Below are 72089 nucleotides of genomic sequence, written 5' to 3'. Positions count from 1 at the left end.
TCAAGCCACTATATATTGAAGATTCTTTGCAGCTTAATCTTGACCCTAATTTAATCTCCAAATACTATGCATATGGAAACTTTCAGTTTTATGCAATCTCTCCAAGCTCCCGGACCCCACGTGATAGTCACAGAGATTGTCATAGTTAAGGAAACAAGGTTCATGCTAAGGAGCAGATATATCTCAACAGAGCATACAGCCCTTGGTATCTCTGGGGCTCAGGCAGTCCATGATGTATGTCCTCAGAGAGGGGGCATATGGGTGTGGACCGGCATAGTCACAGAACCTGAAACTTTACCTGCCGGAGACTACGGGAAGAGATGAGGTGGAGGGCATCGTCACTGAGCTGTGGGATGGCTCCGCTGTCGGGTGAGGGGCACACAGGTACCTTGGCTCAAGTGACTGTTGTGCGTGGTCTTGAACCAGTAGATGCTGGATTTGGGTGCATTGTGCATTTAGAGGAGTGGGCTGCAGGGCGCCTCTTTGCTGGGAGTGAGTGGTGGAGGGGGACCAGCCACAGGGTGCGTGACTACCGCTCCCTGTGTTCTGAGGAGGGGAAGCTGGTGCCCCTCAGCCCACACCTGATGCCACTGCTGTCCAGCTGGTGTGCCAGAGCTCACTGAGGTTGTGGCTGCCCAGCAGAGTGGAGAGTCCTGTAGTGCCTTGGGCCACCAGCTGAGTCTGGGCACTCCTGTGGGCAGTGCCTCCCACTGTCTCAGCATACAGTGAACACGCCAACTTCTTGGAAGGCAGAGCTGGGGGCCCCCCAGAGATGATCTTTTCTAGCCCGTCATTTTGAGGATGGTGGCACTGAACCCAGAGAAGGGAATGAACTCCCAAGGCCAGTAGAGAAACCTGAATCCAGATTTGCTGATTTCCCAGAGTTGGGGGATGCAGCTGACATAAAGATGGGGCAGGGGGTGTGTGTGCTCAGTTGTGTCCAACTCTTTGTAACTCCCTGGACTGTAGCCTGCCAGGCTCCTCTGTCCATGGAATTTTCCAGGCAAGAATACTGGAGTGGGTTGCCATTCCCTACTCCAGGGGATCTGCCTGACCCAGGGATTGACCCCGTGTCTCCTGTGTCTCCTGCCTGGGCAGGTGGATTCTTGACTGCTGTGCGCAGGCCTCAGATCTGCTGTTGGCCACCTCTGAGCCATTTGCTCCACTTGTAGGACCCTTTAAAAGTTTGTTATTTATTTGGATGCAGCATTTTCGATCTTCATTCTTCATAGAAGTATATGGGATCTAGTTTAGGCATACAAACTTTTAGTTTCAGCATATGGGATCTAGCTCTCTGACCAGGGATCAAACCCGAGTCCCCTGCACTGAAAGTGCAGAGTCTTAGCCACTGTTTCATGGACCTCAGAATTCGAAGAGCACTCAGGAGATGATCAGGTCAGGTCTCTCTGTCTCCAGGCATGCGTGCATCCTCAGCTACGGCAACTCACTTGAGGTCACCTTTCCTTGCCCTTAGACACCATAGGTCCTCTCTGCCACCTCTGTGTGTCCTACCGCAGTGGTCCGCCAGTTCCCCTTGATGTCTTACTACAGTCATTCCTGCTTCGCTTTTGGTTTTATGTATTTTAACCTCTAGATACAGGTTGGCTTTGCTACATCATGCATTATGACAGTGAGGAGTGGGTTGAAATCCATGAATTCACCCTCACTTTCTTTCCTATTTCCATGGGAAAGGAGCTGGAGGGAAGGATGCAGCCCCCGACCTCCAGACCCCATGGACTGAGGACAAGTAGATGAGGACTGTCCACCCAGACTCCCCAGGTTCCTGTCATCCCCGAGGCTCTGGAGGGAAGGGTGGAGGGCAGTGTCTTTCAGAAACCAGTGGGCTCTACACCCTTGACCCAACCCCAGGCAAATGAAAGTTGCCCTTTTCTGCTTTGTTACAATCCCATCACTTCTCCTCCCTCCTCCAATCTATAAATATGGAACATTTTTTTCTTCTGTTCTAGATTCTCTTTGTGTTTTATTCTCTTTGGGAAAATATGAGCGTTTTCTTTGTTCTCTTTGAGCAGTTTGTGCCTGGAATGGAGAGAAGGGAAGAAGGGGTGTAGCCTTCACCCGTCAAGGGAAAGGGGTGGCTCCCTCTGTAGCTTGTGCTGGGTGCCTCTGCCCTGTGTTGGTGGGGAGGTGGAGGGGCCTCTGTAGGGTAACCTTTTTGGGGAATCAGATTAGAGTCAAGGTGCTTATGGCCAGTGCAAGATATAAGGTGGACTAAACTGTGAGCAGAGAGAGCATCGGTAGCGAGCGAGATGGGAAAAATTAGCGTGGACTCTAGGAGTTAGGAGAGGACACTGTTGGAACAAGAAGTCTCCATTGGAGGCTGACAGATAGGATCTGGGCAAGATGAGAGGAGAAGCAGGAACAGGAAGCATTCATATTCAGGGGTGGGGGGCCGGGATGGTGAAGAAAGTAGAGGTCCTGTGCTTGAAGGAGTAGGAGCAAGACTGGTGGGGTGGCTAATTTCAGGGGTAGATGGACAAGGGCTATGGGAGGGGACAAATTGGAAAAGAACCAGGCAGGGCAGGGTGAAGAGAGGGCAAAGCCAAGTGCAGACCAGAGGTCAGTTAGTCCCACCAGAATGGCCTGGAAAGGCCTCAGGGGATGGTGGGACATCCATGTCCTTTTTCCGAGAGCTGTTGGGGAGGTATGGAGGGGTGGGGATGGAGGGACCCAGTGAGTGGAGCCCAAAGAGGGAGTATAGGTGGTTTCATGTGGAGTCCGGTATGCCTCAAACCCCAGGAGGCCTGGAGATGGCCCTATAAATCTACACAGCACGTCCATGAGGAATAGTGACAGGGCTTGTCCTATTGTCTGTCCCCCCATCCCCCGACTTCTCACTCCAAGAATCCCTGGGATGAGTGAGCCAGCCTTGCCACATCCCGGGGGCGTGTCCTTGTCAAAGTGATGGGGCTCATCTGAAAGTAATGAAAGCACTCTGAGCAGAAATCATCTGCAGTTTTATTCTGAAATGTGTTGCCCACAGGATGAAATTCTCCATTCCTTCCCATAGCATTTGAAGCTCCTGATAAATTGACCCTGACCCAATGTCCTATTCTCATTTCTCATCATTGTCCTATATCATCTCTGTTATCGTCATCACATGAGTAATTAAAATCAACTAGCTTTTATTAAGCATCTATATGCCAGGAATTCTTCTAGGCGTTAAACATGTAATGACATTTCATCTTTATCACAACGTCAACTCTTTGCAACCCCATGGACTGTAACCTGCCAAGCTCCTCTGTCCATGGGATTTCCCAGGCAAAAATATTGGAGTGGGTTGCCATTTCCTCCTCCAGGGGATCATCCCAACCCAGGGATCAAACCCACGTCTCTAGGAACTATTATCCTCTGCATCTCACAAGAAGAGACACATGAGGCATAAAGAAATGTACTGGCCTCAGACCTTTCCAGCAGCCCGTGACTCAACAGCGGATACATCTGACAGTGAACTTCTCACGTTCCATGCTTGCCCACGCCTGGCAGACTTTCCCCGGGCTGTTCCCCCCAGCCTGAACTGCCTCCTCACCTCTCAGCTTCTCTCCACCTGATGGACAACCACACAAGACCTACCTGCAAGCCCTAATTAAAAATCACCTCTTGTGGAAACTCTTCTGCAGCTTCCTAGGGAGTGCTTTCACTTGGCCTCCCCAGCACACCTTGATTATGATGTCAGTCGCATCGGGCTTCTGGTTTTTGTTCATGTGCCTGTTACTTCCCTCAAAGGAAGAGATGATTCTTTTTAAAAATTTGTGTTTTTTTTCAACTGAGCACCGTGAAGGAAACAGTTAATGACATGCAAAGAAACTAAAGGAACTACATTTTGTTCAGCTTCATGCCTTTTCTCTTCCTCCCCCGTCCCCACCTCCCCAGGTCTGGTATGAAGCAGGGGTGCAATAAATATTTGTTAAATGGAGACATCTTTCCAGCCCCACTCAGCTTTTTTTCTGACCACCCCATTCCCAGCTCTGTGCTGTGTGGGAGAATCCAGACATCTTATAGCGCTGCAGCTCAGTGTGTCCCATTTTGGCTGGAATTCAAGGAGCAATTTCAGACAAATAAGTGTTATTACAACTGGCATCAGTCAGCACCCCTCTGCTCAAACGCTCTCACCAGGAAACAAGAATGATCTCAGTTAGACACGGTCTTGTTTAAGCCCAAGTGTCTTTTTGGGTGCCTAGGGCGTGTGTGATCCTCGGAGGGGCCACCCCCTCAGCCCCAACATTGGCCATTTGTAACAGTCTGTATAGTCTGAGACTACAGGTCCCTAGAGGCAGATAGACCTGAATCTGAATCCTGACTATCACTTTTTCTCTCTGTGAATTTGGGAAAGGGGCTTAACTTATTTGAATTTCTCACAGGTCACATAAAATTAGTCATTCTTCCCAGGGGTGTTGTAGCAAGGATTAAATGAAATAGCACACTTAAAGTGTCAAAAGATTTCCCAGGAAATTAATAAATTAAAACTTCCATTTCCTCTTATGTGTGCATGCTAAGTTGCTTCAGTCATGTCCAACTCTTTGCGACCCCATGGACCATAGCCTGCCAGGCTCCTCTGTTCATGAGAGAATACTAGAGTGGGTTGCCATGCCCTCCTCCAGGGGATCTTCCCTACCCAGGGATCGAACTCATATCTCTTATGTCTTCTGCATTGGCAGGCAGGTTCTTTACCACTAGCGCCATCTGGGATGCCCTCCCTTTCCTCTTCTCAATTATTATTGGTTCTCTCCTCTGTACTAGGGTTATGGTCTATAATCACGAGGGCTTTGTGTCAGTTCAGTTCAGTTCAGTTGCTCAGTCGTATCCGACTCTTTGCGACCCCATGAATCACAGCACGCCAGGCCTCCCTATCCATCACCAACTCCCAGAGTTTACCCAAACTCATATCCATCGAGTCAGTGATGCCATCCAGCCATCTCATCCTCTGTCGTCCCCTTCTCCTCCTGCCTCCAATCCCTCCCAGCATCAGGGTCTTTTCCAAAGAGTCAACTCTTCACATGAGGTGGCCAAAGTATTGGAGTTTCAGCTTCAGCATCAGTCCTTCCAATGAACACCCAGGACTGATCTCCTTTAGAATGGGCTGGTTGGATCTCCTTGCAGTCCAAGGGACTCTCAAGAGTCTTCTCCAACACCACAGTTCAAAAGCATCAATTCTTTGGCACTCAGCTTTCTTCACCGTCCAACTCTCATCCATACATGACCACTGGAAAAACCATAGCCTTGACTAGATGGACCTTTGTTGGCAAGTAATGTCTCTCTTTTTAAATATTCTGTCTAGATTGGTCATAACATTCCTTCCAAGGAGTAAGCATCTTTTAATTTCATGGCTGCAATCACCATCTGCAGTGATTTTGGAGCCCCCCAAAATAAAGTCTGACGCTGTTTCCCCATCTATTTCCCATGAAGTGATGGGACCAGATGCCATGATCTTAGTTTTCTGAATGTTGAGCTTTAAGCCAACTTTTTCACTCTCCTCTTTCACTTTCATCAAGAGGCTTTTTAGTTCCTCTTCACTTTCTGCCATAAGGGTAGTGTCATCTGCACATCTGAGGTTATTGATATTTCTCCCGGCAATCTTGATTCCAGCTTGTGCTTCTTCCAGCCCAGCGTTTCTCATGATGTACTCTGCATATAAGTTAAATAAGCAGAGTGACAATATACAGCCTTGGCGTACTCCTTTTCCTATTCGGAACCAGTCTGTTGGTCCATGTCCAGTTCTAACTGTTGCTTCCTGACCTGCATACAGATTTCTCAAGAGGCAGGTCAGGTGGTCTGGTATTCCCATCTCTTTCAGAATTTTCCACAGTTTATTGTGATCCACACAGTCGAAGGCTTTGGCATAGTCAATAAAGCAGAAATAGATGTTTTTCTGGAACTCTCTTGCTTTTTCGATGATCCAACAGATGTTGGCAATTTGATCTCTGGTTCCTCTGCCTTTTCTAAAACCAGCTTGAACATCTGGAAGTTCACGGTTCACATATTGCTGAAGCCTGCCTTGGAGAATTTTGAGCATTACTTTACTAGCATGTGAGCTGAGTGCAATTGTGCAGGAGTTTGAGCATTCTTTGGCATTGCCTTTCTTTGGGATTGGAATGAAAACTAACCTTTTCCAGTCCTGTGGCCACTGCTGAGTTTTCCAAATTTGCTGGCATATTGAGTGCAGCACTTTCACAGCATCATCTTTCAGGATTTCAAATACCTCAACTGGAATTCTATCACCTCCACTAGCTTTGTTCGTAGTGATGCTTTCTAAGGCCCACTTGACTTCACATTCCAGGATGTCTGGCTCTAGGTGAGTGATCACACCATCATGATTATTTGGGTTGTGAAGATCTTTTTTGTTCAGTTCTTCTATGTATTCTTGCCACCTCTTCTTAATATCTTCTGCTTCTGTTAGGTGCATACCATTTCTGTCCTTTTTCAAACCCATCTTTGCATGAAATGTTCCCTTGGTATCTCTAATTTTCTTGAAGAGATCTCTAGTGTTTCCCATTCTATTGTTTTCCTCTATTTCTTTGCATTGATCACTGAGGAAGTCTTTCTTATCCCTCCTTGCTTTTCTTTGGAACTCTGCATTCAAATGGGAATATCTTTCCTTTTCTCCTTTGCTTTTCACTTCTCTTCTTTTCACAGCTACTTGTAAGGCCTCCTCAGACAGCCATTTTGCTTTTTTGCATTTCTTTTCCATGGGGATGGTCTTGATCCCTGTCTCCTGTACAGTGTCACGAACCTCCATCCATAGTTCATCAGGCACTCTATCAGATCTAGTCCCTTAAATCTATTTCTCACTTTCACTGTATAATCATAAGGGATTTGATTTAGGTCTAATGGTTTTCCCTACTTTCTTCAATTTAAGTCTGAATTTGGCAATAAAGAGTTCGTGATCTGAGCCACAGTCAGCTCCTGGTCTTGTTTTTTCTGACTGTATAGAGCTTCTCCATCGTTGGCTGCAAAAAATATAATCAATCTGATTTTGGTGTTGACTATCTGGTGATGTCCATGTGTAGAGTCTTCTCTTGTGTTGTTGGAAGAGGGTGTTTGCTATGACCAGTGCATTCTCTTGGCAAAACTCTATTAGCCTTTGCCCTGCTTCATTCTGTACTCCAAGGCCAAATTTGCCTGTTACTCCAGGTGTTTCTTGACTTCCTACTTTTGCATTCCAGTCCCCTATAATGAAAAGGACATCTTTTTTGGGTGTTTGTTCTAAAAGATCTTGTAGGTCTTCATAGAACCATGCAACTTCAGCTTCTTCAGTGTTACTGGTTGAGGCATAGGCTTGGATTACCATGATATTAAATGGTTTGCCTTGGAAACGAACAGAGATCATTCTGTCATTTTTTGAGATTGCATCCAAGTACTGCATTTCAGACTCTTTTGTTGACCATGATGGGTACTCCATTTCTTCTAAGGGATTCCTGCCCAAAGTAGTAGATATAATGGTCATCTGAGTTAAATTCACCCATTCCAGTCCATTTTAGTTCACTTTTGCTATCTCCTGTATGACCACTTCTAATTTGCCTTGATTCATGGACCTAACATTCCAGGTTCCTATGCAATATTGCTCTTTACAGCATTGGACCTTGCTTCTATCACCAGTCACATCCACAACTGAGTATTGTTTTTGCTTTGGCTCTATCCCTTCATTCTTTCTGGAGTTTTTTCTCCACTGATTGGGCTTTGTGTCAACAGCTATTAATAGATGATAAGTCCCAACCTTATCTACAGTTTGAAGCTTCTTGCAAAGCACACTTTTGCCCCCAAACCCTCTTCAAACCCCACTGAGCCCAGGCCTCTGACAGTTGTGGATGGTGCCTCTGATAATCCCACTTCATTGTGAATATCCTTCTGGGGAAGGTTTAAATAAACAATCATTTCCTAGGATGTTGGTCAGGACTGAGAGGTGGAACCAAGGTGATGTCTTCTTTCATCTGCCTTCCTGTCTCCTATGGGAAGGGCCTCAGGAGGTCAGTCCTGATGGGCAGTGAAGTTGTGCCATCACTTGCCACCTGGGGGTGGAAGACAGTCCTCTTGGGCACTTGACCAAACTGGACAGAAGGCAGCATGTAAGAATATTTCTACTGCCCATTCCATGTCCCATTGATCACAGCCTCCCAAAATGTCCAGTCACCATTACAGAGTGGATGCTCACATTTCTCATTCCCTGACACTGGTGTCCCGGCCTGCCAGGTGATGAAGCTTCTATTTCCTTCTAAATAGAGCAGAGGATGTCGAAAATCTTCCATGGCTTCTGGCAGGTGAAGGATCAAAGCGGTGCTCAGCAGCCAGAGGCACAGTCAAAAAGGTGAAGATCAAAGGGAATGGGCTTCATTTGAGAGCAAATTCTCCTGTTCCTCATTACAGTCCTCGCCAAGGCTTCTGTCACCCTGTGCTGCAAGGAACAAGGATGAGGAATGTGGGCGGCGGCTGGCTGTTGAAGCCACGTGCTGACAGACAGACAATCTTGGGACAGCTGCAATGTCATTGTGAGCCTTGCAATTAACATAAAATCCATCGATTTATAAGAGAAAAACAGAAATCAATGCTAGTTGGATCTGAAAAACCAGTTCATTCCAAGAGCCCTTTGGTTGGCCTAAATCCTCCATTTAAATGGGCGGTGGGAGTGTTTGCCATGGAAACCATCAGAGGGCAGCTGAGGGAACCCAGGTGTTGGCAGGTGATTGCAGACTGTTGCTGGCACCCACACAGCAGGGGGCATAACTGAGGCCTAGATAAATAGGAGATCAGAGAGGCTGGAGCGGAGGCTTGATGTGTTTTGTAAGGGGAAGGCTTCCTCACTGAGGAAGGGGCATCTGCTTTCCAAGCTGTATGGTCAGCAGCTTCATGTATTTGTCCATATGAGTTTAACTCTAAGGTGAAGTTTTATTTTTTTCACAGAACAAAACTTTAATTAGGTTGCCCATGAGGTATCTGCTCGCTGACTTTATTTCCCTCCTTGTGTAGGTATGAAGAGGTAAGCCGCACTTCCATAACTCAGGCAAACCCCTCCCTATCTTCTTGCCTCAATTTCCCCGTGAGACATATAATAAGGATGTGCGCTCAAACGAGCACTTCCCTGCTGCGCTCTTTAGAGAAGCATTGAACGAAACTTGGATGAGACATTGGGCAGGTGGGATGTAAATGTCCTGGTACTAAGATGAATGTGTGCAGGTTAAATTCAAGTTGGCAGGCAAGCTGCCTTGCCTTTTGACTGCAGAGTGAGGGCAAGTTTGACTCCTGTTCCTCACCCCAAATCTGCACAACTTGGCTTGCTTCTTTCCGCCAAGATGGTCTCTTAAGGCTCTTCCTGGCTCTGACAAGGAAAGCGGTCCTGTAGGCTGTGTCCTTTGCCCTTAGAAGTAGCCATGGCATTGCAATTTCATATTTCCTGGAGGACAAGTTCCCTGGACTCCTGAAGACCGCTGCACAGGCTTTATTATGGGGGGGATAGTACTGGGCCGCTTCTTTCAGAGTGAAAGTCTCCTTGTCCATCTGAGGCAGTTATTATTCCTTGAGAGGAAAGCACAAAGGCTCAGTGTGCTTCTCATCTGCCTTTTCTCTCTTGATCAACGTGAGCGGATATTAATCTCACTTAATTCCCTGCAGCTGGCCTTACTTTGCATGGCTGTTCGGGAATAAAGTTCTTTTGTCCCTCCCCCCCACCCCTTTTCTTTCTTTTTAAGCAAACACATTTTCTTTTGAGTTCTGGATGAATGTCATTCCAAGTTTTCAGTAGGAAGCAGCCCTCTCTGAAACATTCTCCTGGGACAGGACATTAAGAGCAGTAAGTAGGAACAAAGCCATTTCCTGTGGCTGGAGAAATGAGCCTGGGTGGAGGCTTCTGTGTTGACGGGAAGGGTTAACAGGGACTCTGTTCAGGTTTGGATCCATGCTTACTTGCTGTGTGACCTTGGGAAATCCCCTTATCCTCTCTGGGCCATATTTTTACCATCTGTGCAATAAGGAGTTTGGATTTGATTAATGATTTCAGTATCTAAGAATATTTTGGAACCCTTTATTAAATTGAATACAAAGGCAATATGGATCATGTGAAATTGCTATTTGTTGTTGCTATTCTGTCGCTGAGTCATGTCTTACTTTTTGTGACCCCAAGGACTGCAGCACGCCAGGCCTCCCTGTCCATCACCATCTCCCAGAGTTTGCACAAATTCATGTCCATTGAGTGGGTGATGCTATCTAACCATCTCATCCTCTGTCATCCCCTTCTCCTCCTGCCTTCAATCTTTCCCAGCATCAGGGTCTTTTCCAGTGAGTCAGCTCTTCACATCAGGTGGCCAAAGTATTGGAGCTTCAGTTTCAGCATCAGTCCTTCCAGTAAACATTCAGGGTTGATTTCCTTTAAGATTGACTGGTTCACATGGTTTAGTGCAGGGTTTCTCAGCCTCTGCACTGTTGACCCTGGGGGTGGATAATTGTGGGAGGCTGCCCTGTGGGATGGCAGCATCCCTGGCCTCTACTCATCAGAAGCCAGTAGCACTCCCCAAGTTGTGACAACCACAAATGTCTTCAGGCATTTCCACTTGTCCCCGGGGGAGGGGAGCAAAGATTGCTCCTGGTTGAAGCCCACTATTTTAATCCAATAAAACAGTTAAAAGGTGAGAGTCTCCTTTGAAGGGAGATGGGAGGGAGTGTGATGTGGATCCATTCTCCATTCTCCATTGCCCCAGAGGCTCTTCTGACATGCTAGTGTTTTAGGAGACACAACGTAAAAACTAACAGACTCAGAATCCCAGTTGTCTGTTAGCTCAAAATTACCATGTGAATCTAGGGTCCCATTTCCAAGTCAGATTTTCAATTGGAAAGGCAGAGGAGGGGGCTCTGGAGGGATAGTCAGTCACTTCCTCAGTGCTCCCAGCTCCCATTTTGGAAGGATGTGTAGCACTGCAAGTGCTTTTTCTAGGCATCTTCATTTGGACACCTTCTCCAGGAAGCCTTCCATCATAATGCCAATGAGAGAATATACTCTCAACTCCTGTATCGATTCTGAAAGCACCGTTTGGAACCATGGTCCGTTTGGAGCCAGTGAAGTGGAACCATTCTTTCCCACCTAACTGAGCTGTCCTTTCCTTGCTACAGGCTCAGACAGCTTTCAAGCTCTTTGAGATGCTGGTGTCCAGTATTTGGATCCGCACTGAGTCATATGAGGTGTCTCCAGGCCCTCACCACAGAACCTCCATCTCAGTGTCCACCTGTCACGTTAGTTGTGGGTTGATTGAACCTCTGCTTCCTCATTTATGAAATGCAGCCATTAAGACATCCGTATAGGATGACTGAGAAGAGGAAATTAAATTACCCACTTAAGTACCTTCACTGTGCCAGGTACTCAGTGATCTCTTGGAACACGGTCATGAGTGTGATGACACCTGTAAATTTCAGTGTTGGCACCACCACCCCTAGTTTCCTTGTTCAGACTATCTTCCCAGGAAACCCCCAGCTTCTCCCATGGTAGCAGAGACCTAGCCAGATTGGAACAGGGGATTCTGTGCCCTAGCTGCCCCTTAGGGACATATCTCATTATTAGGATAAAACCTTTCTTCCATAATTAGAGATGAGGCTTTAAAGGACTTCTTACTGAGTTTCAATTTCCAAGTCTATTGAAACAACCTCTTGAGGTTTTATCAATACTTTCATTCCGCCAAATTTTTTGTGTGTTTAGGATGAGCCATTATACTTTGTTTGGAGGCTTCCTCCTTTAGTCTCTTATTTGCCTTTATTTTGCTTCAGGTATGTCTTTCCCCAAATAAAAATAACCATTTTTTTTCAAATATAAAAATCTTACTGGCTCATTACAAATAAAGTTTCAAACAATATGGAAAAATATGAAGTAAAGACCACTCTGGTTCCTGTTTTGAAGATCTACCTGCTTTTGACATTTTGTGACCCACCTTTCAGAGTTCCTGAATACACTTAACACATGATTTTACATGCATGCACTCAGGAAATACTCACTATTTACTTTTACCTTTTTATCAAAATATACCATATAACATGTATATGGGAAAGTGCACAAATCCTCAGTATACAAATCAAGTTTTCACAAATTTTTGCTCATGCAAGCACATCACACAGATCAAAATGGAGAGCATCCCCAGCACCCGGAAGCCTTGCAGTCATTACCTACCTCACCAAGGCAACCACTGTTCTGACTTCTGCCACTATAGATTAGCCTGACTGTATTTGAACTTGAGATTATGGGACTAATGCAGTGTGTAATCTTTTTGTGTCTGGCTTTTTAAGTTTGACATTGGGAGAGACATTCATTTCATGGCATATAGCAGCAGTCCATTCTTTTTCATTACTGTATGGTATTCCACTGTATGGCTAGACCACAGTTATTTTTTTTCCCCATTTATTTTTATTAGCTGGAGGCTAATTACTTTACAATATTGTAGTGGTTTTTGCCATACATTGACATGAATCAGTCATGGATTTACATGTATTCCCCATCCCGATCCCCACTCCCACCTCCCTCTCCACCCGATCCCTCTGGGTCTTCCCAGTGCACCAGGCCTGAGCACTTGTCTTATGCATCCAACCTGAGCTGGTGATCTGTTTCACCCTTGATAGTATACTTGTTTCAATGCTGTTCTCTCTGAACATCCCACCCTTGCTTTTTCCCACAGAGTCCAAAAGTCTGTTCTGTACATCTGTGTCTCTTTTTCTGTTTTGCATATAGGGTTATTGTTACCATCTTTCTAAATTCCATATATATGCATTAGTATACTGTATTGGTCTTTATCTTTCTGGCTTACTTCACTCTGTATAATGGGCTCCAGTTTCATCCATCTCATTAGAACTGATTCAAATGAATTCTTTTTAACGGCTGAGTAATATTCCATGGTGTATATGTACCACAGCTTCCTTATCCATTAGCCTGTTGATGGACATCTAGGTTGCTTCCATGTCCTGGCTATTATGAACAGTGCTGTGATGAACATTGGGGTGCACATGTCTCTTTCAGATCTGGTTTCCTCGGTGTGTATGCCCAGCAGTGGTATTGCTGGGTCATATGGCAGTTCTATTTCCAGTTTTTTAAGCAATCTCCACACTGTTCTCCATAACGACTGTACTAGTTTGCATTCCCACCAAAAGTGTAAGAGGGTTCCCTTTTCTCCACACCCTCTCCAGCATTTCCTGCTTGTAGACTTTTGGATAGCAGCCATCCTGACTGGCGTGTAATGGTACCTCATTGTGGTTTTGATTTGCATTTCTCTGATAATGAGTGATGTTGAGCATCTTTTCATGTGTTTGTTAGCCATCTGTATGTCTTCTTTGGAGAAATGTCTGTTTAGTTCTTTGGCCCATTTTTTGATTGTAGACCACAGTTACTTATCCTAGTAATACATTTATTTACTTATCCTACTGATGCCAGAAATTTGAATTCATTCCAATTTTCTACTTTTATAAATAATGCTGTGATGCACAGTAAAGTAGCTTTCTAAAGCCTAATGGTAAAGACATACTGTCATCTGTAAGTGCCTCTTAAGCAAAAAGGAAACGTGGAGATATCCACCCCATGCTGAGTTTTGATTTTCCCCATTGTACACTGAGAGGCTTGGAGGAGATGTTTTTCTGGGATCCTTCCATCAGGCAAAGAGGGGATTCTGGGAACACATCGCTACATCCAGGCTCCTACCTGGTCCTTCTTCAGGCTAAGGCAGATATAGTAGTCAGGGTTCTCCAGAGAAACAAGAGACAATAGGATAGATAGGGAGAGATATATAAGAGGAGAGTGGTTGTAAAAATTGGTTCACGTAGTTATGGAGAACTGAAAGTCCCACGATCTGCTGTCTGCTGGTGGTATAATTCAGTCTGGGTCTGGAGGCCTGAGAACCCCAAGAAGCCAATGACATAAGTCCTCATCCAAGTCCAAAGGCCAGAAGCACAGATATCTGAGGGCAGGAGAAAATGGGTATTTCAGCTCATGCAGAAAGCAAATTTGACCTTTCTCCACTTTTTTTTTGTCCTATTCAGGATCATGGATTAAAAGATGCCCACCCACATTAGTGAGGGTGACTATCTTTATTCAGTCTACTGATTCAAATGCTAATCTCTCCCAGGAACACCCTCACAGACACACTCAGGAAACTATGCCTTACCAGCTCTCTGGGTTTCCTTTAGCCCAGTTAAATTGACACATAAAATTAATCATCACAGCTGGCTTCCACTCGACACATCCATTTGGTTTAGGTGTTGATGGACTTCTCCTAAGAAAGATGAAGCTGGGAGTTCCCTGGCAGCCTAGGGGTTAGGAATCCACACTTCCATTGCAGGGGCACAGATTCGGTCCCTGGTTGGGGAACTAAGATCTCACATGCCTCTTGCAGGACCAAAAAAAAACAATAAAAACAAAGCAAACCTTCATCTTGGACCTCTCTAAGACCCTGGGTCACTTACAGGATCCTAGGACCACTTCTTCCTCTTCCCCCAAAACCCCAGCCCTGGAGGTGTCTTGGCCTTTGGTCAGAGTAAAGAACAAATCGCTCTCCCTGCATCCCACTTCCTGCTGGCCCTCCCCTCCCCTGCTTCCAAGAAAAGTGCTTTGTTTCCCACAGAGGACAGCAGGGAGTAGTCCCTGGTAGTTAGATGCTCTTGGCGTGGGCTTCAGAGGAACAGAGCACTTAGCAGTCCCCTGGAGACACAAGCTGCAGAGGAGCAGAATGAGAGCTCTTTGCACACAAGTGAGCAGTCCAGGCCTCACTCAGGAATGTGGGAATGCTGCCGTGGCTCCAGTCAATAGAAAATCCACCTCTGTGAACCCATTCCTTGGGATGAGTACCACTCGCCCTGGGGGCAGATGATGAGTTGAAAACACAGATTTTCTTATAGAGTTTTACTTTCAAATGCTGACTCTGTCCATTCAGCGTCCAAGACCTTGGGCAAGATAATAACTTTTTGAAACCACAGTTTTGTCATGTTTAATATAAGGATAAACCCTATCTCCTAGGGTAGTCATAAGGATTAAATGAGACAATGCCTGCCACCCTTTTGGTCCACAGTGCTTGCATATTGTAAGGCTGGCACCCTGAATCTGTGTAGAGAACAGTGGTGAGGAGTCAGGAACCTGGGTTCTGGTCAAAACTAACCCTCTATAGCTCTGCGTGGCCCCAGTGCTCTGATGAGGAGGTTGACTTTGGTCGTCTCTAGATCCCTCCTGGTTGTAATTCTCTTGGAATCTGTACAGCCATAGTTGTTGCCTCCAAAATCAAATTGCAGTGTAAGATAGGGGATGAAACTCAAAAGTTAGGGAACTAAGTACTTAGTTCGCTTAAGCCTTAATTCTGTCCTGTATAGAATGGCAGTAATAATATCCATTTCATACAGTTGTAGGTAGGTTAATTAAAGCAATGTATGTAAAGCACTTAGCACAGTGAAAGCCATGATATTAATAACAAAACAGTAAATATTACATGGCTGTATAATATTAATATGATCACTCATAAATAATTTAAATAATTAATTTCCTCCAGCTGGAAGGAGCTGAACTTCTAAAGCTTGACTCCCATGACAATCATTGAAAGTAAAGGAGAATATTGTAATGTAACCACCCCAAACTTAGAATAAAAATATATTGTTCTTTAATGTTGGTAATGCTAAATTAGCATGCAGAGACCTCACTGTACACAAATGGTGAGAGAATCTAGCCTGAACTCTTTCTGGGTTCCCTAACCCCCCATCCAGTTCTGGAGAACCAGTGATAATCCCTGGAATTCAGTGCCAAGGCATGGTTTGGGAGCAAGAGGCTTGCAGGGTCAACTGCTAGTCAGCTAGGAGACCCTGACTCTGAGGGTTAGATGGCTGTCGGCTGGAACAATGGGGACACTGGGCCTCAAGACATTGTTCTGTGACTCTCACTGTCCAGCAGTCTGGCCAGATTGATTCAACACAAGGGAGTGGCAGGGTCCCAAAGGGCAGGAAGAGAAGGAAAACCCCAATATATAGATATTTTTCAAATCTCTGCTTGTGTTATATTTGCTGTTGTTTCATTCAAAGTGAAAGTGTTAGTCACTCAGTCATGTCCCACTCTGCGACCTCATCAACTATAGCCTGCCAGGCTCCTCTGTCCATGGACTTCTCCAGGCAAGAATACTGGAGTGGGTTGCCATTTTCTTCTCCAGGGGATCTTCTTGACCCAGGGATTGAACCAGCATCTCTTGCATCTCCTGCATTGGCAGGCAGGTTCTTTACCATCTGAACCACCAGGGAAGCCCACAAAGTAAATCACATGGCCAACCTCTGAGTCACCGTAGGAGAAGAGTCAATGCCAAAGTTTTGGATATGGGTAGATATGGACAATATCTACCACTGATCTACTGGGGCCCCTTCCCACTCCTTAGCCCCTCCTTCTGATAGGGGCTCAAACACTTGTTCTCCTTTGATGTGGCTCTGCAACTTCTTGGGGTTAGATGTCATGGTTTGAAGCTCAAAGTGGGAGGGTAGGATGAAAAGTACCCTCAGGGCTAGGGGAAGAGTATGCTAGGGCCTACGAGCTCCCTGCAGAGGAGGCTTGAAGCCTTTGCTCCAACAACCTTGAGTACAATGGTTTAACTTTAATAGAAACTGCCATGCAGTTCTACCAAGTGGTTTTTGCTATTTTAACTCTTCCCAGCAATGTATACTCTGCATCCTTGCCAATACTTAGTTAGATTTTTTTATTTTTAGCATTTTTGGTGGTAATTATACTGTGGTTTTAATTACATTACCCTGAAGGCTAATGATATTGAGCACCCTTTTATGTGCTTATTAACTATTTGGATAGATTCTTTCATAAAATGTCTGTTCATTTTTTCAGATTTTTTTTTATTCGTGTACAGTTGCTTTGCAATGTTGTGTTAGCTTCCGCTGCACAGCAAAGTGAGTCAGTTATACACACACATACATCTGCTCTTTTTTAGCTTGTATTGCCATATAAGTCATTACCGAGTACTGAATAGAGTGCCCTGTGCTATTCAGTTGACTGTTAGTTACCTGTCCTATATGTAATAGTGTGTATGTCAGTCCCAATCTCCCAAATTATCCCTCCCCCCACCTTTGTAACCACAAATTTATTTTCTACATCTGTAATCCTATTTGTTTTGTAAATAAATTCATCTGTACCATTTTTTTAGATTCCACATATAAGTTTTGTCCATTTTTAATTAGATAATTTGTCTTTTTATCATTGAAGTGTGGGAATGCTTATATATTCCAGACACGATTTGTCAGATACATGTATTGTGAATGCTTTCTCCCAGTCTGTGGCTTGTCTTTTCACTAATTTTTTTTTTTTTTTTGTCTTTTCACTTTCTTAATGATATCTCTTGATGAGCAGTTTTGTATGTGTGCTAAGTCACTTCAGTCACGTCTGACTCTTTGTGATCCCGTGGACTGCAGCCTGCCAGGTTACCTCTGGATGGGATTCTCCAGGCAAGAATACTGAAGTGGGTTGCCATTTCCTTCTCCAGGGGATCTTCCTGACCCAGAGACCAATCAAACCTGTATCTTCTGAATTGTCTGAGTCGGCCTATGCATATTCAGTCTCTCCTGAATATGTGTTTGTTTCTTTTTCGTCCTTGAGGGGTATTTTCCCTAGATAAAGAATTTTTGAATGACAATGCTTTTTCTTTCATCATTTTGTTATCTTTTGCCTTCCGTTCATTCTAATGAGACTAGCCATCATTCTTATTGTTTTCCTCTGAAATCCAATATGTATTTTATTCTCTGGCTGTTGGCAAGACTTTTTTTAAGTTTTGGTTTTCAGCAATTGATTGTGATGTGCCAAGGTGTAGGTTTTTTTGTGTGTATTTACCCTGTTTTAGATTTTGGGATTCTTAGATATGTGGGTTGATGTTTTCCATCAGTTTTGCAGCCAGTATGTCTTCAAATAGCTCTGCTGGGTTTGAATTACTCCAGGCCACATTTGTGTAAAACTCCCCTTTAACTATCAAATTGAATAGGAAAACACATTCATAATTTTAAACTTAACATTTGTTAAAGACTTGCTCTGTCTGGCTCTAATCTGGTCATTGATGTGTAAAAGGTAAATCTAATGTGTCCCTGACTTCATGCAGTCCATACCCTGATAAGAGAGGTAGCTCTTAGGTTATAGTAAGACCTGAAAGTCATTGAATGAAAAGGTGACTGAATCCCCAGGAAGACGGGCTCTGCAAAATTATGGCAAGTATATACTGTGACAGTTTCCCTAGTTCTTCTCCTATGGCTATGTACTTGGGTGACTGTGTCAACAAACAGTTCCAGGACTGTTGGACACAAAGTTTGAATTGTCTTTAACATCTGGAGACCCAAAGTGTCATCATGATCCCATTATTAGAGTGGGAACCTATATAGGGACAGATAATAAATGGAATCTCAGCTAAATTTTAGCTCATAGTGGGCCCACTGGATCAGTAGACCCCTACCCAGTGGTCATTTCTCTAGTACCCAAGTGCATAAATTGGGATTGATATACCTGGCAGTTGGAGTAGTCCCCCATATTGGGTTCATGGTTTATGAAGTTAGAGCTGTCACAAAGGGAAGGCCAAATGGAAACCTCTGTCCTGCCAGAATCCAGGAGGTCCCCATCCCATGGCCAAAACAAGAAATATAAAACAATATTGTATCCTGGAGGAGGGATATGGCATAGATTAATGCCACCATTAAGGACCTAAAAGATAAAAGGATGTTAGTTCCTCTCACATATCTATTTAATTCACCTGTTTAGCACCTGTAGAAACTGAATGGAACCTGGAGAATGACTCAAGTCTACAGCAGACTTAACCAAGTAGCAACTCTGATCATGGGGCTTCCCAGGTGGCACTAGTGGTAAGGAACCCACCTGCCAATGCAGGAGACTTAAGAGACAATGGTTTGATCCCTGGGTCAGGAAGTTCCCCTGGAGGAGGGCGTGGCAACCCACTCCAGTATTCTTGTCTGGAAAATCCCTATGGACAGAGGAGCCTGGCGGGCTACAGTCCATAGTGAAGCAAAGAATCAGACATGACTGAAGCGACTCAGCATGCATGCACGCCACCCTGATCATCACTGCTGTGCTAAATGTGGTATCCTTGCCATTAAATGTGGTATCCTTGCCACTAATAAGGCCTCTGCTACAAGGTATATAGCCATTGATTTAGAAAATGTAGTCTTTCCTATTCCAATTTAGAAATAAGATCAGAAATAGTTCACATTCACGTGGGATGAGTAATATTCATCTGCAAGGCTGTCTCCCACTGTCTGTCATAGTATAGTCCAAAAACATCTAGACTGCCAGGTATCCCACAGAACATCACACTCTCCCATTAAATTGACAACTTCCTGTTGACTGGACAGGATGATAAAGGGGTGGCTAGCATTCTGGAGGCCTTAGGATCCAGAGAGTAGGAGATAAATCCTATGGAAATTCAGAGAGTGGACACTTCATTGAAGGTTTTAGGAATCTAGTGATTAGGAGCATATGAGAATCTCCTCTTAAAAATAAAACACAGATTTATGCAAATTGAAATTCCTATCAAAAAGAAGAAAGTTAGGCCTCCTTGGGTTCTGTAGGTACCAAATTTTATACCAAGGCATAGTGCTTTGCTCCAAATACCAGGTGAAACATAAAGAAACCTGCTGTTTGAGTGACAGGATCTGCCAGTCCTTATGGTATTAGAGATGTCAGAGTCAGGAAAAGATGCACTCTGTGGAGTCTATGTCAAGCTCCAGTGGGATACTCATGATATAGTTCCCTGGAATTCTGGAGTAAGGCCATTGCCAACTCCAGGAGAGAATTACATGCCCTGTGAGAAGCATCTCCTGGTATGTAACTGATCCTGGTAGAGAGGAAATGCTAGATCCTGGGCACTGAGTGCCCATGAATCTGAAACTTGTGAACTGGATCCTGGCTACAGTTTTCTCTAGGGAAGGACTTAGGAATTTCTTACGGATAGTGGCATTGTATAATTCTTCCATAAGAGGACCCAGAAGCCTTTATTCAAGATATTGTGATTTTTCATTGTTATGGCTTACATAAAACTTCTGCTCACCAGTTCCGGACTTTTTCTGGTTTTAAAAGTTAAATAATATTCAAATTGGCTGTCCACCTATCTTACTTCTAGGAATACCATGGTCTATTACCCACTGTCATAGATCTCTATGGGATGAAACAACCTGGTTGCTACTATGTCTTTGCTGCCCATTAAGGTAATTATTTCTGCCTTATCTATAATGGTTAAGTAGCACTACCTGGCCTCTGCTTTTCCTGACTCACTCACACTGAATCCAAATAAAGCCTATTTTCATGGTAGAATTGACTACTGTCAACCCTGATCTGACAAGGACTGTCACCATCTGGCTTCTCAAAGATGCTGGTGGCCTCTACACTAGTGCATTTCTTGTTGCCTTTGTGAAGAGAGCTCCTGGGTTCTCTTAGTAAAGATCATCAGGTGGTGGTTTCTCTCATTTTAGGAAATAAATGTATTCTAACAGACCCACAGTCCCTAGTTTTCTGATCTCTTCATCAAGATTCTGCCATGGCAATTCTAGCAGTTCCACCTCTTTTACTATAGGCTGTCAATGTGTCCAAGCTTCAAGGAGCCATTCCTGCAGCATGCTAGACCAGCCTGAGGCATTCTTTCAGGACAATAAATCCTGAGTCATGAGAATGTGCTTTTGTGTTAATCGGTTCCCTCCCACACAGACTTATGTTCTGCCCCATGCCTCAGGTCCACCACCCTCAAGAGTCACTCCCACACATATTTTTCTCATTCCTACCAGGACATATTAGCCGTGTCATGCAATTAGTTCAGTAAGAAGTCCATTTCCTCCCAGAGAAGGAACTATATTTTCTTGTTTAGGCTGCAACCTGTCCCTGGTTATTAGCTTGGGGCAATGCATGAAGTCAGGTGATCTTTATGAGGAAAAGCATTTTCATAGGAGACACACGTCATGGATCACATCTGCTCTCTTCTAGTGAGAAGGAGAGAGCTGCTCCTGCTAGTTTGGAGAGTTTAAGAGAATCTGGGTGCTCATTTCTCAAATGCATACCTCCAAATGTCTCCATTCCATGTCTTGGGGTCTTAATCATTCTTTATCTGGGACCTAACTTTAGCATAGGAGATCTTCCACGGCTATATATTCAACCTCCTCTGTAGGTCTCCTACTCTTGTGGTTAAATTTTGAGAATAACTTTCAGCATGACCTAATTATGGTTCCAGGAGAGAAGGTAGCTTTCAGAGCTGACAGAAGCCTTCTAATTTTTGTGGCATCCTCTGTTAATAGCTGAGCTTGTCATTTTCTTTAAGATTTCCAAGAAACTTCAAAGCTAGCCCAAACCACAATCCTTATAATTATCATTGCCTCTGTGCTGCGCTAGAGGCACTTCGGTCATGTCCAACTCTTTGCAACCCCATGAACTGTAGTCCACCAGGCTCCTCTGTCCTTGGGATTCTCCAGGCAAGAGTACTAGAGTGAGTTTCCATTCCCTTCTCCAGGAGATTTTCCCAACCCAGGGATCGAACCCATATCATTTAGTTCTCCTGCATTGGCAGGTGGGTTCTTTACCACTAGAGCCACCTGGGAAGCCCATTGCCTCCATAACTTAGAGTTAATCCATGTATCAGTGCTGTCCCTCCAGCTGGAGAGAGTCTTAGTGACATGATGTTGTCAGACTGGAGTAATCCAGTTACAGAATCCCACTGAGGGTCTCCTTCCTAGGTCCCCCTCTAGGACTCAGAGCAGAACCTGAGACAGACAGGTGAGGAAACCACAAGATAAGTGTGTATTACTAAAACTGCTGCTGTGACCAAGGAGAGCCCAATTTCTCCAGGACTTCCTGCTACCTGAGCAGGGTACAGAACATCTCCAGAGGCTGGAGCACAGGGTTACTCCTGGGGGGTTTAACCATCCTGTAATTCCAGTCTCACTTGAACAAAGACAAACGGGAGCAGAAAATAGAAAGTCATATGGCCCATTGAGGCTTCAAGTGGCATTCTGTCTGCAAGGTGAGGCTGAGCCTGCATAGAACTGTCCACTGCAGCTAAGACTTAAACCAAAAGTGTGCTGAGGTTTAGTGACCAAGTGATGAGTGATGTCATCATCGTTGTCATTGTTATCCTCCTCCTCATCATTATTTGTGGCTAAACCAGCTGTAGAACAAGGGCAGAGTTCTATATATATATATAAATCAGGGGTCTTCTGCCTCCGGGAGCCAATGCCTGATGATCTGAGGTGGAGCTGATGTGATAAGAATAGAAGTAAAGTGCACGATAAGCGTAATGTGTTTGAATCATACCTAAACCACCCCCCCCACCCCTGTTCCAGGGAAAAATTGTCACACACAAAGCCAATCCCAGTGCCAAAAATGTTGTGGACCACTGTTATAAGTAATATAACGAGAAATCTACAGAATATATAGGAGGAAAGGAAAAATGAATCTCACATTTGAGAATAAAGAGGTCTATATAGAGGAGATGGTATTTCCATGGGATCTTAAAAGACAAGTAGGATTTCATCAGCTGAAGTCAAGGCAAAACATCCAGGAGAGGAAACTATAATGGACAAAGACCATACGCACCCATGGTGAACAGTGATGGAGTGCAGTGATGAGTATAGTTATGGGGCGGCAGTGATGGCATGTTTTTATCAGGTTGTAGGGATGGGGTGCAATGAGGCATCTCTTTGGGATGGCAGGATTTGGGTTTAACATGAATGTGAAGTGGGTTTGAAGAAAGATTGAAAGAAGGAAACTCTAAAGGTCCAGCTCTGGGCCCGTGTGGGATAACAGGGGCATTGCCTGCTGACCTGATTCCATCCCCAGACCATCCTCCCTTTGTTTTGTCAACCTGCGGGCCACTCTCCACTTTGAGGCCACAGAGTTGCTCTGATGCCTTCAGGGTTCCTTCAGTCTCCCCTTATGAGAATCGGAAAGTGTGCTTTTGATATCCACTACCATCTATCAGCAGGGGTAGTTGAGCGCATGCTTTACGCCACGCCTCAGACTGGGGTCCTCTCTCACTTTTGGTTTCTCCCTCAGGGGTTATAGCAGAGCAATCTGGAGAACAGAGAGAGCCCGTGGAAGGCCTGTGTCTCTCTGGGGCCATCCAGGCCACTGGTCTGTGCTACTGATGGGGACATCAAGGTCCTAGGAGGTGATGTCAAGTGATTAGTCAGCTTCCGAGATGATTATGTGATTTTTCACAGATCAAGAACTGCAGAAGTCAGCCATCCTTCCTGAATCTTACTTCTGTTCCTCATTTCTTACTCCATCCTCTCTAAATGGCAAAGCCTACAGCTTGGAGGCAGGAAATCTGGGCTCAAGTCCCAGCTATGCTGCTTTTCAGCTTTGTGATATTTGACAATTCATCCTACCTTGCAAAACTTCAGCTTCCTCATCTACAGAATGGCAATCATTGCATTAAATTAGAGAATAGCTGCAAAGCATTCTGCCTGGGATCTGACACCTACAAGGCATTCCATACATGAAAATTAGTACCATTGTTTCTTGACATATATTAGTGTCTCCCAGGGTGGAGTTGCTGAGCATTAGGGGACAGGCGACCTAGATGGAACAGGAAATAGAAGATACGTGGTTAGGAAGCCATATCCTCCACAGTTCTCTTTCAATGGTTTTGCAGAAAAGATAGACTCAGTTTGCATGTTTCATATATACATACATATAAGATATACATACATATATAAAATAAAATATATGTTTATATATCTTATTAATAATATATATATATATGCATATTGTTGTTGTTTAGTCACTAAATCATATCCTCCTCTTTGCCACCCTATGGAATACAGCCTGCCAGGCTTCTCTGTCCATGGGATTTCCCAGGCAAGAATACTGGAATGGGTTGTCATTTCCTTCTCTAGGGGATCTTCCCAACCCAGGGATCAAACCCCTGTCTCTTGCATTGCAGGTGGATTCCTTACTGCTGAGCCACCATATATATCTTGTTAATTTTTCTTTATAACAAAGAGAGAACACCCTCGTCCCTCTGGTTAATGGGAGAAAATTACATTGTGTTTAAACTGGTAAATTCAGTTCTATTCAATACTTTAAAGTCTCTTTAAGTAACATAAACTTTTTTCATGGAGAAGGAAATGGCAACCCACTCCAGTGTTCTTGCCTGGAAGGTCCCATGGACAGAGGAGCCTGGCGGGCTACAGTCCATGGGGTCACAAAGAGTAGGACATGACTTCACAACTGAGCACATACACATATTGCTAACACAACATTATATATCTACTGTACTTCAATTAAAAAAATAAATAAGCTTTAAAAAGTAGCTTTTTCAAATAAATGTGTGGCCTCTCAGATTGGCTTCCTAGCTTCCCTCCTCCTCTACAAGGTGCAATCTGGCTGTGTGAGTTGGGGAAACTTATATGAGTAGAAGGGCAGAAGGAGCCTGGAGCCATTTGTAAACGTCTTCTTCTTGTGATCTCCACAGCAATTTCCCTCTGCACCAGGTTTCTGGGAGGTTGATGAATTTTAACATGGTGAGCTTGTGATCTGTCCTCTTGTCTTGATCAAAACCAGGGGTCCTCCCCTGCTAACTCAGCCCTCACTTTAGCTCTGACCAGCACTCAGCACTGTGCTCCGCCCAGGTCAAGCTGTGGTTCCACTTTGTTTTCAAGTCTAGAAAGCACCTCTGTGGGCCTCTTGCCCTCTTCCCCCTCCAGCTCCTGGCCAGGTTCTCAATCACCTCTGTGTTCCCTTCAAGATTTTATCTGGGGTCCTTCCAAGGAACAGCAGATCTGAGGGAAGTGGGAGCATCACCTGTGATTTGTCTGTCCTCTTTTATTTTGTTGTGGCCGCTGCAGGCTGGTTCAGTGGTGTGGACACACCGGAGGCAGCCTCCTCCTCCTGGAGAGCCAAGCTTGCTTCGGAACTCTCCCACCTCTCATACCTCCCACTTTGGGACTCAAAGCAACTTGTGTCAACTCCTGCCTTCCCTGCCTCTGTTTCCTTCTCCTTCCCAAGGTCCACAGTGTAGGAGGGACCAAGACTCTCCTCTTGGTCCTATTTAGAGATGCTCTACATCACACCCTTTGGCTTCACATGATGGTTGCCAGGAGAAGGGGGAATGATTTTGCAGTATGGAAATGCAAGACACACTGGTTTACTCTTTCTAAAATACTATCCCTGTTGTATTAGATATTAATGGTTTCTTTGATAATTAACAATTTTCAAGGTCAATTTAAAGAAAAATATCAAGTGCATTGATAGTAAAGTTAGTAGTGGGAATGATACAAATTGTAAAGTTAGGAGGTCAATGGCTGAGTTGGGGAAACACCAGGATACATGGAAAAAGCTGTGATGAATACATGGGTAGAGAAGACCTCCTCAAGGAGTAAGGCAGTCATGTACACAACTCATTAGCAAGCAGGGGGGGTGGAAAAAGCAGAGCATTTAGTTGTTCAGGAGAACCTAGGAAAGCTTCTTGAAAGAGGTGGCCATTGAACTGGACTTTAAAGGATAAGAAGCCAGAAATGAAAGACTTCCAAAATATGTGTGCGGAGATGTGACAATAGCAACAGTACAAGTGAAGACACTTTTAAAACTGTTGAATGAGTATTGGTATAAGGTATTAATATTATTTCTGATTGGATGGAGGGACAGAATTGTAGGGCAACAAGACTCTTTCTGGAGGCAGTTAGGGAGGGCCAGAGCAGGGAGATAGTCTAAGAAGGCTCAAGATTATAGACAAAATGGTCATTTCAGATGCTGGGTGGGAAGGCCAGGGGAGATGCCATTCTGAATTGGCAAAGTTTGTGCCTCAGAGTCAATCACTTATCCAATCAGCAGCCTTCTTCCTCTCCTTGGAAACTCCTCTGCCTTTCCACCCTGTTCTGGGTTCTTCTGGCATCACAGGCAGGAATGGAAACCTCATTCATACTGGGGTCTCTAGAATTTGTAATCCTTAAATGTCATCTCAGTTCTCATAACATGGGAGACTGAGGCCTGGAGAAACAGGTTTAGATTCTGATCTAGCAAACACTGCTGACCACCTACTATACAGTCCGGGCATAAGCTAAATGCTTTGATGTCTAAAATGCTATAGTTCTCTTGAACCTATTACAACAAACAAAACATGAATTAAGATATTTGTAGGGACTTCCCTGGTGGTCCAGTAATTAGGAATTCATCTTGCAATGCAGGGGACAGAGGTTCAATCCCTGGTCAGGGAACTAAGATCCTATATGCCACAGAGCAACTAAGCCCATGCACAGCAACTGCTGAGCCCACGCACTCTGGAGCCCGTTTGCCACAGCTAGAGAGTCCATGTGCCATCACAAAAGATCCTGCATGATGCAACAAAGATTCCATGTGCTACAACTAAGGCCCGATACAACCAAATAAAAACTTTTTTAAAAGGTGTTTGTATGCCTCATGTTAAACCAAAATAAGTAAACCATGCAGACAAGCTGGAAATGTTTTCGATATTCTGGCCCCATCCCCCATTCACCTCCCAGGGTTTATGGTCACCTAAAGGTGGGCAATCTGGACCTTAAGACCCTGAAATGAGCAGTCCCTCTCGTCCTTACCCCCGGCCCCCAGTGGTTCTCATCATGCATAGGGATTACTGTCCATAGGTGTTCACCAGATTTCAAAGACAATTTGAGGGATTTTTCGAGGTTTATTTGAACCATGTGGGGTTTTTGCTGAATTAAGGATCAAACTCTCACAAAAGACTCCACTGAAGTCCCTTTTCCACAATCCTTAGTGCTGTCAGTGGCATAGCAGATATGCAGTTGCAGCTGGGAAGGAAGATATTATTTACTGGAGGACTTCATATCCACAAAGTTTATGGAGCACCAATGAGCAAAGTACATCAGGCAGCCCCTTGCCCTGACCTTGAGGATGACCTTATCTGCTAGTGCAGAGTTCTGTATCTGGCTCATAACTCCTCTGTCTCTTTTAGGAGGTGACTGACTATTCTAGAAAACTTCCCTTGCTTCTCAAACCCACTATTGCTGTTGTTAAATTCCTTCCCTGCATCTCCAGGGGGTGGGGCAGAAGAACGCACTTTTCAACAAGTGCCCCTGATAATTCTGACCCCACTGGCCCAGCCCCAAATATTTGGGAAGCTCTATCCTGAGTCTTTAACCCTATGTGAGGTACGGAGCCTGTGAGGGGCAGGATGGTGATGATCCTGGGTTCTGAGGTGGATCATCCATGACCCACCAGTACTGCAACAAGAATCCAGAATGCTGTCCCAACAGAATGGTCCCAACAGAATGGCTTATGATAATTTCGATCCCTAGGTTTGTCTCTTTATATTTACTGTGGGGAGCCTGGAACTGGATTAGGATTGCAGAGTCTTCATCCACAACACAACTCAAGCCAGTAGAAATGCTGTTGGGCTCACATGATGATTTTTTTTTAAAATTGAGGCCACATTTAAGAATTGAGAAGTATCACAGACTTCTAGTTTGGCCAACCTACATCATCATGAACTAAAAGTTTACTGGAGTGAAGTAGTCATTGCCCCTTTAAACAGAGCATGTGCTGTCTGGTTTTCCACAGTCCCTACCTATTGCCTCTCCTGGCCAGCTTCATTCACTGCTTGTTTGCTGCCTTCCTAGCCTCTGTAGACATCTGAGTTGAGATGCACCCAAAAGTTCCCAAATGGACTTTCTGACTCTACCATCCTGTGAATCAAATTATCTCTAAATGCCCCCCGCCCCCACACACACCCAATCCTGCACTCAAGAGTTAATCATCAGCTTCTTATGTAAATCAGAACAGGAAAGTCTTGTTTGGCCAATTCCTCTGAAAATCTTAGCTATTATTCTTCACTGAGGCTGTGTCCTGTGTCTGCCTGCTCAACACTGTCTCCTATCTTCTTGTCCCTGACGGAAGATCCTTGAGGCCAGCTGTGGCCATGGATGTCCAGAGAGTCAGGCGGGCCGGCCAGATGAGTGGGGAGTGGGTGCACTCAGGCCAGACCCTGATCTGGGCTGTTTGGGTCCTTGCAGCTGCCATCAAGGGTGAGACGCCCAGTGGGAGAGGAGGGCTCTCAGAAGATGGGATAGGGGATTTCCCTGCCTTGGAGGATTTTTCACTGGTGGAAAATGGAAAATGTAGGGTTGTGTAGAACCTCAGGGCACCTGACCCATGTCCTGGTGTTGCTGAGAGCCCCAGGCCAGAGTCTCCTTCTCAGGTGTGTGTAGAGCACAGAAGATCCTGTCCTGTCTTTGGGTTGCTTGAATCTTGGGAGGCTTGGAAGGGCGTGGAACGGAGCCTGTGTTTCTATAACACCTACTGCTGAGGCAGGACTGTCACTGTTGAAATGACTTTAGAACAGGTAATGCCAAGAAATCTGGGCCCTCCTAAGTAAATAGCTGGGCAACTAACTTCTCAAGGTTCCATATTTGATGTGGATACCGAGAAACTTGCACAGTCTCTGTAAGTGTTATCCTTGTACCCCTGGAGGTAAATGAACTGATTTCAGGTAGTGTAAGATAATTTTTTGGTTTTGTTGCTCTATATGTATTTTCTTGTGTACTCAAAAGCATATACCTAAGTCATCAAAGCCACAGTTCCATAGATGGCATTGTTTAGAATTCCCCTAAGTAAAATTTTAGAAGTCTATCTCAATTTAATTTTAAGTAAAGAAGAAAGCCAGTAGTCACACAGGTGATACACAGACATGCCAGCAGTTATGCCGGTGGGTATAAAAATAACTGAAATGTGGGCCAGATTTTATTGAGTCCTAGGGTAAAGAATCCGCCTGCAATGCTGGAAATCCAGGTTCGATCTCTGGGTCGGGAAGATCCCCTGGAGAAGGGCATGGCAACCCACTCCAGCATTCTTGCCTGGAGAATTCCGTGGACAGAGGAGTCTGGAGGGCTACACAGTCCGCGGGGTCACAAAGAGATGGACACAATTGAATGACTAACACACACAGGCTCTATAAAGGCTAGTGTGCATCTCTTCCACAGTGAAGAAAAGCTTGTGTGCAGCAGCAGGGAGATGGGTTCCCAACTTACATCTTAGAAAGTTTTGTGGCTTGGTGCTGTGACCCTAGGAGACATTCAGTGAGTGCTCTGATGAAGATGACTTCTCGGGGAATGTCAAAGGAGCAGTGGACATGGATTCATTGAGAAGGAGTCCAGATACTTGCACAGTCTCTGGGTTGAGAAAGAGCGCCCCACCTTGAGAAACTCTGAGTTTGGCTTGTTCCCAGCCTCTTCCTCGCGCCCCTAATTCCTCCCTATGTGTTTCCTCAGGGCCAGCCACCGCCGATGCACCAACCAGGCACACCAACCTGGGATGGGTCCGGGGGACGCAAGCTTCTGTTCTGGGAAACGACATGCTCGTGAATGTGTTCCTTGGGGTCCCTTATGCCGCACCCCCTGTAGGGCCCCTGCGATTTGCAAACCCGGAGCCTTTACTGCCCTGGAATGGTTTCCTAAATGCCACGTCCTACCCTAAATTGTAAGAACTGGCTTGGTCCCAGGGGTGGCCTGTGACCTGTGAGTAGGGGCAGAATGTGGAGGGGGAGTAAAGTTCATACAGTCCAGTGGAAAAGGGGGTGCATTTGTGAGGAGGATGCGGAGGGTCAGGTGTGATTGAGGCTTCTGTGATGGCATGGCTCCCCACCTTGTTTAACATGGTTTCCCACCTGTTTAAACAAGCAGAGTCCCTGGGCTCTCTTCTGAACTCCCTGGATCCCCAGAGCTGGGCCTGGGAAACTGGGTTGTAAAGAAGCTCTCAAGCGATATTGAGGACCAGTCAGGCTAGGGAACCACTGTGATGGGCTGACTGAGTCTTTGGGTTAAAAGAGGTTATTGATGTGTCTCCAAGTGACCTCTACCCCAGGCTTAGTTTCCACCATGGGACTGGGTCAGGTCTTTAGGGTGAGAACCATCCCAGAGGAATTTTAACTCTAGCAATTCACATGGTGCCCAATGCAGGGCCTGGCCCATAGTGGGGAATCCATGATTACCTGTGGAACAGATACATGAATGTGTCTCTGTGACCCAGGGCAGCTGGGAGGGCTGATTATCCCAGACACTGCAAATTTTCCAGCTTAGATGAACAAGCAGCTCCCAGGTAAATTGTGGAGGTATCTTGTGCACTGGGTGGGAGGTGAGGCTTGGAAATGCCAAGAATCTTTTTTTTAAGTATAAGTTTATTTATTTACTTACTTTTGGCTCTGCTGGGTCTTCGTCGCTGCTCGGGCTCTCTCTCGTTCTGGTGAGCAGGGGCTGCTTTCTAGCCCATTGCACAGGTTTCTCATCATGGTGACTTCTCTTGTTGTAAAGAGCAGGCTCTAGGGGTGCAGGCTTTAGGCATGCAGGCTTCAGTAGTTGCAGCACACGAGGTCAGTAGTTGTGGCTCATGGGCCTAGCTGCCCCTCAGCATGTGGAGTCTTTCCAGACCAGGGATCCAACCTGTGTCCCCTGCACTGGCAGGCAGATTCTTGAACACTGGACCACCAGCGAAGTCCACCAAGAATCTTTCAACTCTCAGATTCTGTGAAGCCCTCAGATTGGGCCATGTTGGTTCTTGGTACTGGGGTCCCAGGCAGAGGGAGGACCCTGGTGCCAGAAAACTAAGCCACAGAAGAAAACCCTATGTTGTCCAGACACCGAGGACAATAAGTTGAACCTTGTATGTTCATTCATTTATTCAACTAATATCCACTGAGAATCAACTCAGAAACTGGCTCTCCATTAGGCCCTGGGATCATGACAGTGAGTTAGACACAGCTTCCCTCAAGGAATCTGCAGACTGGCTGTGGTGGTGAAGACATAAACAATAAGGACAGTTAAAATATGGGGTGACAAGGCAAGCATTAGGGAGTCAGAGCAGGTCAGTGAGGGAGTCTTGAGGGGAGGCCAGATATAGCTTTGTTAAAAGCAGTGAGCCCCAATTTCTGATATACAACATACAAAGGAAGAAAAAAGCATTTGAAGCAATGATTTTCTGCTGCCTAATCTGTACACTATTCTATTTTAGAAAAACAATGAACATTAATTGAGCACTTACTAGACATATTCACATATATAATCTCACTTAATCCTACTATGCCTTGGGATAGGGACTCTAAGGTACCATGGTGACTCATACAGAACCCTAGGCTTTTAGCTGTTCACTAGGAGAGATTCTAGGAAAGAACACAAAATATATACATGTTTCCAAAGACCTCCCAGGTGGCTCAGTGGTAAAGAATTCACCTGCCAACGCAGGAGACACAGGTTCAATCCCTGGATTGGGAAGCTCGCCTGGAGAAGGAAATGGCAACTCACTTGTGTATTCTTGCCTGGGAAACCCCATGGACAGAGGAGCCATGCAGGCTACAGTCCATGGGGTCGCAAAACAGTCTGACATGACTTAGCAACTAAACAATTCCAAAGAGCTATGGTCTAGCTGGAGAAATCTCAGGAGGCTTCTTGAAGAAGGTGACACTTTGACAGAGTCTGAAAGAAAGGGAAGAATGTGAACAAGCAGATCTGGGGAGAAAGTAGTCAGGGCAGAGGGACAAGCTTAAGCAAAGGCCTGATTGCAGGAATCTTCCTGCTAGCCTACCTCTGTTGTTTCCGGTAGAAAGGCCTGGGAATGTCCTTTTGTTCCTCTAGAGGCAGAAAAGGGAGCCCCGAGAGCACAACCCTTGATATACATCCTGTGACCTACTGGCTACAGCTTGGAGAGTTGTTGAGCCAGCTGGAGTCTTTATGTGTGTGTCTGGATCATAGTGATGGGGGTAGGCATGAGTGGGTCCTGGGGGTAGGCATGAGTGGGTCCTGGGGGTAGGCATGAGTGGGTCCTGGGGGTTCATGGTATAATTATTCTGCACAATATGCTTTCTTACCCAGAAACCAGATCAAAGAGAATTATAGCTTGTTTGGGCTTCCCAGGTGGCACCTATGGTAAAGAATCTGCCTGCCAATGCAGTAGACCCAGAAGATATGGGTTTGATCCCTGGGTTCAGGAAGATCCCCTGGAGGAGGGCATGGCAACCCACTCCAGTATTCTTGCCTGGAGAATCCCATGGACCGAATCCCATGTAAGCCTGGTGGGTTATAATCCATAGGGTCGCAAAGAGTTGGACACAACTGAAATGACTTTAACATGCACAGCTTGTATGGGCCACCATGGGGACTGGGATGTTTTTAAATTTTGTACCAGAGCACTGAATCCCTATTCTGCTCAGGCATAGGAGATCACTAGGCCTCCCTGCTGTCATAAAAGCTGGCCCCTCCCAGGCAGGTCTGCTGACAGCAACTCTGGGGGTTTCTCCTTCCCTTTTCCAAGGTGCTTCCAGAATTTAGAGTGGCTGTTCACAGATCAACACATTCTCAAGGTGCGTTACCCCAAATTCAGAGTATCGGAAGACTGCCTGTACCTTAACATCTACGCACCGGCCCATGCGGAAACCGGCTCCAGGCTCCCGGTAAGGCTCGCAGCTCCTGCTGCGCTGGGGACTGCAGTTACAGGTTCTGGGCCTGGGACCTGGGTGGGGTGGCTGGATATCTGGAATCGAATCTAGGCTCCCTTGGGTAAAAGGGAAATGTACTCACTTGACATGTCAATAGCTTTCTTAAAAATCATTCTACTGACAGATTTGCTTTGTCTTCTTTTGTGATTACTTCTTTATGGTTAGTAATTTGACCTCTGATTGTTTATTTTGTTTTGTTTTTTGCCTCTGTTGGGTATTAAATAGTCTGCAAACAGAAAAGACCCTGCTTTGAAGGACTCTGATTTTTTTGGTTTGGGAAATCCTATCTTTTAAAAAATATTTATGTATTCGTTTCTTTTTGGCCATGCTGTGTCTTTGTTGCTGCGAGGGTTTTTCTCTAGTTGCTGTGAGCTGGGGCTTGTCTTATTGCAGAACATGGGCTCTAGGGGGCGTGGGCTTCAGTAGCTATGGCTCCCGGGCTCTAGAGTGAGAGCTCAGTAGTTGTGGCACACGAGCTTAGTCACTTTGAGGCATGTGGAATCTTCCCAGACCAGGGATTTAACCAGTGTCCCCTGCATTGGCAGGCAGATTCTTATCCACTGGCCCACCCAGGAAGTCTGGGGGACATCCTGTTTTAAGGAAGATAGTTGCCTTTTGCAAATTTTTTATTTTCAGATGAAGACAGGTTATAATGGGAAATGTTTCACTTAAGAATGAGAAAGATCTTTGTACAAGTGAGTGTACTATACATCTGATTTTGAACCACACCCTCCATCACCCTCTCTCTCCCCCTTGCCACTGCAACAGAGACTTGCTCTACTGTATCATAACAGCAACACCTATTGAGGGCTGACTGTATGCCGGGTACTGTTCATTCCCTCATCTAAGCCCCCACAATAACCAAGTGGGGGAGGATTAGTGGACCTATTCTACAGATGAGGAAGTGGAGAATCAGGGAGGGCATAAGCAACTTGGTCCACGTTAGACACACAGTAAGTGGCAGATCTGGGTGTCGAGCCAGTGCTTGGTCCAGTTCTCCTTTACCTCCATGGCTTTCTTCTCTTTCCTACCCCATGAGTTATAGTCATTAACATGACTTTTAGAAGAGAAGGGATTGTTTAAAAATTAGTATATACATGGTAATAGTCATTAAGTATGGGCTTCCCAGGTGGTGCTAGTGGTAAAGAACTTGCCTGCCAATGCAGGAGACTTAGTAAGAGACTCAGGTTCGATCCCTGGGTCGGGAAGATCCCTTGGAGAAGGTAATGGCGACCCACTCCAGTATTCCTGCCTGGAGAATCTCATGGACAGGGCAGCCTGGCGGGCTATAGTCCATGGGGTGGCAAAGAGTTGGACACGACTGAAGTGACTTCGCACACATACATTAAGTATATACATGGTGATAATACCATTTGAATGTTTGATGTTTCCTGGTCCCAGTTTTTCTAATTGATAAAGTGAAACTTCCACACTTTTCTCTTTTTCCCTCCTCTCTTCTCTTCTCTCTGTAAGTGGATATAAACTCTAGATTAAAACAGTTTAAGTGGCTCTTGGTCTCATATATCGCTTATAGCTATTTCCATGTTTCTGTGGGTCACAAGTTTCATGACATTCAGTTAACACTTTTTGAGCTCTTGAAATATGCCAATGTTGTTCCATGAACTTCAGATGAAGAATTTTTTTTAAATGTCATGCTAACCTCGTAAATGAGACACTTTCATTCTGCACATCTTACAGATGAGAAAAACAAACCTCAGAGAGGTTCAGAAGGCTGCTCAAAGCCACACCGCTAGTCAAGGGCAGAGATGGGAATCAAACCCAGGCAAACTTAACCCTGGGCCTTCTTCAAAAGGCAAAACCTCTGAGGCTGTTTGGGAAGGAAAGTGAAACATTCCTATTTCCCTAAAGAAAGAATGTCCCAGCATGCATGGGGAGGGGCTGTGGGTGCCTGTTGGACTGGCTGGAGGGTTCCTTTCCCCTTCCTCAGGTCATGGTGTGGCTCCCTGGCGGCGCCTTCGAGACTGGCTCAGCGTCCATCTTCGATGGGTCCGCCCTGGCTTCCTATGAGAACGTGCTGGTTGTGACCATCCAGTACCGACTAGGAATATTTGGCTTCTTCAAGTGAGTCTCCCCAAGGGATTGATACCCCTGACCCCCAAGGAGCAGCTGGGCACAGCCACAGGGAACTTAGTGCTCGGCAACCTAAGGAGAAATGAGCCTTCAGTGGCTCTGAACTAATTTGGCCCAAACTAGTTAGGTCATTTTAGCAGCTGTAACAGATGAGCCTCAAGCTTTAGTGGCTTCAAATTATAAAAATTTCCTTCTCACTCAACTGAAATCCAACCAAGTGTTTCTGACTGACAGGCATTTTTCTCCACGGTCAATCAGGGACCCAGGCTCCTTCCATCTCTCCTCTAGGGCCCCACCCAACTCCTCTGCACTTGGCCAGCAGATGGAGAACAAGCAGGAGAGTCATACCAGGGTGGTCTTTCCAGGTCAGCTTGGAGGGGATGATTGTTGCTCTGTTTACATACAGTTGGCAGAATTCAGTCATAATAGCACACTCAACTGCAAGGGAAATGTGTTCCTGGCAGATGAGGAAACCGGGAGTGTGAGCAGTTCCAAGTGTCTGCCATCGGGCCCCACATCAGGGCTCCTCCATTGCTCACCTAGGAATAAGCACTCCATTGATGACTTCCCTCCCCCACCAAGTAATATCAAGCATGTTTCAGTGCTCATATGAGCCCAACACCATGCCGGGCACTTGCTATGCATTCGTTATAACTCACCCCAGACTAATTCTGTGAGAAACATACTATTGTTATTCTCATTTTACACTTGAAAGATGGAAGCACAGAGAGGTGAAACAACTTCCCAGAGGTCACAGAACAGAGCTAGGTCTCTTGGCCACTTCCTTGATCCTACGTAGAAGATGGCAGAACTCAAGCCCTGGCCAGGATGCAGTGTGAGCCAAAGGTCAGAAAGTATGGGGAAGGCAGCAAGGAGTCCAGCATGGATCCTGCCCTTGAGAGGCTGCCAGTGTCAGGGGGAAAATAACACAGGGACACAAATCCCCAGGCTCCCAGGCAGGACATCAGTCACGTTCTGAGGGTAAGAGGCGCTAGAGCTGCATGTAGAAACAGGCGGGAGCTGCAAGAAATCAGCCCGTCTTCCTGAGAGAGGTGGGATTGGAACCAACTGCACCTTAAAGACGGGGTTGGACTTAGGCACGAGGGGTTGGGAGAGAGCCTGAGCAAAGACTAGGAAGTTGGAAGGAAACATAGCCGCATGTGGGGCTGGAACAGTATTTGCAAACTGGGTTTTGGGGCATGTAGCACAGGGAGGTGACTGAGAGGCTGCAGTGGAGGCAGAAAGGACTGAGATCAGACTAATGTCCTGACCAGAGTGATTACATGTTTAGCAGGTCTGTACACTGGGATTCTGCCAATATTCTCTCAACGGATAGGTTTCCAAAGGTTGTTTATAACATCTGGGTTCTAATAGACAGGTAACTGAGGATATGAAAGGAAATGGGTGTGAAAAGGTAGGGCCAGGCCTGATTGGGAAAGACCCTGAATGCCAGGCTGTGCATGGTGACTGGTTTTTAGTGGATAAAGAAGGAGGGATCCAGGAGTGCCCTGCAGAGCAGTATAGTGGAAAGTCACTCAGAGCAGGGTGCGGGCTGGCCCAGGGGTGCCTGGGCTTCAGATGGGACATCTGGTTGGGGTGCTGCTATACAGCCTAGATGCAGGTCACGGGGTGAAGCAGGCTGGTGGCTGAATAACTAGAGGGATTGCTAGCATGGACATGGCACTTACTGTGTGCCTGCACTGTCAGTCTTCACAACAGTCATGGGAAGCAGGTACCGTTAATCAACCCCATTCAGACATAAGAACGTTGAGGCAAAGCACGTTAAGTGACTTGCTCATGGTCACCCAGATCATAAGTGACCAGGTTATGAATCAGGATAAACAAAGGGAGGAATGGGAACCAACGTGGAAGCCATGATGGAGTGGAAGTGAAATTAGCAGAGTGTGGCTCCTGACCAGATGCAGGCATTGTGGGAGAGAGAGGGTGGAGTTGGGGCCATCCCAGGCATCAGGGACAGACAGAGAGAACCAAGGGGAAGAGTGGGTGTGGGGGATTAGAAGATGGAGGAGGAGTAGACTATGATCCCGAGGTTACTCTCATACGTGGTGGGTAGCATACATGAACTACCCAACAGCACGGGGACACAGTTAGGAGAATGGACCCAGATCTGCAATTTTCTAGCTCCTGGGCAAGGAACTTCACCTCTCATGCCTCTGCTTCCTGTCTGTGAGATGGAAACAATGAATCTCTCAGTATCCTTAGAACATGGTTGCGGATACCACTGATGGGGGTGGGCATGACATGAGTGAGTTCTGGCTGCCAAGAAATGCAGCCACTGCCCAAACCACTTCCCAGTAGAGGTGGGGGAACATGGGGTGATGGAATCTGTCTCTCAATATTCCACCCTGAAACCCCCATCCAGTGCCTTCCTCTGACTGCACACAGTGGGGAGCCTGGGTGGGGTAGTTCATGAAAGTCAGCCTTTTGAGAACAAGGTGGAGAAGGGCAGAGAGGACCCAGAAGGATGAAGGAGAAAGACCAGCACCACCTACCTCACAGAGTGGGAGGTTAAAGGAACTTCAGCTATAAAGCCCTGGGGACAGCATTGTACATGACGCTGCAACAGCTGCTATTATTATCATTATTTTTCATTCAGTCATTCACTTGGAACCCCTGTGCCCAGGGAGGTCTTGCTTCCTGGTGCAGACCAACTTTCAGGAGCAGGACTCTTCTGGAATCCATGGATTCAGGGGAGCCTGTGAATACCCTGAAATTGCACATACCAGATTGTCCATACATTTTTCTGGGGGTATAGAGTTTTCATCAGATTCTCAAAGAAACCCAAATCCCAACAGAGGGTGAGAATTAAGCCTGGTTCTCCCAGCAACCTCAGGCCTCTGACTCCCTGCTTTTCTCCAGCTGGAGTGGCGGTGCCCTGACACAGCCCACAGCCTCCTCCTCCGACCCCCGGGGCTGTGGGAAGCAGACAGCGGCCAGATGAGCATTCTCACCCTGCCTCTCGTCCACAGCACAGGGGACAAGCATGCGCTGGGGAACTGGGCCTTCATGGACCAGGTGGCTGCCCTGATGTGGGTCCAGGAAAACATTGAGTCCTTCGGTGGGGACCCAGGCTGCGTGACCATCTTCGGCGAGTCAGCAGGAGCAATAAGTGTTTCCAGCCTTGTGAGTTTCTTCTCTTTGGGACCTGAAGGAACCTCGGTGGGGGAGGTGACAAAAATGAAGACAATGAGTCATGCACATCTAATTGTTGCTTTCATGTTGAACAAACGCTCATAAACACATTGTCTCCCTCGAACCTCACAAATACATGGTGAGTGAGGGGCTTAGTCTCATTTCAAGGGCAAGAAGTGAAGGAGCCAGCACTCCCATGCCAGAAGGCTTGACCTCCAAGTTCATGAGGAACCTGGGCCTCTGAGAGGTTAGAAGACTTGCCCAAACCTTGGCAGCTAATCCTTGAAATTCCCAAACCAAGACTTCTTTCCCTCTAAGTTTAGAACACTTAAGGAGGCTTCCTAGGAAGTTTTCTTTATTTCTTTTATTATTTTTAATTTTTTAATTGCTTTAAAATGTTTATTGTTTCTGCCACACAACAACACAAATCAGCCCTGCGTATACATGTGTCCCTCCCTCTTTAGCCCCCCACCACCTCCCTCCTGCCACCTCTCTAGGTTGTCACAGGGTGCCAGGCGGGGCTCCCTGTGTCATGCAGCAGCTTCCCACTAGCTGTCTGCTCTACACATGGTAATATATACACGCCAGGACTACTTTCTCAGTTCATCCCACCCCCACCCTCCCCCGCTGTGTCCACAAGTCTGTTCTCCACATCTGCATCTCTATGCAAGTTTTCTCTAAAGAAAGGCTGGGTGTTCTGTGTGATGGGTGGGAAGCTCCCTGAATAACGTTTCCTGGGCCTCCTGTGTTCTCTCTCCAGATTCTGTCCCCCATGACTGAAGGCTTATTCCACAGAGCCATCATGGAGAGTGGGGTGGCCATCATCCCTTACCTGAAGGCCCCTGATTATGAGAGGAATGATGATGTAGGTATATTGTTAACTCTTCTCCAGCTTCCTCTCTTTGGTCAAGAGAGAATGGGGTCAGGTGTCCAGAGACCGTCTGCTTGGCTGTCCGTACTGACCATGACCAAAGGATCTGATGTTGGCCCGAGGTGACCCTTCTGACTTCATGGAAGGTCTGGTTCAATAGGACATGGGCCCAGGTGCACAATGCACTACTGCCGGTGTGCTTGCCTGTGTGTGGCGGGGTGGGAGGGGCGATGTAAGCAGATGTGTGATAGTCTTACATCTTATCCATTATTCTTTGCTGGTGATATATGACTCAGTTTTGTATGTTATGTATCGCTTATCTGCTTTCTCTACTTCACCTAGAGTGCTATGTTAAGAAAGGTTCTGAGGTTGTTTCCAGCTCAGAGTGAAATAACACTGTGACTGATAAATGCTGTCTGGCATGAGATTGTGAGGGGGAAGTGAAGCATGTGCCCCAGATATTTGTCATCTATCATCTTGTCTTAGCGCTCTGCCAGATAAGAGGACCTGGAGGTCAAGGTCTCTCTGTATCTTTCATGTCCCAGCAGAGTATCTGGTGTGTATTAGGAGATTCTAAATGTTTGCTGAATGAATGAGCTCACGAATGAGCCGATTCACTCAATGAATACTAATTTAGCACTGGACTATGGAGCCATCTCCTGGGTATCATTCACAATAGTGGTGCATTTTTTTAACCACCTTGTAGAAAATAGCAACCAAGAGTGGGAACCTAGAGCTCTAATATGATTTTTAAAAATACTCTCAATACACAGAGAATATTGATTTTGGTAGAATGATATATCAAGCTACTTTTAGTTTGTGCGTTTGCCACACATATATTGAGTGCTCATTGTTTTCCCTGCTCTATTTTAAGACCAATGAGTGTTTAAGTGGAGAAGGCACATACTAACTTAAGACTGTGTGTGTGTGAGATAGTTCTTACATCTTATCCATTATTCTTTGCTGGTATATTCTTTTGCTGATATATAACTCAGTCCTCTATATTATGTATGGCTTATTTATTTAATCTACTTTGGCCACCTGATGCGAAGAGCCAACTCATTGGAAAATACCCTGATGCTGGGAAAGACTGAGGGCAGGAGAAGGGGGGGTGACAGAAGATAAGGTGGTTGGATGGCATCAATCCTTTTTATGATTTTTAACCTGGAATCCATGGAAAGTAGAAGAGGTGGTTCTAGAACCCCTGCAGTTCTATGCAGACTGCATGTGTGTGCATCTTTCAGGGAGAGGGTCTGTAGCTTCCATTGGATACTCAGAGCATCCATGACTCCCAGAAGAGTAAGGACCACTACTTTCAAGTGCCAAGTCCAGGGAGAGAGTAGGAAGGTGTTTGGCAAAGGCTAACTAGGGCAGGAAGGTGAGGACACTTAGAGCAACAGGAGATTAGAAGAGGAAGGACTCACGGGGTCTATAGTCTAAAAGGACATCCTGGAAAAGATGGGGCTGGGGCCTTCAGGAATAAATGGAATTGGTGTAGAGACAGAAAAAGGATGTTCAGGACATGTTCAGATGGTTGGGGTGGTGGTGGGGCTTGAGCAGGGCTGACAGGCTGAGACAGATCCAGCTCAGGTGATTACTAAAGATGGTGAGGAGGATCAGGCAAGAGAGAAAGGATGATGCAATGCCAACCTGTCCTCAATGTGTGCATTCCATTATGGGCCTGTGGTGGGAGAGGCCACATGCTGGTCTTCACATATAAAGCAGCAGCTTAGGGCTGGATTGAGGACGTTTTTCAACTCTCATTTTCCTGGAGGCTTTCAGTTCTGTGCACTGACCTGTTCCTTCTCTGAAAATAGTTGCAGACAATTGCAAGTATTTGTGACTGCAGTGCGTCAAACTCCGTGGCTCTGCTGCAATGCCTGCGGGCAAAGTCCTCCAAGGAGTTGCTGAGCATCAACCAGGTGAAGAGGGAGGGGAATTTGGGGACAAGGTTGTCCTTTGAATGGAATCGTAAACAAATCCTACCTCTCTCTTATTTATTTCGATTCAGAACTTGGACAGATAGGGGTTGGGGATTCCTAGTAATAACTATTAAAAAAGCAATGTGGGATATAGAACTCTTACAGTTTATTTTAAGGAGATTGACAAGCCAGGGTGCTGCTTAACTTGGAGAAGACACAACAAAACACAAAGATTGCGATTATCTCTACATCAGTGAAGGGATCTCACAGGGAACAGGGTCCACATTTACTCCACAGGCCACCAGGAGCTAACGTCAAGATCAAGAGCTGGAAGTTGGGGAGCCATAACTAAGCACTTTCTAAAAACTCAGTTATCTGAAAAGGGATCAGCTCCTTTAGAACACAGTGAGATACCCACCTCTGTAGGTATGCAAGCAGGGTCTAAATGACTGCAGATGAATTTCAATCACCAAGTAATTCATTGGACTGGATAATCTTTTATGCCTAATCTTCCAATCTTGAGACCCTCTGATAGTCCTTGAGAGACAGTGAAGTCCTTACTGTCCAATTCCAACATTTGTTAAGCAATTATTTGGCATGGATTAAAAAATCTGCTACAAGTTGTACTAGGATCCAGGAAATAGATAAGTTCTTGACTCAGTGTAGTGTGAAAGTTCTTTTTGTGGGCTCTCTTGTACCCCTACTCCCAAAACAGAGACCTTAAAAAAAAAAAAAAAGAAAACTCATGAATAGAATCAGATGTTACTTCCTAAGACCCAAGAACCATCCATCCAGACCCAAGTCTCAGTGCTGAGGAAGATGCCTTGGGAAGACGCGCACACCAACCCACACTACCCTGGCCATCCCCTCACCTCAGCTCTCTGCCCATTGCATTTGGACAGTGGTTCCATGCTTGAGAATGCATCAGACTCACCTAGAGGGCTGGTTGCTGAGCTGCACACCCCAGAGTTTTGTATATGGCAGGCCTGGGATAAGACATGAGAATTCGTTTGTGTTTTTTTTAAGATTTATTTTCGTTTATTTGTTTATTTTTGGCTGTGCTGGGTCTTCATTGCCGTGCAGGGTTTCTCTGGTTGTGGAGAGCAGGGGCTACTCTCGGTGGCAGCGGTGGCTTCTCTCGCTGTGGAGCACGGGCTCCAGGCACTTGGGCTTCAGTCGCTGTGGCGCACTGGGCTTAGTTCCTCTGAGGCACGTGGGATCTTCCTGGACCGGGGATCGAACCTGTGCTCCCTGCATTGGCTGGCAGGTTCTTTACCACTAGACCACCAGGGAAGCCCGAGAATTTGCATTTCTAACAAGTTCCCAGGCAATGCTGCTGGTCTTGGAGCCACTTTCTGAGAATTATATTATATATATATAATATATATTATAAAGTATTATATATCTTAGGGAGTTACTACTTTTTTATCCACCTTTAGAAGACCAGGAAATTCAGGCCCGGAAAAGTTGGGCCCCTTTTCCCAAGTGAGTGGCAGAGTTGGCCAGGCAGCACTGATGCCTCGGGATGGGCCAAGAGTGATTGATTTTTCTTTTCTTAATGCCTTTTGCTATAGTGGATTGGCTCAGTTGGGCTAGAGTCTGGGGACAGCAGATTTTGTGAAATGAAACAGCTGCTGATTTTTCTCTTCTTCCTTGTTTCAGAAAACCAAGTCTTTCACTCGAGTGGTTGATGGCCTTTTCTTTCCTAATGAGCCGCTAGACCTGTTGGCTCAAAAATCATTTCATCTGGTTCCTTCCATCATCGGAGTCAATAATCACGAGTGTGGCTTCCTGCTACCCATGGTAAGAATTCCTCTGTGCCTCCTCCCACTCCTTCAACAGTCAGGCAGCTGTCTGCTTCACACTGGGCATGCACATGGATCTCACCAGCATTATGAGGGCTGGAGCCCATCACCCGAAATACACAGCAGTCACTTTTTCTCTCTGAAGGAGGAGAACTGTGGATTGGGGGCAGCTGTAGTAAGTGTTCACTCTGTTCTTCCTATAGGGTTAAAGGAACAACGGTACAAAAAAGTGATAGATCCAAGTGAGCTTTGTTCAAAATATTACAAATGATTGTTTCAAATAAGCACTGTTTCTCCCTCAAAGATGAGATTCATACAGGTTTAGAAAACTGCAGACCTTCACACTTTCATGTCCAGCCTTGGTTCTTGCATTTCATTTCCAAGAATGCCAGTGCAAGTTGCAAAATTATTGAATTGTTTCATTCATCCAACAAATATGAACCAAGGGTTTACTCTATGCCCTGCACTCATTAAAAAAAAAAAACAAAAACAGCATTCAGCAATGAGCAAGTCACATTGTTCCTGCTTTTTGCCAGCTTACTTCTCAAAGGAAGAGACAGATGACATGCAGGATTGAATGGATGGTTTCAAAGAGTCTAAGGGCTATGAAGGGCATAGACTGAGAAGAGGAGGCTTCTTTAGGGAGCCTCCTAAGGCTCCCTTTAGGGAAAAGGGGTCAGGAAAGGCTTCTGTGAGGAGGGACCATTTGAGCTGAGATCTGAATGCTTAGTAGGAGCCATGATTTGTTTGACCCTGTAGTTTGAGTCTCCGCATTTAAAATAAGCTTTTCATCTGTCCTTAGAGGGCTTCCCAGGTGGCGCTAGTGGTAAAGAACCCACCTGCCAATGCAGGAGACATAAGAGATGCAAGTTTGATCCATGGTTGGGAAAGGTTCCCTGGAGGAGGAAATGGCAACCCACTCCAGTGTTCTTGCCTGGAGAATCCCATGGACAGAGGAGCCTGTCAGGCTACGGTCTACAGGGTCGCAAAGATTCAGACACAACTACAGTAACTTAGCACACATGTGTGCTGTCCTCAGAAGAGAGTGCTCAATTCTTAATATTTCCTAGTTCATTTCTACAGATCAACCTCCACCTTTCAAGTAGGGGCAATGAAATACAGTGTATGAAATGCAGGCTGTGAAACACAGTGGTTTGTCAAGTTAAAGGCTAGCTGGTGGTCCTCTGGAACCAAAACCCTGAGTTCACTGGGTTGTTAAAGGCATGTTCTGGCGATTATTCATTTGACATACAGAGCAGTGTTTCAGGGCAGGTGGGGTGGGAATTTTTTTTTCCTTCGTTGTAATTGAAGCAACTGAGTCACAGACTGTGGCTTAAGTTAGTTCTTTTAATGCTTTGTGGATCTGTACTAGAGAAAGAAAGAAAGGTGCTACTGATAACAGCTACATCATCATAATCACTGTGACTGAGTGTCTTTCATAAGCCAAGTGTTTGGCGACTGTACAATAATGCAAACAGGCATTATTATCCCCATTTAGCAGCTAAAGAAACTGAGGCTCAGAGAGGCTCATGTGACTTTCCTAAATCTCCGAGCTCAAGAGGAGACAGCAGTGTATAAGTTTTATATATTTAGGTTCTGCCTGTAAATCTGAGTTCTCTATTTACCAGCTGTGTGACCTTTGAGGAGCTGCCTAACCTCTCTGAACCTCTGTTCCCTCATCTATGAAATACGGCTAAAGTTACTTCCTGCCTCACAGGTACACATCAAATAGCCTGGCATATGGTCTAAGTGCTAGGCATATGTTAGATATTGGAATTATTCAAGGGGAAGGACAGGACTTGGTGCCCAGGTCTGTATAGCACAAAAGCCTGCATGAGTGCTGTCCTTCTGTGGTTGTCTGAGACCATAGACAATCTCCAAAAACCAATCCTAGCTCCTGAACATACAGAGAGGGTTCTTAGCAGTTAAAATGTACTTGTGGATTATTTGAATGACTCTAGGGGTTCTCTCAGATTCCACAAAACAGATTTGTTTAAATATCTGTCATGATTCATTACCCCAAGATTTTCAGCAGAAAATGTACCAGAGAAATTCATTTGACAAGTGAATACTATTTCTATTCCTTCGTGTTTTTAAGCTGTGATATTGGCCAGGGAAGGGTCAGTTTTAAAAATAACTGCTTGTAGCTCTTACTCTATACCAAGCAGCCTCTGTGTTTTTAACCATCCACTCTGCAGCCTCACCCGCTGCCTGCCCCTGCCAACTTCTGGCTTCTCAGAGAGCCCAATGACAAAGGACTTTAGAAAGAGAGCAATAAATAAACCACTTCAACTTGCTGTTGAAGCCAAGTAGTGGTCTGTATTAGTTTCCTAGGGCTGCCATAATGAAATACTGCAGAGGTGGCTTAAACCACAGAAATGTATTTTCTCAATGTCCTAGAGGCTAGAAGTTCAAGATCAAAGTGCCAGCAGGTTTGGTTTCCTCTGAGGCCTCCTCTTTGGTTTGCCGGTGGCCCCCTTCTTGCTGTGGCCTCACAAGGTCTTTCCTCCATGTGCACACCCCTGGAGTCTCTGCACGTCCAAATTTCTTCTTCTTATAAGGACACTGATCAGACTGGATTAGGGCCCACCCTAGCATCCTCATGTTAGTTTAACAACCTCTTTAAAGACCCTCCTCTCCATACGCAGTCACATTCTGAGGTCCTAGGAGTTCCATATAGGATTTTGGTAGAGGACGCACTCAACTCATAACGTGGTGGCCACTCAGCTCCCTCAAGACCTCAGGTATGACAGGCAACAGTTGCCTGATAAATTCAAATGTGAGAAAAAGAATCATCATTGCTCAACCAACCCACTCAGGCTGCTCCTTACACATGGACCCCTCGGGGCTGAAAGGGTTCCTGCTTTGGCCAGCCTCCCCTCTGAAAGGTGGGTGCCTGGGCCCTCGGGGAGACCAGTTTCCCTTCTATGACCTGATATACTCACGGAGGACTCCCTGCTTCTTTCCACAGAAGGAGTTTCCTGAGATCATCGGGGGCTCCAACAAGTCCCTCGCCCTGCAACTGATAAACTCAATCCTGGTAAGTGAGCTTGACTCTCCTCCGAGATCCATTCATTTCACAAAACTCCTGGGTCACACGCAGGGATAAGGCTGGGATAGAAATTTATTCATTCATTCATTTAGTAGATCTTCACTAAACAGAGTTCTGCAATCCCTTATCCACAGTCTCGACATCCAAATAGCTCTGACAACCCAAAAGCTTCTTATAACCCACACGGCAGCCAAAACTGACCTAGACTGATACACAGCCATTGGTCTTCACTATTCCTACACATTCATTCACTTTATCCCACTATATGTTTCTCTGTGATCATATGGATGTGGGGGCTGAACATATCATATAATTTTCAGCATATGTGCTGAATTATTCATCTAAGAACTGAAAAGTTTTGAATTCTGAAAACCACCTGGGACTAGAGACCCATATTCACTACATACCAGTCAGGTACTGTTCTACGTTCTAGCAATGCTGAGAGTCTTTAGTCAATCATTTATTCATTCACTCCCTATACTAGGGATATAGAGATATATTTAACTTAGACCCTAAGACAGAGATAGATTTCTTTCCTTCCTTCCTTTCTTCTTTCCATAAATATACACTCGGTGTGTATTCTGTGCCAGGTTCATTTCATTCATTTTTTCGTAATAAATGTTTCTTGAGAGTCCACACACCCTGGCATGTCTTAGGTCCTGGGTACAGTGATAAAGGAACTGAAGAGCCTCTTGATGAAAGTGAAAGAGGAGAATGAAAAAAAACTGACTTGAAACTAAACACTCAGAAAACTAAGATCATGGCATCCGGTTCCATCACTTCGTGGCAAATAGTTGGGGAAACAATGGAAACAGTGAGAGACTTTATTTTCTTGGGCTCCAAAATCACTGTAGATGGTGACTGCAGCCATGAAATTAAAAGACATTTGCTCCTTGGAAGACAAGCTATGACCAACCTAGACAGCATATTAAAAAGCAGAGACATTACTTTGCCAACAAAGGTCCATCTAGTCAAAGCTATGGTTTTTCCAGTAGTCATGTAGGAATGTGAGAGTTGGACCATAAAGAAAGCTGAGCACCAAAGAATTGAGGCTTTTGAACTGTGGTATTAAAGAAGATTTTTGAGAGTCCCTTGGACTGCAAGGAGATCAAACCAGTCAATCCTAAAACAAATCAGTCCTGAACATTCATTGGAAGGACTGATGCTGAAGTTGAAGCTCCAATACTTTGGCCAGCTGATGCAAAGAGCCAACTCATTGGAAAAGACCCTGATGCTGGGAAAGATTGAAGGCAGGAGGAGAAAGGGACAACAGAGGATGAGTCAGTTGGATGGCATCACTGACTCGATGGACGTGAGTTTGAGCAGGTCCCGGGAGTTAGTAATGGACAGGGAAGCCTGGTGTGCTGCTATCCATGGGGTCGCGAAGAGTCGGACACGATTGAGCAACTGAACTGAACTGGACAGTGATAGCAGGCACTCTCCCTGCATTTGAGGGACTTGTAGACTGTTGGGATGGGTGAACATGACCAAATACCTCATACCAGGGTTAAGAACATGGGACCTGGATGCAAATAGACTTGTGAAGGGGTCAAGGTTCCACCACTTTGGACAAACCACATCATCTCTCTAAACCTCAGTTCCCTCACCTGTCAAATGGGGTTAATTCTGATGCCTGCATCATAGTGTCACTGTGTGGATTCAATGAGACAATGCATATAAAGCACTTAGAATTATGCCTGCAAAGGCAAATGTTTGGCGAGTCTTGCTATGATGGCTATTGCGATTGACCTGGATCTCTTGCTACCGTGATGTTTTACAGCACATCCCTGTCCAGTATTTATACCTTGTGGCTAATGAATATTTCTACAACATGCACTCTCTGGTCGATATACGAAATCGCTTCCTGGATCTGCTTGGAGATGTGTTCTTTGTGATCCCTGGGCTGGTCACAGCTCAATATCACACAGGTAAGTCTCCTCGCACCCCTCCTGCTGCAAGGCTGGTGGCCGCAGGGGTCCCTGTTGCCTGTGTACTGGCAGCCACCTGGTCTACCCTGCCCTCTGTTCCCCTTGCTGAGAGGGAGCTCCCAAGGCTGCCTGGGATATAGCCCTGCATGCCGACCTTCGCAGTTCCCCTGCCTTTCAGGGTTCAGGAATGTCGATCAGTCCTTGTTGATTCTAGTACTTTCCTTTCTTCAGGACTATGTAGAAAAGTCCCATCCCCCCCCCCATATTTTCAGAGGCCGGCCCCCACTCACCTTTCTCTTTGGAATACGTGCGTGAGCATGCTCAGTTGTGTCTGACTCTTTGTGACTCCATGGGCTACAGTCTGCCAGGTTTTCCAGGCAATAATACAGGAGCAGGTTGCCAATTCCTACTCCAGGGGATCTTCCCGACCCAGGGATCAAACCCATGTCTCCTGCATTGGCCGGTGGATTCTTTACCACTGAGTCACCTGGGAAGTCCTGCCCTTGGAAATGTCTTCCCAAATATCTGTAAGGAGTAGTGGAGCAATAAGAAAGAGAAGATTACTTGTGGGGCACAAACCTGCCCTTCTTTCTTTTTAAAAAAAGTTTGTATTTATTTACTTTTAATTGAAGTATAGTTGATTTACAATGTTGTGTAAATTTCTGCTATATAGCAAAATAATTCAGCTATATATGTATGTACATATATACATATATATATTCTTTTTAGTATTCTTTTCCATTATGGTTTATCACAGGATATTGAGTATAGTTTCCTGTGCTATACAGTAGGACCTTGTTGTTATCCATTCTATATATAATAATTTTCATCTGCTAAACCCAAACTCCCAGTCCATTCCTCCCCCAGCCCCCTTCCCTCTTGGCAACCACAAATTTGTTCTCTGTGTCTCTGAGTCCATTTCACAATTAAGTTCATTTGTGTCATATTTTAGATACCACATGTAAATGATATTATATGGTATTTGTCTTTTTCTTTCTGGTTTACTTCACTTAGTAATCTCTAGTTGCATCCATGTTGCAGCAGATGGCATTATTCCATTCTTTCTATGGCTGAGTAGTATTCCGATGTATATATAAAAATACACACTTACAGACCACATCTTCTTTATCCGTTCTTCTGTTGATGAACATTTAGGTTGTTTCCATGTTTTGGGTATTGTGAATACTGCTGCTATGAACATTAGGGTGCATGTATCTTTTTGGATCATGGGGCTTCCCAGGTGATGCTAGTGATAAAGAATTCTTTTGCCAATGCAGAATATACATATTTAATTTATATATATGAATTATTATTTGGCTATTAAAAAGGAATGAAATATTGATACGTGCCACAACATGGATGAAGCTTGGAAGCACTGCTAAGTGTAAGAAGCCAGACACAAAAAGTTATATGTTGTGTGATTCTGTTTATGTGATATGTCCAGAATAGGCCAATCTACAGAGTCATACAGTTTCCATGAATGAAAGGGAGGGGTCAATGAGGGAATGAGTGCTTCAACGGACCTGGGTTTCTGTCTGGAGTGACAAGTATGTTCTGGACCTAGATAGTGGTGATGATTGCACAACATTCTGAACTTTCTAAAAGCTGCTGAATTACACACCCTGAAACTGTTAAAATGTTGACCTTTATGTTGGTGAGTTTTTAAGATTTACAGTGAAGAAACTGCAAAAGCAAGCCACAGATGGAAGAATATATTCACAACACAGCTATCCCACAAAAAGCCATATCCAGAATAGAAGAATTCATATAGTTCAATAATGAAAAGACAAATAATCCATTTACAAATGGGTGAAAGACTTGAAAAGACACTTTGCAGTAGAGGAAAAACGAGAACAAAAAGCACATGAAAAGGTGCTCCACAGTATTAATCATCAGGGAAATACAAAGTAAACCCAAAATGAGGCAATCATTTACACCTGCTAGGATGATTAATGTTTAATATTAAAAACAAACCATATACCAAAAATTATTGCCAAGGATGTGGAATGTTTAGTACGTTTGACAAGAATGTGAAATGGTTACAATCACTCTGGAAAACAGTACGTTTCTTACAGAGTTAAACATATACCTACTGTATTACTCAAATATACATAAGACTTGTGTATGGATATCCACAGCAGCTTCGATCATAATAGCCCAAAACGGGAAAGAACCCAAAATGTCTTTCATCAGACGAATAGATAAATAATTTATGGTATATTCATGCAGTAGCATACTACTTGGTGACAAGGAGTCAGCTACTGACACAGGGAAGACATGGATGAACCTCAGAAACATGATGATGAGCCAAAGAAGCCAGGTTCAGGAGAGCACATATTGTGTTATTCCATTCCCACAAAGTTCAAGAACAAGCAAAATCAATCAATTGTGATAGGAATAAAAATATTGTGTTTCTTGGTAGAATGACTAGAGGAGCTACAAGGAACTTCTGGGGTGATGGAAAGGCTCTGTATCCTGCCTGGGGTGGTGTTTACATGAAGGTGCCTACATTTGTTAAATCTCATCAAAATGTACACTTAAAATCTGTGCTTTTTACCTGAAACTTTGATGAAAAGAGAGAAAATGGGAGGAAAGGAAGCAGAGATAGTGAGTACAAGGCAACTGCATTATAAGGCTAGCTAGAAAGGATTTAGAGAAACAAGCCAGTAACAGGAGGGGAAGTTGAGACCAAGAGTATGTATGTTTGTGTGTGTTTCTCTATGTGTATGCATGCATGCATGTGTGTGTGTATGTGCTTTAATGAGAGACTTTGTAAGCTTATTGCCACTGATGGTGATGATCCGATAGAGAAAAACTGATGCAGAGAAGGAGGGGAAATGACAGAGCAAAGACGTTTACTAGAAGAGAGATGAAGCAACATAGGATGCAGTGGAGCATCTTGGAAGCAGGAGGATAGCTTTGTCCTATTTTCTGCAGACAGTTGAACCAGTGTCAGTGAAAGGAAGTCACAAGGAGGTATATCTTGGATCAGTATAAAGAATTTTTTTAATTGGAGAATAATTGCTTTACGATGTTGTGTTAGTTTCTGCTGTATAATAACATGAATCAGCTATAAGTATACATACATCCCCTCCCTCTTGGACCTCCCTCCCATCCACCCCCACCCCAGCCCTCCAGGTCATCACAGAGCACAGAGCTGACCTCCTGTGCTATACAACAGCTTCCCACTAACTATCTGTTTTACACATGGTATATAAATACATGTCAATGCTATTCTCCTAATTTATCCCATCCTCCCTTGGTTTTTGTTGTTTGTTTGTTTTGAGAAGTAGAACTGTTTTGCTGCCCTGAGGGGTAATGAGTTCTGTTTCCAGAAGCAGGAAACCCTAGCCTCAGATGAGGAAGGAGTTGGCTTGGTTTAGGTCACCTCTAGTCTCTGGGCTGCTCCACCTGTGAGTCTGTGAATCCCAGACCAGATGGGTGGAGTGCGGGGCCAGCCTCTCCTGTCCCCTGCCTGCATGCCTACCACAAACCCTCTCTACCTTCCTGTAGATGCTGGTGCCCTTGTCTACTTCTATGAATTTCAGCATCAGCCCCAGTGCTTGAAGGACAGGAAGCCACCTTATGTCAAGGCTGATCACACTGATGAAATCCGCTTCGTCTTTGGAGGCGCCTTCCTGAAGGGCAACATTGTCATGTTTGGTAAGAAACTGGCCTGAGGGGTTCCTGCTCTTGCAGGAACATGAAATAAGGATAAGGGGAGAAGGAGAGAATCACCACCGTTAGCATGAAGCCTCACCCACGCCAGCACTATGCGAGAGCCTGGGAGGACTGGTGGTGTGGACTGCACTTCTGGTTTACAGACACAACCTTTCCCTGGAGAATGGCCCCACTCATAGTTTTAGAAACCAGGATGAAAAAGAAGGGCCAACATTTGCTCGATAAATGTTTCTGTCTGGTGGACTAAAGCCAGGGTGGGCTCCTGGGGGCACTCATGCAATTCGATATTTATTTACTTGGCTGCGCTGGGTCTTAGCTGTAGCATGTGAGTTCTTCCGTTGTCCTTGCAGCACACAGGATCGTCAGTTGCACCATGTGAACTCTTAGTAGCGGCATGTGGGATCTAGTTCCCTGACCAGGGATCGAACTTGAGTCCCCTGCATTGGGAGTGCACAGTCTTAGTCTTTGGACCACCAGTGAAGTCGCACAATCTGATCATTTTGAGAAACAAAGCCACTTAGTTCCCTCTCCCTGACACCTGATCTTATCCTCCCTGCCCTTCTCAGAGCTTGTGAGGCTACTACCCAGGGCTTTCAAAGGCAAAAGCCATATTTTTCATAATTTTAGCTGAAAATGGTGTGGATTCAGGTGATCTTATGTGAATGCTTGTGAACTGTTTCTAGTGAGGTTAGCTCATTTATTCCTGAGCTTATGACCTGTTCAGTGAGGTTATCAAAAATTTAAAAACCACAGGAACTATACACAGGAGTTATGACTCAACTATTTCATTAAAAAAAATTGCACAATATGGACCCTTAACCAATTCATGCTGGCCTCTCTGTGATAAGGACAGAACCTCTCCTCTAGAGTGTGTGTAGTGTGGTTTGTTCATTGCTTATTTATTCTTTCTTATCTTTAATGCCAGTAATAACAGAATTACCTCTTAGGTTGTCATAAGGATTAAATGAAACAATTCTCATAAATCACATGGTGAGTGCTTAATACATATTACTATTACTACTCAGTAGCTATCACTGAGTCTGTAGTATGTGATGGGCACATAGACTCTCAAAAATGGACAAATGAACAACATATGTTTGTGTCAAAGAGTTAAATTACTTGATACCTGAAGAGCTTGTGAAATTAATGAGAAAAGCACAACCCAGTCAAAAACTGGGTAACAGATATAAATAGATAGTTTATGGAAACAGAAACACCAGTGGCTTTTGAACATAAAAATCTACTCTGACTGGCTCCTGGCAAAGAGGATTAAAAACTAACCTTGACCAAGTAATCATTTTTCATAGGTCAAGGTTGGGAAGAACATTTTACATAATGTATTTGAGCAGGTGGGGGATTTGTACACCTCATATATCAATGGAACACTCTATCAAAACTTAAAATGCACGTAGTCATTAGTCCAACAATTCAACTTCTAAGATTTTTTTGTGTGCAATTATACTTCCGCATGTGCAAAAATATATATGCACACAGTGAAACATTGCTTTTTTGAGCAAAAGATTGAAAAAATGTCAAGACCCATTAATACAGTACTGGATACCTGAATTATATATTTACATATAATTAACTGTAAATATGGGCTTCCCATGTGGCTCAGTGGAAAAGAATCTGCCTGCCAAAGCAGGAGATGCCAGAGATGTGGGTTTGATCCCTGGGTTGGGAAGATCCCTTGGAGGAGGAAATAATAGCCCACTCTAGTATTGTTGCATGGAAAATCCCATGAACAGAGGAGCCTGGCGTGGTACAGTCCATGGTGTCACAAAGAGACGGACACGACTGAGCACACACACAAGCACATACATATAAATATATATTTATATATTATCTGTTTCTAGAACAACAAAGAGCAACAAATGGAAGTTTTATAGGTGCCAATGTGGAACTAACTCCTGGATACAGTTTTAGTAAAAGAGAAAGATATACAATGTGTGTCCATTATAGTACCAAGTGTGTAAAAAGATGTCTGCTTAAACCCCTGTGCACATCTGCACTCCTTTGGAAGTGCTCTCAAAAACAAGGAAACAATGGTTGCCTCTGAGGCTGGTAACTCAGTGACTAGAGGGAAGAGATGGGAAGAAATTTAACTTTCATTAGATTTACTTCCTGTATTTCTAATTTTGTACTTTGAGCAGTATTACATTTTCAAATAAAAAAAAAATACAATTAATGGATTGGTAGAGAGGGAGAGAGGTGATCTTTGTCCCCAAGAAATCGCAGTCACATATAAAGGGCTGGAAGAGCATTGGACAGACAGCAAAGGTGTGTGTTCAGCCTCCGCCATTAGAAAGCATGATTCCTTGGGCAAGTCATTGCAAATACACAATGAGTACGGTGACTTGGTAGGCTGTTAGGCATGCAATGGAAAGAAAAGTGCGAAAGTGATTCATCCAATGTGAGGCCCCTTGGGCTTCTGGCAAATCATTGTGGGAATGAGATTTTGTGATTATTTCCTGCAGAAGAAGCCACAGAGGAAGAGAAAGGACTGAGCAGGAAGATGATGAGATACTGGGCTAACTTTGCTCGGACTGGGTAAGTGAACCTCCCAGCTTCCTCCATAACCAGGTGTTTGAGGATGAAAATCTCACTGGGTATTTGAGGCAAAAAAATCTCTCACTTCCAGGAATCCTAATGGGAAAGGTCTGCCTCTGTGGCCGGCCTACAGGCAGTCTGAGGAATACTTGCAGCTGGACTTGAACATAAGCGTGGGACAGAGACTGAAAGAGGTGGAGCTGAAATTTTGGACAGAAACCCTCCCCTTAATGATGACCTCGTCTGGAGCTCTCCTGGCTTCTCTTTCTTCCTTAACCTTCCTTTTTCTACTCCTGCCTTTCATTTTCTCTTTTGCTCCCTGAGAAGTTATCTTTGTGTAGTTTTGGTTTTCCTTCTCCTACAATTTCGTCCACCATCATTAGCTTCATCTATGTTCAGTTACTTTATGGAATCAGCTGCTTTATCTGTGTTTTGGGAACTTGGGGATGATCCTTAAAAAACTATTTTCAACATCAAAAAATGCAGTTTGTCTTGGAAGGCTACCAGATTTCTTTAGTAAATCTGAAAGAGGGCTGGCCCATCAGTTGGCATCATCATGATCCTGTTACTCATCTAAAATAAAATAAAAATGCAAAACATGTACAGAGAACAGAATATAATTCTGGGCTGAAAATTCTCCCCCCAGTCCCAGCCACCAAGATGAAGTGGACTTTCTATCAGCAAAATGTATCTTGTGTATGTTTCCCAAATTACGAGTCCTCCAACCCCCATCCAGGTGATTTTTAACCACAAACCAAGAATGGATGTCCTGAACATCACTGACTTGAACTATGTCTCTTATCTGACTCTGGAGATATTTCAGGGAGGGCGACATACCAGAGATCCTCCTCAGAAATGGAAACCAGATGTCCCCCAAGGTCTGGGTCCGAGAAGTCAAGCACCAAGCAGCAAGTTCAGTCAGAGACACCAAGAGGAAAAGATGTTACACTGATGTGTGAAGACTAATCCATCATTCAGTAAATCTACACTGGATGCCTGATAGATATCAGTAATATCTCCAATGGGCATATAGCGATTAACAAAGGCATACTCTCCACTGAATGGTAAGCAGACAGGAAGCAAACATTCACACATGTGACTATCTTACATTATAACATTGAAGAGTTCACTCAGAAAGTAAGGTGTTTTAAGAAAGTGTAAGAGGGGAACCTAACTTAGGTGAAAGTCTCAGGAAGTTCTCTCTGGAGAAATAACATTTGTAATAAGAAGGGATGAATTAAAGTTAACCACATGATAATTAGGGAGAACATTATACATACCATCATTCAAAGGGTGTACTTTTACTTTTTATACCCATATAATCCCTATTACATCCATATAACTTACCCAGGTAATTAGCATTTTTTAATTTATTCCTTCAGAATTACACATGAGGTACACAGAATAAGAAAGTCTCTGAAATGTCAGTAACTTACAGTTCATCTCAGTCAGAGATTGCTTACAGCCTGAATCTGATCCCCACAAGTATTTTGTTTAGCTCACACAATGTCAAATATGTTTTGGAATTAGTTTCCACCTAATTTTAAATTAGGGAAATTTCACATTAAAAGCTATATTTACAGCTTCTCAACAACAGATCTGCTGACATTGGAACAGAATTACCACACACTAACATGGACTTCTGAAAGCCCGTGAAATACCTTTGTGCAAATTAGAAGATATCCTTTCCTCAGAACTCTCCACAGAAAATATCTACATCTATGATATGAATGACACATCCTCTGAAATAGTGTCCTTGTACAGTGTACGACCTTCGTAACTGTTCTCTGACAGAACAGTCTTCAGGAGCTGAGGAGTGGCTATCCCTTGACAGAGGAATGAACTCTCAGTGTTCCACAGCCCTCACTATTCCCCACTATCTTGGTCCTGGCCCACTTCACTCACTGACATTACCTGCCCCCTGAAGGTGTTTAGGTTTGGACCCCTTACCTTCTCATTTTACAGTAATCTGCAGGGATGATGGGATTCACCCAAGATCACTTAGTGAGTTAGCAGCAAGCCAACTTGCATCAACCAGGCCTTGAATCTCTTGTCTCTCCAGAGCAAGACCCATCCTGCCATGTTGGCTGCCTCTCTCAGCAGATGATCCAAAGTCATTGGATTGTCTCTAGTTTAGGTGATTTTGAGAGCTGCAGATCAGTGATGTTCAGGCTATTTTATGGCTCTTAAAAGAGGGACTGAGCCACATGCAAGCAAGCTGAAAATTCAATTGCTTCTGCAGCTGCAGAAGGCTAATTTCTACATTGATATGTGGCAAAACTACCAACTAGAAAATACCACTCAACTCATATTTTTAAATATTATTATATTAAATGAAATTACACATATTATTTATATACCGAATATAGTCCTAACATCAAATATGGTTCTTATTTTGGTTGATATCTTGCTGGAGGGAGCATATTTCTACTTCATCCAGATATAGGGCCCTCTCTCCTCGTATTCCTGTCCACCTGCAATCAGATGTTTTATCAAACCAAGGTTGAAATATAAATGACACTTGGTATCCAACTTTTTTCATTTAATTCAGAATTTATATGGGGTGTAAGTAGAAGAATTATATGGAGGGTTTTTTCAAAATCTAATGTCCAGCCATACCCCAGTCTAACTGAGGCAAAATCTTCTTGGGAGGGACCTGGATATCTATATTTTCAGCTTTTACATGTTCAGTGTGCACCCTGAATAAGAACTGCTGAGCATTAATCATGTGGCATATGTATTTTTCTAATTGTTAGAGAATCTTAAAAAAAATCAACTTTTATGGGGCATGGCCAAGATGGCAAAGTAGGAAGACCCCAATTCCACCTATTCTCATGGGCAAACTAAATTATAGCTATTTACAGAGCAACTATCAATGAGAATGACATGAAGACTAGCAGAAAATATTTTGTATAATTAAATATATTAATTAAAAGAGGGTCTACAATGAGATGAGTTGGAGGGGCAGAAATATTATAGTCAAGATCCATACCCCTGTATAGGCAACCCACAAGCAGGATTATAATTCCAACTGCAGAGGTTCCCCCCCCAAGAGTGAGGGGTCTAAGCTCCACATTGGGGTCCTCAGTCCAGGGGCCCTGCACAGGGAAGATGATCCCCCAAAACATTTGACTTGGCAGGCCAGTGGATCTAACTTTCATGAGAAGGTTGTAGGAAACAGAAACTCCACATTTAAGGGCACACACAAAATCTTACATTCTCTGAGACCCAGGGCAGAAGCAGTAATTTGAAATTACCTGGGTTAGACTCATTACAGAAGGCCAACATCACCCTGATACTAAAATCAAATGAAGATATCACAAAAAAAGAAAATTACAGGCTAATATCACTAACAAACATAGATGCAAATTCCTCAACAAGCTATTAGCAGATTGAATTCAACTATGCAGTAAAAGGAACATATAACATGATCATGCAGAATTTATGGTGGGCATGCAGGGATAGTTCAATATCTGAAAATCAATCAATATGAAATACCACACCAACAAATTGAAGAATAAAAATCACATGATAATCACAATAGATGTTGAAAAAGCTTTTGAAAAAATTTGACATCCATTTATGATAAAAACTCTCAAAAAATAGATACAGAGGGAACAAACCTCAACATAATATAGGTCATCTATGACAAGCCCACAGATAACATCACACTCAATAATGAAAAGCTGAAGGCATTTCCTCTTGTCAGGAACAAGCCAAGGATGCCACCCTCACCACTTTTATTCAACTTAGTACTGGAGGTCTTAGCCACAGAAATTTGACAAGAAAAAGAAATAAAAGGAATCCAGATTGGAAAAAAAAAGAAGTAAAACTCTCCCTGTTTGCAGATGGCATAATATTATATATAGAAAATCCTAAAGCTACCACTGAAAAAACATTAGAACTCATCAATGAATTCAGTGAAGATTCAGGATACAAAATTAATACATAGAAATCTGCTATGCTTCTATACACTAACAATGAACTATCAGAAAGAGAAATTTAGAAAACAATTCCATTCACAATCACATCAAAAAGAATAAAATACCTAAGAAATAAATCTAACCAAAGAGATAAAACACCTGTACTCAAAAAACTATAAGACACTGACCAAAGAAATTAAGAATGACACAAACAAATGGAAAGATATACTGTGCTCATGGATTAGAAGAACTGATACTGTTAAATTGACTGTACTACCCAAGACAGTCTACAGACTCAATACAGTTCCTATCAAAATACCCATGGAACCTTTCACAGAACTAGAACTATTTGTATGGAGACACAGAAGATCCAGAATAGCCAAAACAATGTTGAGAAAGAAGAACAAAACTGAAGGTATCATGTTTCCTGATTTCAAATTCTCATACAAAACTACAGTAATCAAAACAGTATGATCCTGGCACAAAAAAGGGCATACAGATCAATGAAACAGAGGAGAGAGTCCAGAAGTGAACTCACACATATATGGTCCGTTAATCTAGAGCTTCCCAGATGGCACTAGCGGCAAAGAACCTGCCTGCCGATGCAGGAGACATAAGAAACACAATTTGAATCCCTGGGTCAGGAAGATCCCCTGGAGGAGGGCATGGCAACCCACTCCAGTATTCTTGCCTGGAGAATCCCAAGGACAGGGGAGCCGGGTGGTCTATGGCCCACAGGGTCGCAAAGAGTCAGACACGACTGAAGTGACTGAGCACACAGCACACAATCTAGGACCAAGTAAGTGAGAACACACAGTGAGGGGAAAGGCAGCCTCTTCAATAAATGGTGCTGGGGAACTGGACAGCAGCATGCAAAATAATCAAGCAGGACTACTTCTCACACCATAATCAAAAACAAATTCAAAATGTATCAAAGACTTAAATGTAGGACCCCAAATCTTAAAACTTGTAGAAGAAAACAGGTAGTACATTCTTTGACTTTGGTCTTGGTAACGTTTTTTTGGATCTATCTCCCCAGGTAAGGGAAACAAAAGCCAAAACAAACAAATGAGGTTACATCAAACTAAAAAGGTTTTATACAGCAAAGGAAACTATCAGCAAAACAAAAAGTCTACCTACAAAATGGGAGAAAATATTTGCAAATGATATATATGATAAGAGTCTAATATCCAAAATATACAAAGAACTCACAGAACTCAACATCCAAAAAAAAAAAACAAAACATGATTTTAAAATGGGCAGAGGACCTGAACAGACATTTTTCCAAAGAAGATATACAAAGGCCAGCAGGCACATGAAAATATGCTAATGTCGCTAATCATCAGGGAAATAAAAATCAAAACCACAATGAGGTATCACCTCACACCTGTCAGAATGGCTATTATAAAAAAGACAACAAATAGCAAGTGTTGGTGAGGATGTGGAGGAAAGGGAACCCTCGGCTCTATTGGTGGGAATGTAAATTTGGTGCAGCTACTATGCAATACAGTATGGAGAATCCTCAAAAAATTAAAAATATAACTGCCATATGATCCAGAAATTTTACTCCTGGCAGTTTATCCAAAGGAGACATAAACATTAGTTTGAAATGTTTCTTGCAGAATTATTTACAATAGGTAAAATACAGAAGCAGCCTAAGTGCCATCAAAAGACGAATGGACACTGAAGATAGGTATATATACACATATGTATATGTGTGTGTGTGTATATATATGTGTGTATATATATATATATATATATATATATATATGCTTAACCATAAGAATGAGATCTTGCTGTTTTTGACAATGTAGATGGACCTAGCAGTTATTATGCTAAGCAAAATAAGTCAAAGAAAGACAACTATTGTATGATTCCCCTTATACAAAACAAATGAAAAAACAAAACAGAAACATAATCATAGATACAGAGAAGAAACAGGTGGTTGTCAAGGAGTGGGGGTTGGGTAAAAGAGAAAAATAGGGGAGGGAGATTAAGAATTGCCAACTTCCAGTTGTAAAACAATGAGTTGTGGATGTAAAATGTCCAGCATGGGGGATATAGAAAATATATGTGCTATTGTATAGTGAGAGATAGTAACTAGATTATCATGGTGATTTTTTGGAAACATGTAGATCACTATGTTATGTAATAGGAACTAACAGAGTGTTGTAGGGCAATTATACTTCAAAAACAAACAAACAAGCAAGGCTGTGCTGTGTTCAGCCATGTCTGACTCTGCGACCCCATGGACTATAGCCCTCTGGGGTCCTCTGTCCATGGAATTGTCCAGGCAAGAATACTGGAGTGGGTTGCTATTTCCTCCTCCAGGGGATCTTCCTGACCCAGGGATCAAACTTGTGTGTCTTCCGTCTCCTGCATTAGCAAGCAGATTCTTTACCAACTGCACCACCTGGGAAGCCCAAACAAGCAAATAAACTAAAAAACTCATAGAAAAGCAGATTATATTTTTGGTTACTAGAGGCAGGGGTGGGGAAGGTGAAATAGTGTGAATGTTGTCAAAAGGTACAAATTTCCCATTATCAGATAAATAAATACTAGAGAGATGCAATGTACAACATAATAAATTAACACTGCATGCATGCATGCTAAGTCACTTCAGCCATGACCAACTCTTTGCAACCCTGTGGATTGTAGCCCACCAGACTGCTCTGTCTATGAGATTCTCCAGGCAAGAATACTGGAGTAGGTTGCCATGCCCTCCTCCACGGCCTCGTCCCAACCCAGGGACTGAACCTGGGTCTCTTACATCTCCTGTATTGGCAGGCAGGTTCTTTACCACTAGGGCCACCTGGGAAGCCCTGTAATTAACATTACAGTATGTTATATATGAAGAGCTTCCCAGGTGGCTCAGCGGTAAAGAATGTACCTGCCAAGCAGGAGATGCAGGTTTGATCCCTGCTTTGGGAAGATCCACTGGAGAAGGAAACAGCCACCCACTGCTGTATTCTTGCCTTGTTGTGCGGTCTACTCAGTCGTGTGCAACTCTTTGCAACTCCATGGACTGCAGTGTGCCAGTCTTCCCTGTCCTTCACCATCTCCCAGACTTGCTCAAACTCATGTCCACTGAGTCAGTGATGCCTTTCAACCATCTCATCCTTTATCATCCCCTTCTCCTCCTGCCTTCAGTCTTTCCCAGCATCAGGGTCTTTTCCAATGAGTCAGTTCTTTGCATCAGGTGGCCAAAGTATAGGAGCTTCAGCTTCAACATCTGTCCTTCGAATGAATATTCAGGACTGATTTCCTTTAGGATGGACTGGTTGGGTCTCCTTGCAGTCCAAGGGACTCTCAAGAGTCTTCTCCAACACCACAGTTCAAAAACATCAATTCTTCGGTGCTCAGCCTTCTTTATGGTCCAACTCTCACATCCGTACATGACTACTGGAAAAACCATGGCCTTGACTATCAGACCTTTGTCAGCAAAGTAATGTCTCTGCTTTTTATACACTGTCTAGTTTTGTCATAGCTTTTCTTTCAAGGAGCAAGCATCTTTTAATTTCATGGCTGCAGTCACCAGCTGCAGTGATTTTGGAGCCCCCCAAAATAAAGTCTGACTGTTTCCATTGTTTCGCCATCTATTTGCCATGAAGTGATGGGACCAGATGCCATGGTCTTGGTTTTTTGAATGTTGAGTTTTAAGTCAGCTTTTTCACTCTCCTTTTTCACCTTCATCAAGAGGCTCTTTAGTTCCTCTTTGCTTTCTGCTGTAAGGGTGGTGTCATCTGCATGTCTGAGGTAATTGATATTTCTTCTGGCAATCTTGATTCCAGCTTGTGCTTCATCCAGCTGGCATTTTTCATGATGTACTCTGCATGTAAGTTAAATAAGCAGGGTGACAATATACAGCCTTGACATACTCCTTTCCCAATTTTAAACCAGCCCATTTTCCCATGTCCAGTTCTAACTGTCACTTCTTGACATGCATACAGATTTCTCAGGAAATTCTTGCCTGGGAAATGTTATGTATGAAATTTGTTAAGAGAGTAAATCCTAGGGTTTTCATTACAAGGGGAAAAAAGTTTATCCTTAATTTTGTATCTGTATGAGATGATGGCTGTTCATGAAAATTGTGGTAATCATTTCATGATACATGTAAGTCACATCATTATTCTGTAACCTTAAACTTATACAGTGCATATGTACTTTTATTGATACTTTTAAAAACTGTTTCTGGCTTCTGAATTTGCAGAAGATCAACTGGATCAAAGGCGGTGCCCTATTAACATTACTGTCCTTTGTTCTACAAATTCACTTCTGGAAGATCACATCACTTCTTCAACAATACAGGTACATGTATTTCACAGACTCTTCTGCTTTTTCATCATTCTAAAAGCATTAAATATTTAATTACTTTCTTGTTGCAAACTTTAAAACTTCTTTATTTACAGAAAAATCCTTTATTTTTTTTTTCAGACCATCTTGAATTGAATTACTAAATCAAACCCAAACAAAACTTGAAGAGATAAATCAGTCTTCACCTGTGAATTTCCTCTCATCCAGCAGAGGGCAGCAATGTAAAAGAGGAAAAAATTTCCCTTCCCTCAGGGCTCCTGGGACGCAGGTGCTGTGATAATGCTAGAGCTTAGGAGGAAAAGAAAACCATACAAAATAGTTAAGTTGCAAACCATCACCATTAACCATTGTCTCTTTTCTCTGTAATATTTGGAAAGGGGAAACGTATAGTTCATTACCTCAAGGGCAGGAACAGACACTCAGATGTAGAGAACAGACTGCTGGACACAGTGGGGGAAGGGGAGGCAGGAAAATGCAGAGAGTAGCATCGACATATACACGCTCCCACAGAATGGCTAGTGGGAAGCTGCTGTCTGGCACAGGGAGCTCAGCTCCGTGCTCTGTGATGACCTAGAGGAGTGGGGCGGGTGAAGGCTCCAGAGGGAGGAGTGTATGTATATAAAAAGCTGATTTACGTTGTTGTGCAACAGGAGCTAACACAACATCGTAAAGCAATTATACTCCAATTAAAAAACAAAGTCTGACTGAAATGACTCACAGGCAAAACAGAGTTTGGGGCCAGCGGTCTTTTCCTTTCCTATTTTTTCTAGTTTTCTATCAATCCCTCCGGGCCTCAGACGGGTCGGAAGCAGTTCCTTCCCCAGCAGATTCTCTTCTTTCTACTCCTCCCTCAGCGGCCCTTTGCGCTGTGGACCTTTCTGCCTGACCGCCCAAAGCCCGTTCCTCCTCCCCGTCAGCCTCTGGTCTTGGCCACAAGTCATGGGCTCCCCCTCCTGGCAGAGGTGGGGTTCAGGACCCAGACCTGGGAAGCTGCCCTGCCTGGGCGACCGCTGCCCTAAGACAGCTCCAGCGCACCACAGCCCCGTGCTCTGCAAGTTTGCAGGTGTGCGGCTCATTTCATCCCCTGGGAAGGGAGGCGTGGGGATGAAAAAACCTAACTTGTCATCTGATTGTGTTCAACGACAAGGGGATTCCTGGGCAAAGAGATTGCTATGCTGTGTGGATGAACTCAGTCTTACATTGGGGCCAGAAGGAATGGGGGAGTAAAGGCCAGCAAAGCTGTGTAGGAGCTTGGCCATAAATTCTCAGGACAGGGCGGGAGTCAGCCCAGTATGCAGCCCGGGGCCGGTATTGTCATGGATGCTGGAGCACAGCCTCGAGGCTTAGAGAAGAGTTTGTATACTTTGACCTGTAGGAAATAGATCTCTTTGTTTACAGTGGGATGATTGATAAAAGGTGAATTTACCTACCTATCCATTCATTCGTCCATTATCTATCATCTGTATCTATCTATCAGGCTTCCTTGCTGGCTCAGATGGTAAAGAATCTGCCTGCAATGTGTGAGACAATGTGTGAGTTCAGTCCCTGGGTTGGGAAGATCCCCTGGAGAAGGGAATAGCAACCCACTCCAGTATTCTTGCCTGGGGAATTCCATGGACAGAGGACCCTGGTGGGCTACAGTCTATGGGGTCACAAAGAGTCGGACAAGACTGAGCAACTAACACATACACGCATACATCTATCTATCGTCTATGTATCTGGGCCCCTTTATAGACATACCTCATTTTATTGTTATTGAATTTATTGTGCTTCAGAGATACTGCATGTTTTACAAATTGAAAGTTTGTGGCAACCGTGTGTGGAGCAAATCTGTTGGTGCATTTGCTCACTTTGTATCTCTATGTCACATTTTGGTAATTCTCACAATATTTCAAACTTTTCTTCATTATTATATTTATTATGACGGTCTGTGACTAGTGATCTTTGATTTATTATAATTGTCTTCTGGCACCAGGAACCATGCTCTCATGTTCACATAAAATCACGAATTTAATAAATGTGTGTACTCTGACTACTCCACTGATGGACCATTCCCCTCTGTCTCTCCCTCTCCGCAGGCCTCCCTATTCTCTGAGACAAAGCCGTATTGAAATTTGGCCAATTAATAACCCTACAATGGCCTCTAAACATTCAAGTGAAAGGAAGGGTTTCACGTCTCTTTAAGTCAAAAGCTAGAAATGAATAAGCTTAGTGAGAAAGGCGTGTTGAAAGCCAAGACAGGCTGAAAGCTAGGCTTCTTGTGCCAAACATTAGTCAAATTGTAAATGCAAAGGGAAAGTTCTTGAAGGAAATGAAAAGTGCTACTCCAGTAAACACAAATGATAAGAAAGCAAAACAGCCTTATTGCTGATATGGAAAAAGTTTTAGTGGTCAGATAGAAGATCAAGCCAGTCACAACATTCCCTTAAGCCAAAATCTAATCTAATGCATGACCCTGAGTTCCTTTAATTCTGTGAAGGCTGAGACAGGTGAGGAAGCTGCAGAATAAAAGTTTGAAGCTAGCAGAGCTTGGTTTATAAGGTTTAAGGAAAGAAACTGTCACCATAACATAGAAGAACAAAGAAGTGCCAAGAAACTGCAGCAAATCATCCAGATTATCTAGCTAAAATGATTAGCAAAGGCAGCTGCACTATTGACAGATTTTCAATATAAACAGCCTTCTATTAGGAGATGATCCATCTAGGATTTTCACAGCTAGAGAGGAGAAGTGACTATCTGGCTTCAAAACTTCAGAGGACAGGCCGACTCTGTTGTTAGGGGCTAATGCAGCTGCTGACTTTCAGTTGAGTCAATGCTCATTTACCATTCTGAAAATCCTAGGGCGCTTAGAAGAATTATTCTAAATCTACTCTGCTTGTGCTCTGTAAATGGAACCACAAAGCCTGGATGACAATACATTTGTTTCCAACACGGTTTGCCAAAAATTTTAAGCCCACTGTTCAGACCTGGTGCTCAGGGAAAAGAAGGATTCCTTTCAAAATATTACTGCTCACTGACAATGCACCTAGTCACTCAAGAGCTCTATTTTCATGCTGCTTAAACATCCATTCTGCAGTCCATGGATCAAGGGCTAGTTTAAACTTTCAAGTTATGTTATTTAAGAAATACTTTTTATTCAGGTTATAGACAATACAGGTATTGATTCCTCTGATGGATCTGGGCAAAGGAAATTGAAAACCTTCTGGAAAGGATTCATCTTTCTAGATGCCATTAAGAACATTCATGATTCATGTGAAAAAGCCCAAATGTCAATATTAACAATAGTTTAGAAGAAGCTGGTTCCAGCTTTCATGGATGACTTTGAAGGGTTTAAGACTTCAGTGGAGGAACTAACTGCAGATGTGATGGAAATAGCAAGAGAGCTAGAATTAGACGAGGAACCTCATGAAGTGACTGAATTGCTGCCATCTCATGATAAAACTTTTTTACCTTTTTTAAATTGGAGGATAATTGCTTTACAATATTATATTTGTCTATGCCATACATCAGCATGAATCAGCCATAGGTATACACAAGTCCCCTCTCTCTTAAGCCTACCACCCACCTCCCACCCCCATCCCACCCCTCTTGTTTGTCACAGAGCACCATGTTTAGGCTCCCTGTGTCACTCAGCAAATTCCCACTGGCTACCCATTTAACCTGTGGTAAAGTATATGGTTTTTGTACAGTTCTTCTGTATATTCTTGCCTCCTCTTCTTAATATCTTCTGCTTCTGTTAGGTCCTTACCATTTCTGTCCTTTATTGAGCCCATCTTTTCATGAAATGTTCCCTTGGTATCTCTAGTTTTCTTGAAGAGATCTCTAGTCTTCCCCATTCTATTGTTTTCCTCTATTTCCTTGCATTGATCGCTGAGGAAGGCTTTCTTGTCTCTCCTTGTTATTGTTTAGAACTCTGCATTCAAATGGGTACATCTTTCCTTTTCTCCTTTGCTTTTCACTTCCCATCTTTTTGCAGCTATTTGTAAGGCCTCTTCAGACAGCCATTTTGCTTTTTTACATTTCTTTTTCTTGGCGATGGTCTTGATTCCTGTCTCCTGTACAATGTCACGAACCTCCATCCATAGTTCATCAGGCACTCTATCAGATCTAGTCCCTTAAATCTATTTCTCACTTCCACTGTATAGTCATAAGGGATTTGACTTAGGTCATACCTGAATGGTCTAGTGGTTTTCTCCACTTTCTTCAATTTCATTCTGAATTTGGCAATAAGGAGTTCATGATCTGAGCCACAGTCAGCTCCCAGTCTTGTTTTTGCTGACTGTATAGAGCTTCTCCATCTTTGGCTGCAAAGAATATAATCAATCTGATTTCGGTGTTGACTATCTGGTGATGTCCATGTGTAGAGTCTTCTCTTGTGTTGTTGGAAGAGGGTGTTTGCTATGACCAATGCGTTCTCTTGGCAGAACTCTATTAGCCTTTGCCCTGCTTCATTCTGTACTCCAAGGCCAAATTTGCCTGTTACTCCAGGTGTTTCTTGACTTCCTGGCCATGTGAAGTCATCAGACATCCTGGAATGTGAAGTCAAGTGGGCCTTAGGAAGCATCACTACGAACAAAGTTAGTGGCAGTGATGAAATTCCAGTTGAGCTATTTCAAATCCTGAAAGATGACGCTGTGAAAGTGCTGCACTCAATATGTCAGCAGATTTGGAAAACTCAGCAGTGACCACAGGACTGGAAAAGGTCAGTTTTCATTCCAATCCCAAAGAAAGGCAATGCCAAAGAATGCTCAAACTCCCGCACAATTGCACTCAGCTCACACACTAGTAAAGTAATGCTCAAAATTCTCCAAGCCAGGCTTCAGCGATACGTGAACCGAGAACTTCCAGATGTTCAAGCTGGTTTTAGAAAAGGCAGAGGAACCAGAGATCAAATTGCCAGCATCTGCTGGATCATCGAAAAAGCAAGAGAGTTCCAGAAAAACATCTATTTCTGCTTTATTGACTATGCCAAAGTCTTTGACTGTGTGGATCACAATAAACTGTAGAAAAAATCTGAAAGAGATGGGAATACCAGACCACCTGACCTGCCTCTTGAGAAATCTGTATGCAGATCAGGAAGCAACAGTTAGAACTGGACATGGAACAACAGAATGGTTCCAAACAGGAAAAGGAGTACGTCAAGGCTGTATATTGTCACCCTGCTTATTTGACTTATATGCAGAGTACATCATGAGGAATGCTGGGATGAGATGGTTGGATGGCATCACCGACACAATGGACATGGGTTTGGGTGGACTTCGGGAGTTGGTGATGGACAGGGAGGCCTGGCTTGCTGTGGATCGTGGGGTTGCAAAGAGTTGGAGATGACTGAGTGACTGAACTGAACTGAACTGAGCTAATAATCTTCACAACATCTTCACCAGGAATAGATTTCATCTAAAGTAGCCGCTTTCTTTGCTCATCATTAGAAGCAACTACTCAGCTGTTGAATTTTTTTTTCATTTATTTTTATTAGTTGGAGGCCAATTACTCTATCATGAAAACATGTTCATGTTCAGTTCAGTCACTCAGTCATGTCCGACTCTGTGACCCCATGAACCGCAGCACACCAGGCCTCCCTGTCCATCACCAACTCCTGGAGCCCACCCAAATCCATGTCCATTGAGTTGATGATGCCATCCAGCCATCTCATCCTCCATCGTCCCCTTCTCCACCTGCCCCCAATCTTTCCCAGCGTCAGGGTCTTTTCCAATGAGTCAGCTCTTCACATCAGGTGGCCAAAGTAAAGTACTGGAGTTTCAATTTCAACATCAGTCCTTCCAATGAACACCCAGGACTGATCTCCTTTAGGATGGACTGGTTGGATCTCCTTGCAGTCCAAGGGACTCTCAAGAGTCTTCTCCAACACCACAGTTCAAAAGCATCAGTTTTTCAGTGCTCAGCCTTCTTTATAGTCCAACTCTCACATCCATACATGACCACTGGAAAAACCATAGCCTTGACTAGATGAACCTTTGTTGGCAAAGAAATGTCTCTGCTTTTAAATATGCTGTCTAGGTTGGTCATAACTTTCCTTCCAAGGAGTAAGTGTCTTTTAATTTCATGGCTGCAATCACCATCTGCAGTGATTTTGGAGGCCAGAAAAATAAAGTCAGCCACTGTTTCCACTGTTTCCCCATCTATCTGTCATGAAGTGATGGGACCGGATGCCAAGATCTTAGTTTTCTGAATGTTGAGCTTTAAGCCAATTTTTTCACTCTCCTCTTTCACTTTCATCAAGAGGCTCATTAGTTCTTCACTTTCTGCCGTAAAGGTGGTGTCATCTGCATATCTGAGGTTATTGATATTTCTCCCGGCAGTCTTGATTCCAGCTTCTGCTTCTTCGAGCCCAGCGTTTCTCATGATGTACTCTGCATATAAGTTAAATAAGCAGGGTGACAATATACAGCCTTGGCGTACTCCTTTTCCTATTTGGAACCAGTCTGTTGTTCCATGTCCAGTTCTAACTGTTACTTCCTGATCTGCATACAGATTTCTCAAGAGGCAGGTCAGGTGGTCTGGTATGCCCATCTCTTTCAGAATTTTCCAGTTTATTGTGATCCACACAGTCAAAGACTTTGGCATAGTCAATAAAGCAGAAATAGATGTTTTTCTGGAACTCTCTTGCTTTTTCGATGATCCAGCAGATGCTGGCAATTTGATCTCTGGTTCCTCTGCCTTTTCTAAAACCAGCTTGAACATCTGGAAGTTCTCAGTTCACGTATCGCTGAAGCCTGGCTTGGAGAATTTTGAGCATTACTTTACTAGTGTGTGAGCTGAGTGCAATTGTGCGGGAGTTTGAGCATTCTTTGGCATTGCCTTTCTTTGGGATTGGAATGAAAACTGACCTTTTCCAGTCCTGTGGTCACTGCTGAGTTTTCCAAATCTGCTGACATATTGAGTGCAGCACTTTCACAGCGTCATCTTTCAGGATTTGAAATAGCTCAACTGGAATTTCATCACTGCCACTAGCTTTGCCCATAGTGATGCTTCCTAAGGCCCACCTGACTCACATTCCAGGATGTCTGGCTCTAGGTGAGTGTGAGTGATCACACATTCGTAATTATCTGGATTGTGAAGATCTTTTTTGTACAGTTCTTCTGTGTATTCTTGCCACCTCTTCTTAATATCTTCTGCTTCTGTTAGATCCCTACCATTTCTGTCCTTCATTGAGCCCATCTTTGCATGAAATGTTCCCTTGGTATCTCTAATTTTCTTGACAAGATCTCTAGTCTTTCCCATTCTATTGTTTTCCTCTATTTCTTTGCATTGATCACTGAGGAAGGCTTTCTTATCTCTCCTTGCTATTGTTTAGAACTCTGCCTTCAAAGGGGAATATCTTTCCTTTTCTCCTTTGCCTTTCACCTCTCTCCTTTTCAAAGCTATTTGTAAGGCCTCCTCAGACAACCATTTTGCCTTTTTGCATTTCTTTTTCTTGGGGATGGTCTTGCTTCCTGTCTCCTGTACAATGTCATGAACCTCTGTCCATAGTTCATCAGGCACTGTGTCTATCAGATCTAGTTAAAATAACTAGATTTAACTTTATTGTTAAAATAACAATAAAGATTAAGCATAATACATAAACTTCATTGGTAAAGCAACAGCAGGATTTGGGAGAATTTGACTCCAATTTTGAAAGGAGTCCTACTGTAGGTAAAATGCCATCAAACAGCATTGCATGCTACAGAGAAATCATTCATGAAAGGAAGAGTCAATCAATGCACAGACTTCACTGTTATCTTTAAAAATTGCCACAGTCACCCCAATGTTCAGCAACCAACACCCTGATCAGTCAGCAGCTATCAACATCAAGTTAAGACCCTCTACCAGCAAAAAGATTATGACTTGCTGAAGGCTCAGATGATGGTTAGCACTTTTTTTAGCAAAAAAAAAAAAGTATTTTTAAAATAAGGTATGAGCATTGATTTTTTTTTAAACATAATGCTATTGAATACTTAATAGACTACTATGAAAGAAAGAAACTGAAGTCGCTTAGTTGTGTCCGACTCTTTGTGACCCCATGGACTGTAGCCTACCAGGCTTCTCCGTCCATGGGATTTTCCAGGCAAGAATACTGTAGCGGATTGCCATTTCCTTCTCCAAAGGATCTTCCCAACTCAGGGATCGAACCCAGGTCTCCCGAATTGTAGGCAGACTCTTTACCATCTCCGCTTGGAAAGTCCTAGTAGACTGTTAGGGTGTAAATATAACTTTTATATGCGCTCAGAAAACAAAGAATTCAGAGGTTACCCATCTCCTTACTTTCAGTTTGTGTGCGTCTTCAGATCTGAAGTGAAGTGTTAGTCGCTCAGTCGTGTCCGACTCTTTGTAACCCCACATGCGGGGGCTCACCAGGCTCTTCTGTCCGTGGGATTCTCCAGGCAAGAATACTGGAGCCGGTTGCCATCTTCTTCTTCAGGTTAGATCTGAAGTGACTCTCTTTTCTCTTCTTATGTTTCTTGAATCCCTATAATGTGAATGGTATTCTGCTTGATGTGGTCCTATAGGTCCCTTAAGTTATCTTCATTTTTAAAGTTCTTTTTTTCTCTTTGCTGCTCTCTTTGAGTAAGTTCCACTGCCCTGTCTTCCAAGTCACTGATTCTTTTCGACGCTTCTTCCAGTCTGCAGCTGAACCCCTCCAGTGTATTTTTTGGTTCAGTTATTGTATTCTGCAGGCCTCTGATGTGTTTGGTACCTTCTCGTGTTTTCTCTTTGCTGAAATTCTGCTGTGTTCATCCTTTCCTCTCCCAAATTCAGTGACCGTCCTCATGACCGGAGGGGAGAGCTGCACCCTTGATGCACAGAAGTTGGGGATACCTACACCCACACTTTAACAGTTACCTGGCACCTCTAAGCCAGAGGGCTGTCTATTGCCTCCATTCTGCATCCATCTGTTGGGGGTTCCCTCTTCCCCACACATCGACTCTCCCTCTCTCTGCTCTGAAAGTAGTAATCACTGTTCTGTCATCTTTCAGCTTCCAAAATACTGTTGCCATCATCTCTTCTTCTGTTTTGTTCGGACACAGCAGCTTGTGCCTTAACAAATGTTATTTTGCTCTCCTTTTAGAAAAACTTGAGAAGGGAGTGGAAATAAATGCATGGGGTTTTTTAATAGATTTTTTATAATATTTATTTATTTGGCTGTGTCGAAGCTTAGTCGTGTTATGTGGGATCTTTTGCTACAGCCTATGGACTCTCTAGTTGTGGCGGGCAGGCTCAAGAGTGTTCAGGTTCAGTAATTGTGGCCTGTGGGCTTAGTTGCTCTGAGGCATGTAGAATCTTAGTTACCCAACCAGGGATCAAACCTGCATCCCCTGCATGGCAGGCAAATTCTTAACCACTGGACGACCAGGGAAGTCCCCATAAATGCAAGTTTTGATCCTTCTTCTTTAATAGCAAATGCCAAACTGATTTTTTAATGAACACTTAAAAACAGTATCATATATGTTTCTACATTTTTGACTGCTCCATAGCATCCCACAGTAGAAATACTTAATAAATTATTTAACCATTTACTTTGTTGGTCATAGGTTATTTCATACTTTTTACTACTATCTTTGAGCACATTCAGAATTATTCCTCAGTAGAGAATATTCCTCAGTAGAGAATAGCTAGGGAGAAGGCAATGGCAACCAACTCCAGTACTCTTGCCTGGATACTCCTCCCTTGCCTGGAAACTTCCTCCCACAGTCGGAGGAGCCTGGTAGGCTGCAGTCCATGGGGTCGTGAAGAGTCAGACACGACTCAGCGACTTCACTTTCACTTTTCCCCTCATGCATTGGAGATGGAAATGGCAACCCACTCCAGTGTTCTTGCCTGGAGAATCCCAGGGACGGAGGAGCCTGGTGGGCTGCCGTCTATGGGGTCGCACAGAGTCAGACATGACTGAAGCGACTTATCAGCAGCAGCAGCAGAGAATAGCTAGGGCAACCCGGATATCCTTTGTAAGTTTTTGGATGTGCTCAACTGCTTCAGTCGTGTTCGAAGTCATGTTCGGCTGGAACGGAATGCCATTTCCTTCTTCAGGGGGATAGATTTTGCAAAATTGCCCCAAGAAATGCTGTATTAATTTATCTCCTATATCAGTTGTGAAACTTCCTGTTTTTCTTGCCAATACTTGGCACAACCACTAAAACTGTCATGAGGTGATTCCTTGCCAATTGGATAGGTACAGTTTGATACATATAGTTTTAATTTGCATATCTTGATGTTCATGCTTATTGTACTTTGGAGTAACATTTTATATGTATGTGTAGCTTGAAGGGTACTTGAACCCTGGGCGATATGTTAGGGGAACCGTGGGCTGATTCAGCCTCTGCCCACACCACACACTTGTGCCCAGTCTCCAA

General features: G+C 44.0%; 1 protein-coding gene across 2 annotated transcripts; it reads left to right on the top strand.

Moving 5' to 3' along the window:
* The first annotated feature begins 27920 nt into the window (after positions 1-27920).
* CES5A (carboxylesterase 5A) lies at positions 27921-53990 on the top strand. Of its 2 annotated transcripts, XM_043434836.1 has the most exons (13): positions 27921-27993; positions 29236-29443; positions 32267-32405; positions 34399-34532; positions 37532-37685; positions 38455-38559; positions 40383-40487; positions 42150-42290; positions 45264-45332; positions 47125-47272; positions 50786-50935; positions 53431-53503; positions 53595-53990. In XM_043434836.1, exons 1-13 carry the CDS (start codon positions 27921-27923, stop codon positions 53824-53826), a joined length of 1731 nt encoding a protein of 576 aa, XP_043290771.1. In that variant the 3' UTR covers positions 53827-53990. The 2 variants fall into 2 exon arrangements, with proteins under 2 accessions (XP_043290771.1, XP_043290772.1); XM_043434837.1 differs by lacking the exon at positions 50786-50935.
* The last annotated feature ends 18099 nt before the right edge of the window (positions 53991-72089 follow it).

The sequence above is a fragment of the Cervus canadensis genome, chromosome 18 (genome assembly GCF_019320065.1).
Source record: "Cervus canadensis isolate Bull #8, Minnesota chromosome 18, ASM1932006v1, whole genome shotgun sequence".
NCBI classification, from domain to species: domain Eukaryota; kingdom Metazoa; phylum Chordata; class Mammalia; order Artiodactyla; family Cervidae; genus Cervus; species Cervus canadensis.
The sequence above is the reverse complement of the archived record's forward strand: the minus strand, read 5'-3'. Positions and strand labels throughout refer to the sequence as shown.

Excerpts from the sequence above, each read along its gene's own strand:
- CES5A (XM_043434836.1), top strand. The coding sequence starts at position 27,921 with ATGAGTGGGGAGTGGGTGCACTCAGGCCAGACCCTGATCTGGGCTGTT. Across the intron at positions 34,533-37,531 it reads GGAATATTTGGCTTCTTCAA|CACAGGGGACAAGCATGCGC; the intron begins GTGAGTCTCCCC and ends TCTCGTCCACAG. Across the intron at positions 40,488-42,149 it reads AGTTGCTGAGCATCAACCAG|AAAACCAAGTCTTTCACTCG; the intron begins GTGAAGAGGGAG and ends TCCTTGTTTCAG.